At 34.3% G+C, this 72,089-nt stretch overlaps 2 protein-coding genes and 1 pseudogene across 7 annotated transcripts; 1 reads left to right on the top strand and 2 right to left on the bottom strand.

Moving 5' to 3' along the window:
• Positions 1-42,599: 42,599 nt before the first annotated feature.
• On the bottom strand, positions 42,600-58,268 carry LOC140011191 (putative late blight resistance protein homolog R1B-23). 6 transcript variants are annotated; one of them, XM_072059853.1, is made up of 4 exons: positions 53,862-58,268; positions 46,810-46,946; positions 46,454-46,579; positions 42,600-42,861 (listed from the first exon to the last, which is right to left on the bottom strand). In XM_072059853.1, the coding sequence occupies exons 1-2, from the start codon at positions 57,991-57,993 to the stop codon at positions 46,921-46,923; spliced, it is 4,158 nt and encodes a 1,385-aa protein (XP_071915954.1). In that variant the 5' UTR covers positions 57,994-58,268; the 3' UTR covers positions 42,600-42,861; positions 46,454-46,579; positions 46,810-46,920. The 6 variants fall into 6 exon arrangements, with proteins under 6 accessions (XP_071915954.1, XP_071915953.1, XP_071915951.1 ...); XM_072059852.1 differs by lacking the exon at positions 46,810-46,946 and adding an exon at positions 43,018-43,478; XM_072059848.1 differs by having other exon boundaries at positions 42,848-42,861; positions 46,810-46,889.
• Positions 58,269-62,015: 3,747 nt separating this feature from the next.
• On the top strand, positions 62,016-62,575 carry LOC113724545 (ylmG homolog protein 1-2, chloroplastic-like; annotated as a pseudogene).
• Positions 62,576-66,535: 3,960 nt separating this feature from the next.
• Positions 66,536-67,495, bottom strand: LOC140011370 (uncharacterized). Its single transcript, XM_072060161.1, has one exon. The coding sequence runs from the start codon at positions 67,493-67,495 to the stop codon at positions 66,536-66,538; it is 960 nt and encodes a 319-aa protein (XP_071916262.1).
• Positions 67,496-72,089: the final 4,594 nt, after the last annotated feature.

The raw sequence follows: 72,089 nt of genomic DNA, 5'->3' as shown, positions 1-72,089 counted from the left end.
TAGACTCAGAATGGATTCTAAACCTATGGAGCGAAATTCAGAGGGGTTTACAGTTCTTTGAGGGATGACACCCTTCTGGGATATCCAGGAGTATTTGTCTTTCGCAGCATCATCAAAGAATGTAGGAGGAGGAACTGATTTAGGAGGCGGTTGAGAGGAGGTCCCCTGTCCAGATTCAGGCTGAGATGTGGGTTGTGGAGTAGGCCGTGACATTTGACCCTTGATAGCTCCCCTTTTGAAGCGTTTGGATGTCCGTTTGACAGTAGGAAGATCCTCATCCTCATCCCTGAGTGGATGCTTGCGTCCGGCAGTAACTTTTCCTCCCCTTAGATTCACCATTGTTCTAAATGTGTGGAATGGAGGATGCAAATGATGCACACAGCAGTAGGGAAGTGAATCGCACAGAAATTTTGGGACAAAAACACCTTGAACGAGATTTGACAGAGCGGTTATGCAAGAGTAGGGTTGTGAGGAAAATTTGGGGATTTGCGAAATGTTACTCAGTTTGGTGAAATGATCAGGAGAAATGAAACGCAAACGATGGGGAAATGTTTTGGTTGAGTCAATTTGGGAATGGTAGTTACAGAATGGTACGAATTTGAGAGTGAGGGAAGAGAGAGTTTTCGTCCGAGAGGAAATAGGATATGAAGAGACTGAAGCAAATAAGGAAGAAAGTTGATTTAAAACAAATGAGCCGTTGCACTGTCGGACGGCCGAACGAAGTTGTGCGTCCGACAGTTGCGTCCGAACAGGCGCAATTCTGGAAAATGGCTGAAGAACATCATCGGACGTCCGTTCATCTTCTTTCGGACGTCCGAAGACTTTGAGAAATATTAGGATGATTTTTCGATTATTCCTAATTTTGATCTTAGATGAATGAACTGATCTAATGGCAGAGCTTTGGTAAATATATCAGCAAATTGATCTTTAGAACAAACATAATTTACACATATTTCACCTTTTTGAACAAGATCACGAATAAAGTGATGCTTTATATCTATGTGTTTTGTCCTAGAATGATGAATAGGATTTTTGGTCAAATTGATAGCACTAGTATTATCACAGAATACAGGCATGCAGTCATACAACAATCCAAAATCATTCAAAGTGTGCTTCATCCATAGAAGTTGAGCACAACATGCACTAGCGGCAATATATTCCGCCTCGGTGGTAGACAAAGAGATTGCACATTGTTTCTTGCTAAACCAAGAGACTAAACAATTTCCAAGAAAATGACAAGTTCCACTCGTACTCTTTCTATCCACATGACAACCTCCAAAATCAGCATCCGAATAACCATATAAAGCAAACTCATTAGATGTAGCATACCAAAGACCATAGTCTAATGTACCTTTCAAATACCTAAAAATTCTTTTTACAGCATTCAAATGTGATTCTTTTGGACAAGATTGAAATCTAGCACACAAGCAAACAGCAAACATAATATCAGGTCTACTTGCGGTTAAATAAAGTAGGCTTCCGATCATACCTCTATAATGCTTTTCATCCACATGATTACCTTCTTCATCTTTGTCAAGCTTTGTAGAAGTGCACATTGGAGTTCCAACTTGTTTTGAGTCCTCCATGCCAAACCTTTTCAGCAATTCCTTGGTATATTTTGCTTGATTTATAAAAATTCCCTCAAGAGCTTGATGTATTTGAAGTCCAAGGAAGAAATTTAATTCTCCCATCATACTCATTTCAAATTCATTTTGCATAGTGGTGGAAAACTCCTTACATAGATACTCATTAGTAGCACCGAAAATAATATCATCAACATATATTTGCACAATAAGAAGGTCTTTCAACACATGCTTAGTAAAAAGTGTGGTGTCCACAACACCCCTTTTGAAACCTTTTTCAATCAAGAACCCACTTAATCTTTCATACCAAGCTCTTGGAGCCTGTTTTAAACCATATAAAGCTTTAGAAAGTTTAAACACATGACTTGGAAATTTTGTATTTTCAAAACCGGGGGGTTGATCCACATACACTTCTTGATCAATAAAACCATTTAAAAAGGCACTTTTAACATCCATTTGAAACAATTTGAAACCTTTGAAGCAAGCAAAAGCAAGAAGCATTCTAATAGATTCTAATCTTGCTACGGGAGCAAATGTTTCATCAAAATCAATTCCTTCTTCTTGTGCATATCCTTTAGCAACTAATCTGGCTTTATTTCTTACAACAACACCTTTATCATCCAACTTATTTCTAAAAATCCACTTTGTGCCAATGATAGGCTGATTTTGAGGTCTATCAACAAGTGTCCAAACTTCATTTCTCTCAAATTGATTAAGTTCCTCTTGCATAGCCAAAATCCAGTTTTCATCCTTTAAAGCATCATTGATATTTTTAGGTTCAAAAAGAGAAACTAAAGCAAAATTATCAATCAATTTTCTAGATGAGGAACGAGTGTTTACCTTCTCGGATGGATCACCAATTATAAGTTCTTTTGGATGATTTTGGCTGAATTTCCAAGCCTTGGGAAGATCTTTGAGTGGATCATCATTTTTGTCTTCATCTTCCACTTCTTGATCATTATGAACTTCATTTTCCATTTCAGTTGCTGCTGGTTTAGAACTTCCTTCATTCCCAATTGATAGCTTTTCCATTCCTTCTCGAACACCTACATCATCATCCTCACACAAACTTTTGGAATTATCATCATTGGCTTCATCAAATGTTATATGTATAGCTTCTTCAATCACAAGAGTCCTTCTATTAAAAACTCTATATCCTCTTTTATTTTCACAATATCCCAAAAATATTCCTTCATCAGATTTTTTATCAAACTTGCCAAGATGTTCCTTTAGATTCAAAATAAAGCATTTACAACCAAATACTTTGAAATAACCAACCGTAGGTTTCTTATCAAAAATCAGTTCATAAGGAGTTTTCTTCAAAATAGGTCTCAAGAGAATTCTATTCATTACATAACATGCAGTGTTTACCGCTTCAGCCCAAAGGTATTTAGGCAATCTACATTCATTCAACATAGTTCTAGCAGCCTCTTGGAGAGTCCTGTTTTTCCTTTCTACAACACCATTTTGCTGTGGAGTCCTTGCAATAGAAAACTCATGAGTTATACCATTATAATCACAAAATTCTGGAAATCCACAAAATTTGAATTCAGTTCCATTATCACTTCTAATTCTAACAATTTTTAAACCAAGCAGATTTTGCACTTTAGCAAACAATGAAGTAAAATTCTTGAAGGCATCATCTTTATGAGCAAGAAATATCACCCAAGTGTATCTAGAATAATCATCCACAATCACAAAACAGTATTTCTTACCACCCAAGCTAGAGATTTGAGTAGGGCCAAATAAGTCAAGATGCAAGAGTTCTAAGGGTTTTGAAGTAGATACACACTTCTTTGTTTTAAAAGAAACTTTTGTTTGCTTACCAAATTGACATGCATCACATATTTTATCCTTTTCAAAACTGATTTTTGGCAAGCCTCTAACTAGTTCCTTTTTCGAAATTTCCTTTAGTAAGTCCATGTTAAAATGACAAAGTCTTCTATGCCACAACCAAGGATCTTCATTTGAAGCTTTAAGACATTTTAAGCTAGAAGAATCAACTTTATCAAGAATCACAATATATATGTCATTAAACCTCTTACCTTTGAACACAACATTGTATTTGGAATCAAGTACAATGCATTCAAGCTTTTTAAACAACACATACAAGTCTTTATCACACAATTGACTAACACTAAGCAAGTTATAACCTAAGTTATCAACCAAGAGCACATTATGAACAAAAGTTTCACCATCCTTACCAACATCACCTATTCCAATTGTCTTAGCTTTCACATCATCACCAAATGTTACCTTTCCACTTGATTTTGATTTCAGCTTTATGAACAAGGAGGGATCACCGGTCATGTGCCTTGAGCAGCCGCTATCAATAAACCATTTGGACTTGTTTGATCCTTTTTCCTGAAAAGATAAGGTGTTTGGTACCCATTTTAATTTTTGGGTCCATAATAGTTAGCATTGTATCTAACTAACCACATGCATTTCATCCCTTTGTTCAGATTTCTTTTCACATAGCAATCTCCTTTCAAATGCCCTCTTTGACAACAGAAATCACACATAATGAAAGAGTTCTTAACATGTACTGGTTTGATATATCTCAATCCACCTCTTCTATATGTTGTGAAACCATGTGCAATTTTGTTGTGAGCAAATGTTCTTTGACAAGCAGTAAGATGGGTAGATGACATGTTTCTTTTGAGAAAATCCTGTTTTCTTGATTTCAAAGTTTCATCCAAGATGTCCATTCTTTTCTTCAAATCACCATGTTTTTCCTTCAGCATTTCACAAATATTAGTCTTTCTGTCAAGCTCGTTTTGAACATCACATCCGGCTCTTACAAGGCATTCATTGTCAGTCTTTAGATGTTTATTTTGTTGAACCAGACTTGTATTTTCTTGAATGAGAAAAGCAATTTTCTGTTTTAACATCTTGTTTTTATCATAAGATTCCTTCAAGGCATTATGTAGCTTTTCAACAAAAGATTCAAGATCATCATCTTCATCATCATCACTTTCAGATTGCGAGTGAGTGGAAGATACCTCATTATTTCCAATAGCCATGAAGGCCATTTGAGCTGATTCCTCTTCTTCTTCAACTTCCCCTTCGGAGTTGCATTCATTCCAAGTAATCTGAAAGTTGTTGAATCTTGGCTTTCGATCAGCTTTTCCATCTTTCATATTCTTCATGGGGCATTCATTTGCATAGTGTCCAATCTGTCCACATTCGAAGCATTTGTCCAACTGTTTCTTGTTGAAATCTTGTTTTCCTTTGTACTTTGCGATAGATGGTTGATTCTGGAATTGATTGCTAGGACCTCCCCTTCTAAACTTTCTTTTATTCAAAATCCTTTTGAAGCCTCTGGTGATAAGAGTAAGATCATTATCATCACCATCCGAGTCTTCATCATCCAGGTGAGCTGGATCATCTTCACCTTGAGTAGTCTTTAGAGCAATGTTTCTCTTTGCTCTAGCATCCTCTTCCTCCTGCACTTTAGATTTCAGTTTCAACTCATAAGAGGTTAGTGAGTTAATGATAGATTCAATAGGCACAGAACTTAAATCCTTAGCCTCTTCTATTGCAGTCACTTTATTTTCCCATTCTTTGCCCAAAGCATTGAGAATTTTCCTGTTCTTCTCTCCCAAGGTGTACTCTTTGCCCAACACCTCGAGATCTTTGATCAAGTCAGTGAACCTGCAAAACATTTTGTCAATATCCTCAAGAGGTTCAATCTTAAAAGATTCATACTTTGTGACCAAGATGGCCTTTCTCTGTTCTCTCACATTGTCACCACCCTCATGGATTTCTCTTAACTTATCCCACATTTCTTTGGCTGATTTACAGCCTTTCACTCTAATTGATTCATTTGAATCTAAGGCACTATAAAGAACATTCATGGCCTTGGCATTCAATGTAAGGTTAGTTCTATCTTGAGCATTCATTTCAGCTCTCATTTTTGGCCGAAGCAACCCTGTATCTGCATCAAGAAAGTTAGCTTCATGCGGTCCTTCACTGACAATAAACCATAGTTCAATATCAATAGATTGTAAAAAGATAATCATTCGTTCTTTCCAGCTAACATAGTTAGAGCCACTGAACATGGGAGGCCTAGTAACAGATTGCCCCTCAACAAACATAGCATGACTGGTTGTCATCTTTACTCCAAGCCGTTAGAGCTTAATTTCAAGGAGACCAATCTCTGATACCAATTGTTAGTCCCACAGACAACCAAGAGGGGGGGGTGAATTGGTTTGATTAAAATCTTAACCAAGTTTATGCACTTTTTCGTTAATGAAAATTTACCTTCCTTTTTAGTAATGATCAACCAAGTAGATAAGAAGACAATAGCAATATTGATCAGAGAAGCAAGTATAGATAAGCAATGAATATTTTATTAAACAGAAATGTAAAATAGAGAGACAAACCAAGTGTCTACCAAGCTTAACCCAAACTTGAAGACCAAACACTAGGAAGAGCAACTTCTCTTTGATGAACGAAGATCAACTAGATGTACAATGGAGGGAGCACTTCCTCCTTGCCCTAAGCCTCACTTAGTCAAGCTAGGAAGTTTTACAATCACTCAGAAAACCCTCAACAAAGCTACACTAAAGATCCTTTCAACCACAAAAGAAATGCTCAACAGAAATTCACACCACTTTAAAACAAATCTGCTTTGGAGACTATTTTCTAGCTAAAATATCTCACTAGATCTTGTAAACAAAGTGTGCCAAAGTTCCTACTTCGTTCAGACCAGTTTGATTTTAAAGGTAACCAGAAATGGGCTTCATCAATGCTTCCAACGGATAGAAGGCAGCTGAAGAGTCAACTAGCCGTTGGGGCTGTCGGACGTCCGACGATCGAATCATCGTCCGAACCAATCGTCCGATGATAGCCAAGTTGAGGTTCGGACGTCCGATAAGTTCTTTGTCGTCCGACAGCACAGTGTCCGACCTTGGGCCGAGAGCTAGCAAGTTATCTTGGAATTTTTCGGACGTCCGATGCGATTGATTAGCGTCCGATGGCAAGCGTCCGATCCTTCCGGACGTCCGATGCTTCTATGTGAGCGTCCGACGGTGCTTCCTTCCTGATGTTCTTCATCCTTTCAGACGTCCGACAGTTTCCTTTCGGCCGTCCGACCTGATTGTCCTGTTTTTGCTTCACATTTTGGTTGTTTTGCTTTTGATGACATATTCGAACCTGATTCTTGGATAGACAAAAACACTTGTTTTTGAAGAAGGTTAGATAAACATTTCAAAGTGCCAAGAATGACACACTTAAAAGACAATATCTTTGATCGGAACAAAACAATGACTAAATTCATTTATATTATTTCAATCTTTTTTGCCACATCCAAAGCATCGTAGTCTGGAGTCAATCAAACATATGCTTTCTTTGTTCCATCAGGCCTGATCAAAGTGTTCACTTTCTTGGACTGTATTTCACAGAACTTTTGTGATCACCAAAACCAAGAATAACACCCTCAAATACAATATTAAATCAATAATAAAAGTTGCCTTCCATCATTATAGTATAAAACCAGAGTAATTATTAAGTGCTAGCTTGTTGGAATTCACCCAAGGCTGCCTTACTTACTACATGTTTTTACTATGAGAAATGTTTTCAAGAATGATGGGTACGATTTCACTAAAATTATGGTTTATTGGGATTCACTCAAGACCATTAATTTTAGAGGCAATGGTTGGGTTAATACATAAAGATGTAAAATCAAGAGTTGATACCTGACTTATCTAGAAATTATAATTAATTTGTAATTGGTAAAGTACCTACCTTTCAAAATTATTCTTGATTTGTTGGGATTCATCCAAGGTCAAAAAAAATTGAGATGGGATTCTAGCCACTATGGATTTTAAGAAAATCCCGAGTCAATTTAAAAGGGTAATTGATTCAAAAAAAATAGTGGAAATAAAATCATAATTTCGAAGTTTTTATGATTTTATTAAACAAAATTTTTCTCTCTAACAAACTCTATTTCTGTTGTAGAATGAGTCACAATTTGAGCCTTCGTACCATTCTCACTGATTGCAAACTTAACGACACAAATTTTCTCGATTGGAATCGTAATGTCCTACTCGTTCTCATTCATGAAAAAATTGAATATGTGCTTGATGGACCCATGCCCCAGGAACCTAAAACAAATGCTCCTGCTGCTGCTCGAAATGCTTACAAGAAGCATAAGGATGACAATAGGGAAACTTCATGTATCATGGTAGCCTCCATGACTCTTCAGCTTCAGCAGCAGCACATGAACATGGGGACATATGGTATTGTACAACACTTGAGAGAGTTATTTGAACAATAATCAAGAACGGTGAGATATGATACCTCCAAAGAATTGTTCAGGTGCAAGATGGCAGAGGGAGCACCTGTTGCTCCACACATCTTGAAAATAATTGGACTAATTGACAAATTGGCCGAATTAGGCTTTAAGATGGATCAGGAGTTGAATGTTGATTTAGTGCTCCAATCTCTGTCAGATTCTTTCTCGCAGTTTGTTATGAATAATCTGCAGCACACTTTGCCTTAATTGCTGAATGTGCTAAAAACTGCTGAGAAAGAAATAAAGAAAGAGAAGGGTCCCACTAATGTGCTTGTTGTTTCCACCTCTAAAAAGAGGAAGAAGCAAGGAAAAGGGTTTAAGAAACCTACAAACAAGCCTGTCAAGAAACCCAAGAAGGCCAAGGTAGACCAGTTTAAAGCAACCCGCTTTCATTGTGGACATTGGAAGAGGAACTGTAAGGCATATCTAGAGAGCCTAAAGCAGAAGAAGCTCACTGAAGCTTTATAACATGTGTCGCGCCCCATTTTTTCGCGATTGGAAAAGAAAAATAAAAGGTGTTTATAAAAGATGTGATTTTATTAAAAAATAAGTGAAAAATGACCTAAAATGGGACTTTAAAAAATGCAACAATTTGGGTCCAAAATTTAGTCTAAAAGGGTTTTTTTAGAAATAGGAGTCGTCATTTGGTATTGAGTTTTGGTGTACCAAATCACCCAAAAATACATTTTTGACAAAAATAAAATAAAACCCTTTTTGACAACTCCAGGTCTTTCAAAAACAAGAGAAAATGGGTTCGGGAGTCACGGTTGAAGAAAGGGAAGGCAAAGGTTCAATTAATTCAAACCTAAGGCACCCTTTCAACCTAGTCTAAGTTAGTTGCGAGGTTTAGTCAAAGTTTTCCTAATCTAACCCTTAATTTTATCACGTTTGGATGTTTCCTACATGAATGCAAATCTAAACTTAAAAATATTGAAAGAGACAAAATGTTCATTCAAGGGTCTAATTGAACCAATCGCATTAATTGCGAATGCCAAAATACTTCCTTGAAAGGATCACGAGTATGCAAATGATGAAAAAGAAAAGTAAAGAAAAGAAATTAAATTATATACATAGATATAAGTGATCAAAGAAAAAGGGAATGCAACATAAAGGGTACGGGAGGCAAAAACTCGTGACAATAATTTTCTTATACAGGGATTAATGGGATATTTAAACTAAAAAGTTATAATCACCCATTTCCCATGTTTGAAAAATAATTCTCCTACTATGCACAAGCAAATGAGCTAACTTATTATACAATGTCCTAAATGAAATGCAATTTTAAATGACATGATTAACACATATAGATGATAAGGGATAATATAATAGGAAATATCATGCAAATGTGAAAAGATCCTAAAAATGAAAATATGCGTGAAAATGTAATGAATATCACATAAAAATGAGTCTAACGCACGAACAATCTAAGGGTCTAGTGTTGGACTAGCCCATTTCTAAAAATCCTTACTAGCGTTGGACTAGCAAGTAAGAGGAGGAAGAAGCCACAACTAGTGTTGGACTAGTGTGGTGACGTCATGCACTAACAATTCATAGTAAAACAAATAAGGTATAAATTAAAACAAATAAACATGTAAGAGCACGTAGCACATAACACATAAGCATAATATCTAAATGCAAAAATTCTAAGGAAAGTGGGTAAAACATATAACACATAAGCCACATAAGCACACAACCTACCTATTACATCGGGGAGCCTAACTACAATTTAAAACGGGAAAATAAAGAAAATCCTATCTACCCTATCTATTACAACAGGGGACCTAACTACAATCTAAAAAGGAAAAATATACTAAAAACAAATCTAATTATCAAATCTATTATATTTATGAGGTAATTAAATGCCTCTCGAATAATTATAAGAATTAACTAAAAAAATATAAGAAAATTCGAATGAACATTTAAATCAAATAAACAAAACATATGAAAATATATAAACACATAGAAATACGTAGAAGCACATAAGAGCACGTAATTGACATTGAAATAATAATAATAATGGGGTACCTCCCTTTTGAAGTGGTGACTAAACGGAGTCAAATTGCCCTATTTATACTCAAAATGAACAAAAGAATCATGGCACCAATTTAATTGAAAAAGTAATAATAATAATAATAATGAAAATTCACCTTAATATGTCAAACGTAAATAAATTTAAAAATATCTAAAAATTACAAGTTAAGCATACTCAAAAGTAACATAATTAGCTATTAAAGAAAAGAAACAATCATAATAAAGAGAGTCAAAATTCACCAGGGGCTGAATTGCAAAAAACAAAAAATTTTTGGGGATAAAAATTATATTTTTTCAAAGTTCAGAGGTCAAAATTAATTGAAAGATAAAGTTCAAGGGCCAAAGTGCAATTAATTTAAGGACCTACATGAAAGAAATTTAAAATATTCTGGGCCGTAGTAAAATTACTCCAAAGATCAGGGGCTAAAGTACAAATTTCGCTTTTGATTTGGACAAGAAAAGGCCATCGGGCCATCATTTTTATTTATTTGGGCCGAAAACTATTTAAACCCAGCCGAAACCCAAAACAAATAAACCTAAACCCATTTCCAAAACCCAACCAATAACTAACTCTTGGCCCAACCGAAAATTTAAAAAAAAAAAACATTAGCCCATTCCGATTTGTTTTCTTTCCTTTCTTTTTTCCTTCTCTTCTCCTTCCTCTCGTTTCTTCTTTCACCTTCTCCGGCAGGGTGAAGCTTCCGGCAGCCATGGCAGCCGTGCCGACTGCCTCTGCCGCCGCCACTGCGGACTGCCGTCGGTCGCCGGCGAATTTTTTCCGGTCACAAAAAATTATCAAAATACACAACCCAACTCGATTTTTCGCGTAGAATCCAATTCCGGAGTTAGTTTTTACAAAAAATGAGTCGAAAGTGGTGAAAATGCCAAGAAATCATTTCAGTTTTTATTTTTTTAAAACCCTCAAATCTTCACCAAAAATCATAAAAATTATGCCAAAACCCTCCTTATAACTTCTACAATACAACTATAATCTTAGTTTAACAAGTAAACAACAATAAAAGGATGCCTTAAATCAAAACAGCCCCAAAAATGAAGAAAATTATTCTAATGCTTTTAAGGCTCAAAAACTCCAAAATTTTGGATAACCAAGCATTTTCGGATCTACACTATCAGATGGTCGTCTATTTTAGCAAAACATACACACCAAATTCACTCCTTTAATTCGTTTTTCATTTTGGCATTTTATCAAATATTTAGCATACATACAGAAATATTACTTCTCTTTCTTCAACTTTGCTCAAGCCATTTCCCAAATTTTGAACAACACAACAACAACAATAAAAGACAGCAAAAGCCACAAAATTAAACGATGAAATGTGGGGTTGACATGGTTAATAAAGCTGGAAAAATACCTCCACTCCCGCAAGAGCTTCTTCGGTCAAAATTTTGAAGGAATTTCAGCACCTCACACTCCAATTGCTTGTTGTCTTCATTTCCTTCCTTCACCTTTCTTTGCTCCGAGGACAGGTGCATGTGAGATTGAGAGAACCAGAGATGGAGCCGAGAGGAGATTGAGGGAGATTTTTCTTCTTCTCTGTTTTCTTTTTTTTTTTTGTTCTTTTGAGGGAGAGAGTCGAGAGGGATGGAGATTTTCTTTTTTCTTTTGTTGCTTCTCCGTTGTTAGCAAAGGAAAAGGCCGAGAGTTTGTATTGGGAGCTGGAGTGCTTTTTTTTTTTTTGCTTGTCTGTTCCGTTTTTTAGCCCCAGAGAGAGCCGAGAGAGTGAGTATTGGGAGAGAAAAAGAGGAGTTTGTGTGTTGGATTTGCCAAAATGATGATTTCTTAGCTAATGAAAAGAAAGGTGCATGGCAATTGAGTGTGGAATGGGTTAATAGTTGTTTTGGTAGGGAAAATGATGAAATTGATTTTTGATTTCTTGATTTTTCTCTTTTGTTTTGTGTTTTTTTTTTCTATTTCTTAAAACAAACCTACAAAAATGAGAAAATCACACATTAATATATATTAAAAATAATAATAATAATAATAACTTATCAAATAGATAAAATTTCAGGAAAACATTAAAAATTGACAAAAATTTGGTGTCTACAGCTTGCCCTTCTTTGTCTAGAATTTCAAAAAAATTCAAGACAAAGACGTAGACGCCAAATTGCTTACCTGTTTCTTTTAACTGCACCTGAGTTAAAAATAACAAACCAACACTTGGCTATAATCATTGAGCAAAATGATGCCATAACATTGTAGAAAATGTGACCGAACTCATGTAGAGTTGCCTACATATCCCGCCATGGGAATCAGGTCAAACGTAGTTCGAATACAAATGAAATCCAATGAAATGAGTGCATTGACCATCTGTGATATTTACAAAAATCGAAAAAGTCTGAACTCTCAGAACATTCTAAACATGAAATACAAAAATTAATGATAAAGCACAATTATTAATCAAATAATCAAGAAAATGGGATAAAATCCGAACTTGCCGCGATTGATGGAATAAAACCCATGCCCAACGAAAATAAAATGATCAGTGGGATAAAACCCGAGCCTGCCGAGGTTGGTGGGATAAAATCCAAACTCAACGAAAATAAAAACGGTCGTTGGGATAAAACTCGAGCCTGCCGGGGTTGGAGGGATACAACTCATGCCCAACGAAAATAAAAACGGTCAGTGGGATAAAATCCGAGCCTGCCGAGGTTGGAGGGATACAACCCATGCTCAACGAAAATAAAAATGGTCAGTGGAATAAAACCCGAACCTGCCGGAGTTGGAGGGATACAACCCATGCCCAACGAAAATAAAAGAAACGGTCAGTAGGATAAGACCCGAGCCTGCTGAGGTTGGAGTGTTACAACCCATGCCCAACGAAAATAAAAACGGTCAGTGGGATAAAACCCGAACCTGCCGAGGTTGGTGAGATAAAACCCAAACCCAACGAAAATAAAAACAGTCGGTGAGATAAAACCCGAACCTGTCGAGATTGGCGGGATAAAACCCAAACCCAACGAAAATAAAAACGGTCAGTGGGATAAAACCCGAACCTGCCGAGGTTGAGGGATAAAACCCATACCCAACGAAAATAAAAACGGTCAGTGGAATAAAACCCGAGCCTGTCGAGGTTAGAGGGATAAAACTCATGCCCAACGAAAATAAAAACGGTCTTAAAATAACTTTTGAATTTGCAATCAATTTTTTTTAAAAATTTTTTTAAAATTTGCCCCAGTGTAGGGCCCCCCCTTTTTTTTTACTCTTTTTTTTTCAAAGTTGATTTGGAATGCATTACCAAAATTGGAGCTCACTTCTTTTAATATTGGCCTTAGTGTAAATCATGTTTAACAAATGCCATATTTTTCATGCTTTCGAGAAAACAGAAAGAGTGATCACATAATGCCACCACCATGTGATCCTTTGTGGTCCTTTTGGCCTTGAGAACCATGCAAACATGATCTTTTCGATATCAAAACTACTCCCCAGGAGTTGTGCTGCAACTTATGTTGAGTTTTCTCAATTTTCTAGCATCAGTCAGCCATACTCCACCGTGTATCACAAAACATCTATTTCTAATGACCAGATTTGAATGAATGGCTCTTGAAAAAGAAGGATGTCACATTTGATCCCTTCGGATGTCGTCCATCTTGATGACCTTAACCCTTCGAATTTTCATTAAGGTCACCCCCTTTTTCTTTTCCTTTTCTCTTTTTCTTCTTTTTTTGTTGTTTTTTCCGTTTTTTTTTTAGTTTTTCCTCTTTTTTTTTTTTAAAAAAAAAGACACCTTTTCGGGCTTTCACCTAATGGACAAATCTTGTCGACAACCTTTATCAACTCAGAAATGTGTTCTAAGAAAGGATGGCATCAGTGCGACAACCCTTACCATGCAAAAATAGTGAAAGTGTATTGACATCATTTGCCATTTGATTAAGTGATTTTTATTGAAAATACCACTCAGGCGGAGGTCGGGATTTTATGATTTTTATGATGGGGTCTGGTGGAGTGTAGAAGAAATGTTAAGGCTTGAAAGCAAAATCTTCAAAGAGGTTTCAAAAATCCTAAGATCACATCTTGTCAATATTTGCCCCCGTATGAGGGTATTAAAACTGAAAAATTGCCCCAATTTGGCTTTTGAATCTTTTTTCCTTTTTTCTTTTTTTTTCATAACATATAGGAGATAAAATTTGCCTCAGTGTGGGGTTTGCGATCTTTAGGGAGGCTATCAAATGAAGGATTAAATTATTCTGGAGGTTTAAAGGGGAAAACTAGGGGTAAGATGTTCAAAGAGAAAAGACGAAGGCCCGCCTTTAATCCACCCTAGATGGTAACTCAAAAGAAAAATCGCATAATCAGATAAAGAATTTTCTTACACATATCTGCATTGATTGGCAGAGGAAAAACCTGCCCATCCAGTTCTATGAGAATGGGCATTCCTCTGGATAGCACTCTTTGAACAATAAATGGCCCTTGCCAAGTTGGAGCAAATTCTTCTTTAACCTCCTCTTGAATCGGAAGAATTTATTTAAAAACTTTATCCCTCACTTCAAATAAGCGGGATTTGTCTTTCTTGTCATAACCAACGAACCATCCTTTGTTGATAGCATTGCTCATGGCAGACAACATTCAACATCTTTTCATCCATTGGAGACATCAGCTCATTGCACTCCTTGATCCATTTGACTTTCTCCTACCTGAGCCTTCGTTAAAATGCACAAGGATGGGATCCCAATTTTCTCAGGTATTACCACTTACATTCACAGCATAAGAGGATAAAATGTTGCCCCAACTTAGCAATATAATCTCCAAGTGAAATGCTCCCAAAGTTCAATAGCAAAAATTTGCAAAAATTGAAGGAAAAATTCTCTTTTTCTTCTTTTTTTTTTCTCTCTTTTTTTTATTCCCTTTTTCTCTCTTTTTTTTATTTTTCTTTTTTTTATTCCCTCGCTTTTCTTTTTTACTTCTTTTTTTTTCTCTTTTTTTCTCTTTTTTTATTTTATTCCCCCTGTTTTCTTTTTTTTTTTCTTCTTCTTTTTCTTTTTTTTTCTTTTCTCTTTTTTTTATTCCCTTTTTTCTTTTCTCTCTCTTTTTTTTTTCAAGTTGGCTACCGAAGTATGTATTCCTTTTGAGTAAATAGTCGATCCTTCACTTTGCAATGTAGCATTATTGCCTCTTTTTTTTTTATTCATGATTACCCTCCAAATTTGCAAGATTTTGACTTGCGTCTTTTTCTTGATCTTAACCATAAACACCCGCATAAGGGGGATTTTTCGAAACAATTGAATTTTTCAAAATTCTTTTTCTTTTCTTGTGTTGTTTTTTTTTCTTTTTTTTTGAGCAATGATATAACAATTAAGATTCATGCAAAGTGTTTGACTTATCAACATTTAAAAAAATATACTTGATCTTGGACATGCCCTACAAATGTATTGTAAAATTTTGCCTCAATTTGAACTTAATTTACAAAATCTCACAAATATATTACAAAAAATTGGCCCTAGTTTGGGCTTATTTTACTTGCAAAATAATCAGAGGCAGTGTGAATAGGAACCACATTTTTTTTTAATGAAGAATTTAAATGTCATATCCAAACTCATATGGAAGATTTCATGATAAATCTCTTAAAACAAGACCAAATTACCAAAGATCTCTTCCTCGTTTTAGGATCGGTGTTGAGGGAAAGGGGTCCCCTTCTTATTAGCTCATCTTTTAGGACCAATCAAATGAATATGATTTTGAGGTGGCTCAAGGAGATGGTATATCAGGATCTGTTTTTTTTTGTTTTTTGCCCAAATTGTATCCAACGCATTCAATATCACATCTTGGTTTATCACTCTTATTTCTTGAGAAAACTTAGTCAACATATAAGCTTGTAATGTATGGGTAGAAACGATAGCTAAACATATGGAAACAGGTTGCAGCCTTATGATCACACATGATTGATAGGTTCCTTAAAGGCAAAATCTTCACTTCAAATTGTCATGAACAAATAAGTCAGCAATGGACTTTATGAACTTGTAATGTGGCTTGACAACGATAGCTAAAAGAAATAAAATTTTCAAGAACAACACACTTAAGATCGCATTCCTTCCCAAAAATTGCCCCAGTTTTGGACTTAAAACTCGGGACTCCATTTTGACTCTCTTTTTATCAATCACTAGAGGGAATTCAGCATTGAATATCTTTGCATTTTTTCTTTTCATTTCATCATTTTTCACATTTTTCTTTGTTTCTCTTTCTCTCCTTTTTTTGGGTTAAATACCAAAAACCCCCTTGTGGTTTGTCTAATGTTCACTTTAACTCCCTATGGTTTGGAAACCTACAATTTGACTCCCTGTCGTTTCAGCTAAAGTGTATTTAACAAAATTTCTGTTAGATTTTCACTTAAGGTGAAACGACAGGGAGTTAAATTGTATGTTTTTAAACTATAGGGAGGTAAAGTGTACATTTGACAAACCACAGGGGGGTTTTTGGTACTTAACCCAAAACCCTTATAGAGGGGCAATTTTGACATTTTCCTTTCAGACGTTACTTTAGATGTTTTCCGTTAGACTTTTACTTTAGTTGAAACGACGGGGAGTCAAATTGTAGGTTTCCAAACTATAGGGAGGTAAAGTGAACATTAGTCAAACCACAGGGGGGTTTTTGGTATTTAACCCTTTTTTTTTACCAATACTGAGATCCCACATGTCAATGATAAAATTGAAAAATTCCCTTATTTTGGAGTATAGATGACACCGCTTTCTTTTCGATATTGAAGACCAAATATCAATGGTAGAGTCAAATTCCCCCCAACTCGTAGTTTTTCTCTTTTCTTCTCTTTTTTTTTCTCTTTTTTTTTTTGATGTCCCTTTCAAAAAAAATTTGAGCATTTTTGCCATTTTTTTCAATTCTCAAATCTCATTCCCCAATGTGGGGGTGCGATCATAAGTGCTTTTGGAACGAACCACCAATTTAGGCTCAAGCGAGGATGCAAAGGATGGATAGTGTTTAGATAATAGAAGCAATGGCCAAAACATCATTCTTATTTCTTATGACAACCAAAGTAAAGAATAGCCCATTGGGAGAATCCATCCCTTTTTGACATTTGAAAATTTTCTCATGTAGGGTCATGATCATTGAGGCGTTTATTTGAAACGAACTTCTATTTTTTAAAAGCCTCAAATGGAAAAACAAATGATAAAATCTGTATAGATAGAGAAACGAAAGTCTAAAGTATCATCCCAAATTTTCAAAACAAATAAGAAGTAATGTACATTTTTTGCTTTCACTCAGATGTGGATTGAATCTGATTAGATACACTGGATATTTTTGTTGTAAAAAAAATGTCTCATTTTGAAACTAGGCAACCAATGCGATTGACTTTGGAGGTTCAATAGATGTGAACAAAAAAATGAAAAAGAAAAGTGTTGGGGTTGATCTTTTATGACAAACTATCAAATTTGAATGACCCCTTTTATTTTCAGCTACTGTCATTGAATAGTTTAGACCACAAATTTAGTGCATAGAACAATTTTTGGGAATTGGACATACACTCGTGAATTTTCAAACAAGAGGTCGAAAAATCTCAATTTAGTCTTATTTCTTAGAATTCATCATGAAATCTCCTAATGAACAAATAAAGAATGAATATATACAAAATAATAATTGTCTAAATAATTTTTTTTACTCAAATATAAAAAAAATCTCCAAAGAATATACTTTCAAATATATACACACTTTCACTTTCTATCTTTTGAGACAAAAATGTATTAGAAACAATAAATCAAAAGATTTTTGAAATGCTTTAGACTAGCATTTTCAGATGGATTTTTCATTTCATTTTTTTTATATTGTGGGATCTGCCTAAAAATCAAGTAACACTTGTAATTTTCAAAACTTATAGACAAAAAATATTATCAAATATAGGAAAAACATTTTTTTTGTTTTTTGTTTTTCTTTTTTTTTCTATTGAAACATCTTTTATAAACGTGGAGGAGGGGAAAAAATAAAAGAAAAATACCCAGAGTTAGTATGCGAAACTGTAAAATCGGTATGCATGTCCTATGAGGGAGCCCTTTTATGCCAAGGTTGGTCTAGCATGAAAAATGCAATCCTCGAAAATAGGCACCATACAATACCTGATGGATCCGATCAATTTATTGAGATTCGAATAAAAGACAATTTTGAAAATTTTGACTAATTAGAGTGACAAAAGACAATTTGTCCTAACAAAATGAGGACAAAGTCCGAATGGGTTGAATGCTTTGATTGACATATAAAGTGATATTAAAATCAATTTAGTGTGAAAAACTTATTTTTTTGAAAGGATTAAAATGTCTCGACTAGTTTCTTCGGTGAACCATAGATCGAAACTTTAAAAGAGAATAAATGGATTAAATGAATCGAATGAAATTGATGGTTAGTTCAAAAATTGACTGGATTATCCTGAAAGTGAATAAAACTGATCCAATGGATTGGATGAAATTGAGAATTTATTCAAAAAAATAAAATTGACTAAATGAATAATGAATTGGATGGAATTGATGATTTATTCAAAATTGATTGTATTGTCCTCAAAATGAATAAATTGGTCAAATGGATTGGATAGAATTGACAGTTTATTCAAAAATCGACTGGATCACTGGCCAAATGAACAGAATGAAATTGATGATTTATCCAAAATGAAATTGAATGAAAATGAAATTAAAAATGAGCAAAATTGTATGGATCGAATGATCTATAAAAAAAATCGACTCAATCATCTTAGATGTAAAAATGGAATGAATGAAATTGATGATTTATCAAAATCGATGGAATTGTCTGCCCGTTGGTAGTTTTAAAAAATTCATTGTGATTCATTAGTCTATGAGCCTTCGGAAATCAAGATTTGGCCTTAACATACTTATCATCTCAACAATGAGAAATTTGTGAATTTCTTCAACTTAATGTCCTTTACGCAAGGGATTTTTACCAATTCTGATAAAATGGTCAAAAAGTGATTATTAAAGGCTCATATTCACCAACTGGGGTTGGGCCAAGTGGTAAGCAGCTTGGTTCCGCTTAAGCAGGTCTCGGGTTCGAAACCTGGCGTATGCAGCTATCCTTGTTGGGAGACTCACCCACCACAGCCAGGTGTGCGACCCGGGTCGACCAACGGATTAGTCAGGGCAAAGCCCTGGATACCGTGGCAGGCAACCAAAAAAAAAAAAAAGGCTCATATTCTAATGCGTAAAAACTGTTCCATCATTCTCAATGCCGTCCCACGGAAGGGATCGAATCCTACCTTACCTTGTGCACTACCCCTTTGGATGGTACAAAAAATATAAACATGCAAGTCTCATTGGATTATATATCCGAGACAAAAGGTGACTTATTCCTAACGCGAAATCTCCTATGCGGCTTTCCCTCTAAAGTTGATGTATGATGCCAGTTTATTAAACGAATAAAAATGCAATACGGTAATTGAAACGTGGTCTAAGGGTGCCCCATTTAGATGCCGGGATAATTCTAGAATGACATGCATATATATACGCAGTATTAATGCGATAAACTAAAATTTAAACGTGCTATTTACAAAGGGCGGTCTGACTTAATGAGTACCACGTCAGGACTCTTACTTCTAATGTTTGTGTATGCAGTGGAGACAAAAATCAAGAAAATTAGTTCAATCAGATAAATTCACATAACATATTGTAGCAAAGCAATACACAGAGATAAAACAATAAAAGGAAAAGAGGGGTTACATCCCTCCCCTCGTGAATAGTTGTTGACCTTGGTCCCTAACTTTTGATGATTACAAAACAAATGGATGTTGCTAACATCTCCTCAAAGGCTTATCTCTACTTTGAAATCTGTACTTTGCTTATCTCTTCTACTCACAAGCACTTGTACTTTCTCATCAACTGCTCCATTGTGTGGTTGCCTAAAAAAGAGGGTTGTTTTCGGGCCTAACAATTGATATCAGAGTTTGGTGTTCTAGAGATTAAACTCAATCGGCTTTGGAGTAAAGATGACAACCAACAATGCTATGTTTTTTGAAGGACATTCTGTCATTAGACCACCTATGTTTAATGGGTCAAATTATGTGAGTTGGAAAGAAAGAATGATTATTTTATCGCAATCTATTGATATTGAATTGTGGTTTATTATTAGTGAAGGTCCATATGATGCCTCTTTTATATATGAAAATACTCAGAGATCTAGACCAAAAATAAGAAGTGAACTGACTGCTGCGGATAGAGCTCACCTCACATTAAATGCAAAAGTCATGAATGTGTTATATTGTGCTTTAGATTCAAATGAATCTATTAGAGTCAAAGGCTTCAAGTCAACCAAGGAAATTTGGGATAAATTGAGAGAAATTCATGAAAGTAGTGAGAATGTTAGAGAACAAAAGAAGTCTATTCTAGTTACAAAATATGAATCTTTCAAGATGCAACCTCATGGAAAAATTGATGAGATGTATTGTAGATTCAATGACCTTATTAAAGATTTGGAGGTGTTGGAAAAGGAATACTTTCTAGGAGAGAAAAACAGAAAAATTTTGAATGCTTTATCGAAGGATTGGGAGAGTAAAGTAACTGTCATTGAGAAAGCCAAAGATCTAAATATCTTGCCTATTGAATCTCTCATTAATTCACTGATTTCTTATGAACTAAAACTCCAGTCCAAGGTGCAGGAAGAAGAAGACACAATAGTGAGAAAGAATATTGCTCTGAAGGCTTCACAAGATAAAGATGATACAGCCTCCGTGAGTGAGGATGACATGAAAGGTGATGATAGTAATATTGCACTAATCACACGAGGTTTCAAAAGAATACTCAACAAGAGGAGATTCAGAAAAGGTGAACCTAGCAACTCCTTCCCGAATCAGTCTAACAACTTGAGAAACAAAGGGAAGTTAGAGTTCAACAAAAAACAAACTGATAAGTGCTTTGAATGCGGCCAACCTGGACACTATGCAAGTGAGTGTCCAGTGATGAAAAAGAAAGAAGGAAGAAAACCAAGATTCAACAAATTTTAATTCACATGGAATGAGTGCAACTCCGATGGTGAAATTGAAGAGGATGAAAAATCTGCTTAATTGGCTTTTATGGCCATTGGAGATGATGAGGTTACATCTTGTAACTCTCAATTTGAAAATGATGATGAAAGTGATGATGATTTTGAATCTTTCATTATAAAATTACATGATAGTTTGAATGAATCCTATGCTAGAAACAAGAAGTTAAAACAGAAAATTAGTTTTTTGTTTCGACATAATGCAAATCTTTTTCAACAAAATAAAAAGTTGAAAGCTGAAAATAATTACTTCAAAAAGAGTGAGACTGTTTTACACTTTGACTTTGATAGAAAAATAAAACTTTGTGAATTGTTCAAAAAGGAACAAGGTAATTTGAAAAGAAGAATGGATGGTCTAAATGAGTTGCTTAAACACAAGAAACAAGTCTGTTTTCAAAAGAATAGGTTGAATTCTAATTCCAACGAATTTTCTATTTATAAGAGAAGACGAGTAAGATTTATTAAATCTGTTCATATAAATACTCTTTGGTTATGTGTAATTTCTGTTGTCAAAAAGGTCATATGAAAAGTGATTGTTATGTGAAAAAGAATATGAAAAAATGCATGAAATGCATGTGGATAGTTAGACATGATATTAACTCTAACAAGTAGGAGATATTGATAAAATTGATGAGATTCTTGTTCATAATGCCTTTTTGTAATTCTCTTTTGATGTTTCTGATGCTTTGAACTGAATTTTTCTTGATTTTTTACTGAATTTGTATGATGTCAAAAAAAAAAAAAGAGAAAAGAACTATTCTGATCTAATGATGATTTGATTTGTTAAACTCTCTGTGATATGTTGGTATATTGGTGATTGCTGATTTCTGGTATCATTTCTCTGTTTTTGTTTAGAATGTTGGATTCCTTATTATTGTTGCTGGATTACGGTATGAGATTTTTATTCTCACCTTATGATGACAAAAAGGGGGAGAAATGGATGCTATGTGTAAGGGGGAGTTATTCTGAATTCATAAGTTTAGATGCATTGTGTGAGGGGGAGCTTATGCTTATATGCTCAATTTTTTTCTTTCTTCCATCCATTGTTTTGTTATCATCAAAAAGGGGGAGAATGTTGACCTTGGTCCCTAGCTTTTGATGATTACAAAACAAATGGATGTTGCTAACATCTCCTCAAAGGCTTTTTCAGTAATGAAACAAATCAGGTTCAAAGATTAAGCACATTTGAAAAAGACAGAGTATGCTGAACCTGTCGCACGCTCAAGAAGACAGTACCGGACGTCCGATAATCATTGCACAACTTCGGACGCATGCTTCGGACGTCCGATAGGATCCTTCGAAGTCGACAAAACTATCGGACGCTGAATATATCTCTACCGGATATCCGATAGAAACAAGATAATTTCTCAAATCTCTTTGTTTGCTGTCGGACGCACAAAAAACTTGCACCGAACGTCCGAAAAATTTGAAGAAAATCTCTTAAACTCACTGCCTGCTGTCGGACGCATAAAACAGGGCTATCGGACGTCCGACACTTCAACGGCTAGTTGACTCTTCAGCTACTTTCTATCCGTTGGAAGCATTAGTGAGGCACTTTCTTGATCCTATATAAATAGTGGTTGGTCAGATATTTCAAATAATTTTGACACACTGAAGATACAAAAGATCTAGAGTGATTTTGGTGAGAAAATACTCTTCAAAGAAGATTTGTAGTTTTAGTGGTGTGAGGTTCATTGTAAGCTTTTCATTTGTGAGTGAATACTTCATGAGTATAGTTCTGTGAGGGTTGTCTTGAGGGATAGTAAAACGTCCTGACTTGACCGAGTGGAGTTCGATGTAAGGAGGAGGTGAACCTTCCATTGTACACAAGAGTGATTGTAATTGATCAATTTGAAGTAGTTTGTTTGAATTAACCTACAAGCTCAAGAGGAGTTGGGTAGTTAATTGGCCTTTTTATTTACTAATTGTTACGTTTGAAATCTATACTTTGTTTATCTCTTCTACTCACAAGCACTTGTGCTTTCTCATCAACTGCTCCATTGTGTGGTCGCCTAGAAAAGAGGGTTATTTTTGGGCCTGACAATAGTATCCCTAATAGGGTAGGACAGACTCTACGCTAGGTAAACTATCATGGATGCATGAGGTATCGGCTCACTAATGCATCTAGACTCGATAGGTTTTAGGTCTCCGAGCCTTCAGACTTGGAAACCCAAGGTCATCAATCCTAAGATTCTTTGTCGGTGGCTCGAGCGATTCCCCAAACACTGCTACGCACACGTCGTGTCACGGCTACATGTCTGAGTGAATCTATCAAAAATCCTCAATTTTCGACTAAAAGCTAAAGGCTATCAATCCAAAGTTTAAAATGGAAGATTGAATGACCCCTCAAATCATGCTACGCACACGTCGTGTTGCGATCACACGTCCAAGTAAGTTGCTTAATCCTAATAGGGAAGAGTGGCGTGACAAGCCACTAAAAGAAAAAATAAATGAGGGATAAAAAATAAAACGTATGCACGTATGCTAGTACTCGATTTGGAGGGGAGGGATCGAGAACCAATGCGAGACTTTAGGGTAATATTCCCCACCCCAAATGCAAAGCGCGATACATATAAGTTAATAAACAAAAGTAAATAAATAAATCATTCATTATATACACGAGGAACGATGAACGAATACAAGGGTGAAATGCAAAACATCCTAAAAAGAAAAAAAATGCAATCTAAAACATCCAAATATGATAAATAAAAATGATTAAAAAAAAAAAAGACAACTAAACCAAATGCTTGGACTCTCTAGCTCCATAGTGGAGTCGCCAAGTTGTCGCACCCTATTTTTTCGCGATTGGAAAAGAAAAATAAAAGGTGTTTATAAAAGATGTGATTTTATTAAAAAATAAGTGAAAAAGGACCTAAAATGGGACTTTAAAAAATGCGACAATTTGGATCCAAAATTTAATCTAAAAGGGTTTTTTTAGAAAAAATAGGAGTCGCCACTTGGTTTTGAGTTTTGGTGTACCAAGTCACCCAAAAATACTTTTTTGACAAAAATAAAATAAAACCCTTTTTGACAACTCTAGGTCTTTCAAAAACAAGAGAAAATAGGTTCGGGAGTCACGGTTGAAGAAAGGGAAATCAAATGTTCAATTAATTCAAATCTAAGGCACCCTTTCAACCTAGTCTAAGTTAGTTGCGAGGTTTAGTCAAAGTTTTCTTAATCTAACCCTTAATTTTATCACGTTTGGATGTTTCCTACATGAATGCAAATCTAAACTTAAAAATATCGAAAGAGACAAAATGTTCATTCAATGGTTTAATTGAACCAATCGCATTAATTGCGAAAGCCAAAATACTTCCTTGAAAGGGTCACGAGTATGCAAATGATGAAAAAGAAAAGAAAAGAAAAGAAATTAAATTATATACATAGATATAAGTGATCGAAGAAAAAGGGAATGCAACATAAAGGGTACGGGAGGCAAAAATTCGTGACAATAATTTTCTTATACAGGGATTAATGGGATATTTAAACTAAAAAGTTATAATCACCCATTTCCCATGTTTGAAAAATAATTCTCCTAATATGCACAAGCAAATGAGCTAACTTATTATACAATGTCCTAAATGAAATGCAATTTTAAATGACATGATTAACACATATAGAGGATATGAGATAATATAATAGGAAATATCATGCAAATGGAAAAAGATCCTAAAAATGAAAATATGCGTGAAAATGTAATGAATATCACACAAAAATGAGTCTAACGCACGAACAATCTAAGGGTCTAGTGTTGGACTAGCCCATTTCTAAAAATCCTTACTAGCGTTGGACTGTCAAATAAGCGGAGAGAGAAGCCACAACTAGTGTTGGATTAGTGTGGTGACGTCATGCACTAACAATTCATAGTAAAACAAATAAGGTATAAATTAAAACAAATAAACATATAAGAGCACGTACATAATACATAAACACAATATCTAAATGCAAAAATCCTAAGAAAAAAGGGTAAAACATATAACACATAAGCCACATAAGCACACAACCTACCTATTACATCGGGGAGCCTAACTACAATCTAAAACGGGAAAATAAAGAAAATTTTATCTACCCTATCTATTACAACAGGGGACCTAACTACAATTTAAAAAGGAAAAATATACTAAAAACAAATCTAATTATCCTATCTATTACATTTATGAGGTAATTAAATGCCTCTCGAATAATTATAAGAATTAACTAAACAAATATAAGAAAATTCGAATGAACATTTAAATCAAATAAACAAAACATATAAAAATATATAAATACATAGGAACACATAGGAGCACATAAGAGCACGTAATTGACATTGAAATAATAATAACGGGGTACCTCCCTTTTGAAGTGGTGACTAAACGGAATCAAATTGCCCTATTTATACTCAAAATGAACAAAAGAATCATTGCACCAATTTAATTGAAAAATAATAATACTAATGAAAATTCACCTTAATATGTCAAACGTAAATAAATTTAATAATATCTAAAAATTACAAGTTAAGCATACTCAAAAGTAACATAATTAGCTATTAAAGAAAAGAAACAATCATAATAAAGAGAGTCAAAATTCACCAGGGGCTGAATTGCAAAAAACAAAAAATTTTTGGGGATAAAAATTATATTTTTCCAAAGTTCAGAGGTCAAAATTAATTGAAAGATAAAGTTCAAGGACCAAAGTGCAATAATTTAAGGACCTACATGAAAGAATTTAAAATGTTCTGGGCCGTAATAAAATTACTCCAAAGATCAGGGGCTAAAGTACAAATTTCGCTTCTGATTTGGACAAGAAAAGGCCATCGGGCCATCATTTTTATTTATTTGGGCCGAAAACTATTTAAACCCAGCCGAAACCCAAAAGAAATAAACCTAAACCCATTTCCAAAACCCAACCAACAACTAACTCTTGACCCAACCGAAAAAAAAAAAAAAAAACATTAGCCCATTCCAATTTGTTTTCTTTCCTTTCTTTTTTCCTTCTCTTCTCCTTCCTCTCGTTTCTTCTTTCTCCTTCTCCTGCAGGGTGAAGCTTCCGGCAGCCGTGCCGACTGCCTCTGCCGCCGCCACTGCGGACTGCCGTCGGTCGCCGGCGAATTTTTTCCGATCACAAAAAATTATCAAAATACACAACCCAACTCGATTTTTCGCGTAGAATCCAATTCCGGAGTTAGTTTTTACAAAAAATGAGTCAAAAGTGGTGAAAATGCCAAGAAATCAGTTCAGTTTTTATTTTTTTAAAACCCTCAAATCTTCACAAAAAATCATAAAAATTATGCCAAAACCCTCCTTATAACTTCTATAATACAACTATAATCTTAGTTTGATAAGTAAACAACAACAAAAGGATGCATTAAATCAAAACAGCCCCAAAAATGAAGAAAATTATTCTAATGCTTTTAAGGCTCAAAAACTCCAAAATTTTGGATAACCAAGCATTTTCGGATCTACACTATCAGATGGTCATCTATTTTAGCAAAATATACACACCAAATTCACTCCTTTAATTCGTTTTTCATTTTGGCATTTTATCAAATATTTAGCATACATACAGAAATATTACTTCTCTTTCTTCAACTTTGCTCAAGCTATTTCCCAAATTTTGAACAACACAACAACAACAACAATAAAAGACAGCAAAAGCCAAAATTAAACGATAAAATATGGGGTTGGCATGGTTAATAAAGCTGGAAAAATACCTCTACTCCCGCAAGAGCTTCTTCGGTCAAAATTTTGAAGGAATTTCAGCACCTCACACTCCAATTGCTTGTTGTCTTCATTTCCTTCCTTCACCTTTCTTTGCTCCGAGGATAGGTGCATGTGAGATTGAGAAAACCAGAGATGGAGCTGAGAGAAGATTGAGGGAGATTTTTCTTCTTCTCTGTTTTCTTTTTTTTTTTGTTCTTTTGAGGGAGAGAGCCGAGAGGGATGGAGATTTTCTTTTTTCTTTTGTGGCTTCTCCATTGTTAGCAAAAGAAAAGGCCGAGAGTTTGTTTCAGCACCTCACACTCCAATTGCTTGTTGTCTTCATTTCCTTCCTTCACCTTTCTTTGCTCCGAGGACAGGTGCATGTGAGATTGAGAGAACCAGAGATGGAGCTGAGAGAAGATTGAGGGTGATTTTTCTTCTTCTCTATTTTCTTTTTTTTTTTGTTCTTTTGAGGGAGAGAGCCGAGAGGGATGGAGATTTTCTTTTTTCTTTTGTGGCTTCTCCATTGTTAGCAAAAGAAAAGGCCGAGAGTTTGTATTGGGAGCTGGAGTGCTTTTTTTTTTTGCTTGTCTGTTCCATTTTTTAGCCCCCGAGAGAGTCGAGAGAGTGAGTATTGGGAGAGAAAAAGAGGAGTTTGTGTGTTGGATTTGCCAAAATGATGATTTCTTAGCTAATGAAAAGAAAGGTGCATGGCAATTGAGTGTGGAATGGGTTAATAGTTGTTTTGGTAGGGAAAATGATGAAAATGATTTTTGATTTCTTGATTTTTCTCTTTTGTTTTGTGTTTTTTTTTCTTTTTCCAAAAACAAACCTACAAAAATGAGAAAATCAGACATTAATATATAATAATAATAATAATAATAATAATAACTTATCAAATAGATAAAATTTCAGGAAAACATTAAAAATTGACAAAAATTTGGTGTCTACAACCTGATACATATATGATTGAGATTAATGTATCTACTTCCGAATCAGACTCTTCGGTATTAGATACCGGATGTGGTTCTCATATTTGCACATCTTTGCAGGGTCTAAAGGACAGTAGACAACTGGGGAAAGGTGAAATCACTCTATGTGTTGGCAATGGAGCAAAAGTTACTGCTCTAGCTGTAGGGACTTATTATATTGTTTTACCTAGTGGACTGATTTTAGAATTATCAAATTGTTATTATCTTCCAGCACTCACTACAAATATCATTTCTATTTCCTGTTTGGATTTAAATGGGTTTAGGATAACCCAGGAGAATAAATGTTGTTCTTTCTTCAAAAATGATGTGTTTTATGATTCTGGAAATTGGAATAATGGTTTATATATTCTAAATCTGGATAACCAAATTCTCAATGTGAACAAAAAGAGAATGAGATTAGATAAACTAAACAAAACCTACCTCTGGCACTGTAGACCTGGTCATGTAAATGAGAAATGCATTTCCAAGTTACACAAAGGTGGATACTTGGACTCATTTGATTATGAATCATATGATATATGTGAAGCTTGTTTACTCGAAAAATGACAAAAATGCCCTTTACTGGAAAGGGAGAACGGGCTAGTGATTTACTTGGGCTAGTACATACTGATGTATGTGGTCCAATGTCAATTACAGCTAGAGGTGGATTTTCATACTTCATTACCTTCACGGATGATCATTCTAGATATGGTTATGTGTATTTAATGAAATACAAATCTGAATCTTTTGAAAAGTTTAAAGAATTCAAAAATGAAGTAGAGAAACAAACAGGTAAAAGTATTATGACACTATGATTTGATCGTGGTGGAGAATACTTAAGTGATGAGTTTCGAGTATATTTGAAGGATAATGGAATAGTTCCACAATGGACTCCTCCAGGTACACCACAGCTAAATGGTGTGTTTGAAAGGAGAAATCGAACCCTATTAGATATGGTACGATCCATGATGAGCCACTCGAGTGTCCCAAAATCATTTTGGGAATATGCATTGGATACTGCCTCCCATACTCTTAACAATGTGACGACCCCACTTCTTCCTAAGGCGAACCAGAGGTTTGGCGGGTCGCCTGCCTAACTCTCGCCAGAACTCACGCAAGGAAACCGACAAAACCCATCCGACGTATAACTTAAACCAAAACAAAATTCGTCACCCAAACAAGCCAACCATTAAAACGACTACAATACTAAGAACACATTAACTTCAGAGATAACATTACAACCACAAAGTGAACCATAAAATTCAAATACATTCATACAAGTCAAACAAAACTCAGGGCTTGCACTTTTCCAGTTTCAAGTGGCAACCCAAGTCGAAAGGTACATAGACCGATTCAAAATAACATTCATAAAAGGTAAAGGCAGACTTCAGGTCTCTCAAACGCTAGAACTTGTTAAGGAAAAACAAATAACGTGGGGTGAGCTAAAACTCAGCGGTGCCCCAAACATGCAATCATATAAACAAATAGCAAACAATAACACTAAACTTAAATCCATCAAGTAGGAAAGCGTATAACAGCACAGGGTAGGATACAGGGGCTCCAAGGAGCCATTTTTCCACGAACTTGATCAAAATTAACCGCAGTTGACCCCTCCGTCAACTTTCACTATCTAAAGTCCATGAAGATTTTTTTTTTATCTTAACACGCTCCAACCAACTTACTCCCACCGGGCCAGTTTTTCTCACGAGAGGGTTTGGTATTACTCGAGTATACCTTTTTAAAGCCTAGTCGAGGGATTCACCCAACGACGTCACAACAAGTGGTTACCAAGTCAGGATGAGAGGCCCTCCCACCCTAAGGTGTGGTACATTCCCCTGCCTGGTAGTTGAGTTGACGAGTCCACGCTCCAGTGAACAATTGCAAGATTTTGGTACTTGAGTTAGGATAAGAGGCCCTCCCACCTTCAGGTGTGGTACATTCCCCCACTCAGTACTTAACTAGTGCAAGCAAGATATTCGAGAAAACATTTCAAACAATTCACCACTCGAAAGGCTAGTGCGATAAAGTACACACTGCCCACTTCGATGGATCTGGAAAACCACTTTTCAATTATCACATAACAAGTCAAGAAAGCACTTTAACAAAATAAATATAGAACAAGCAAGGACACTCACCAAAAGTAAAGCTCAAAAGTCAAGCTGAGAATCGAAGTCCACGTCCTCGCTAAACCCTAAAATATCAAGTTTTAAAACTATAAGTTTTACTATACAAGTTCTTGATTTATATATAAAAGATTATCTGGTATATAACTAATTTATTTCCTCGAAATAAATCAACAATTCTCTTAAAATTAAAACTAGTAAAAGTGATAAAATATTTCGTATGGGTTCTTTAAAGGTACTTCCTTTCTAGAGGTGCAACCTAGAACCCACTCACTTCAAATAAGGTTTCTTGCCGAGCAAGTTTTCTATGCCGTTCTTTTTTTTTAAAATTAGTAAAATCTCATGTTCTTAACAATTTTCCCCTAAACAACTAGCCAGAGGAACCTTACGAAAAATCTAGAGTTTGGAAGTTAGTGCAATTATTTCCAAAAAGCAATAAGGCTAGTTTAAGCAAAGAAAAGAATTAGCTAGTTGGCAAGGTTTTATAAGTCCCGACACTAGAATTTTAGCATTATCGTACTATACTTACTTTCTATAGCTTGATACTAGGACAAGATATTTCAACAAAGCTTGGCTTAAAAGTATTCAAATTCAAAGGACCAAAACAGACTTCACGATTCCAATTTACTTATACACTATATTCCAAGTTGCCAATATAGAAAAAAAATCACAATTCAAACATCAATTTCACTAGGGATTCATCAATCATTAGCCCTAGGACTCAACAGGTTCAATTCTAATCAAAATTAAACAAAGGAAGTCCAAGACATCAAAACAATTCCATACCACAAGTCATGGACTTTCCAAGTGCATTTCGGCCAAATCACTTAAACAATTCTACCAAAAATTTAATTCTTGTAAAAAATTATTCAAATGGCCAAGAGTTTCATCAATCATTAGCTCTTGACAACAAACAATCACTTCCTACTACAATTCAACCAGAATTTCAACCCAAAACAAAAAGGAAAGTCACGGCCAACTTAACTCACAAATAACTCTAGAAATTCAGATTTTCTTTTCTCTTTTTTTTTTTTTATATCCACGGCTCATTTCAGCTACATGCATGACCAAATAATTAGTTAACTATCAGTTTTAATCCAAATCCAAGTTCGGCATCATCAAAAGTCACCATCCAACCAGAAATTCATCCAAGTCTTCTCGGTTGGCTTGCATGCAAGCAGATTCTGCATCCCTTCAATTTCCTTACTTACTCACGGTTGATTAACCTCATGCAAAGCATAATCATCCAGTTTTTAGTTAGCTAAACACACATCTAATCTCAGATTACCACAAATTTACCAATTAAAGCTGCAATTTCCAGTTCAAACTCTCGGCAACTCCAATTTCTTTCAAAATCAGATTTCTTGTGACTTAATTTATCATCCAACCGCACCACCCTCACATGGATGCCCATAAACAACTTCATCTACCTATAATTAACTAGTCCAAGACCAGAATTTACCTCAGCTTGAAGCTCAACTCACGCAACAAGCAGCTGTAAATTTTTTTTTTTCTCTCTCGGCTTGCTAAGGAGCTCGGTACGGCTGGACTTAGTTTGGTTAGTGCAGGCTGTGGTGTTGGTTGTTGGTTTGATCACAACTGGTTGCAGATGAGAAAGGAAATGGACAGCTCGACAGTGATGAAGGAGATGAAGACAGATAACTCGCACAACTACCTCTTGCTCTCTCTCTCTCTCGGACAGTTCAGAAATGCAGCTCACCGACTCTCCCTCTCTCCCTTGCTCAAGCTTATGAACAAAATGGAGGAAGTTTGGCTCTCGGTCCTCTTCACCAGCTTACAGATGGAGTGGAGGAAGAACGGCAAGTCTCCCTCTTTTCCTCTAGCTTACGGATAGAAGGAAAAGGAAATAAAGAGCTCGACTCTCTCCCACTTTACTCTCGGACAGTTCATGGCAGACAAAGGAAATGGAAATGAGATGCTGTGGTGATTTGGGGTTGGTAGAATGGAATGCGTATAGTGGAATGTTTATAGTGATGTGTGTCTAGTGGAGCTGAGCCGGCAATATGAATGGTGGAGTGCTGGAGTGAAAAAAAAAAATGGAACCGGCAAGATGAAATGCTGGGATTTAGAGCTTGTCCAAGAAGGTTCCATGGCTGCATGGTTAATTTGAGATGGAGGAAGGCTATTTTGGTCTTTTAATATCTTGTTCGACCCTCCACTTAAATCCTCATTCATAACTAATTCCAAAATTTTACCCCAAATAAAATTCGATAGCCAATTAGTATACTAATCTCGCAAAATTCAATTATCGAGATTTAATGTCCTAAGTGCAGTTATAAGGGTTTTGACCTAAAACGGTTTCGTCTTAATTCTAGGTTCCCGTTGACACTTAACAATTATAAACACTTAAAATTAGCTATCAGAATTCAAAGAATTACTACAATAGCAAATAAATTAATCTACATCAAGAAATATTATATTAGCTTGGCAAAATCAAATAATTTAATATTTTGCACAATTAAGTTATTTGTAACATAAAAATTATTTTTACATACTTATTTAAGAGCAAATAATGGTAAAATTCATTAAAAGTCTAAAATGCAAATGCAATATGTCTATATATATATTTATTTTTTTTAAGGTTCTCACAAACAAAGTACCTACAAAGGTTGTTGATTCAACTCCATATGAAATATAGAAAGGGAAGAAACCTAATCTATCCTACATGAAAGTTTGGGGCTGCCTAACTTATGTAAAGAGGGCAGAATCGGATAAGCTTGATGCTAGATCTGATAAGTGTTTGTTTGTAGGGTATCCAAGAAAGTCTATAGGATACTATTTCTACAACCCAATTGAGCAAAAGGTGTTTGTCTCAAAACATGCTAGTTTTCTATAAAAAAAAAGAGTTTATTCTAGAAAGAGACAGTGGGAGTAGAATAGATCTTGAAGAAATTCAAGATCATCAAACAAACATTGAGCAACCTGTTGAAGAATAATTTCAGCCACATAATGATGGTGTGTATACAGAAGCTATGGATATACAAGGGCCCCGTAGGTCAATAAGAGTACACTCAGCTCCCAAGAGATATGAATTTCTTATGAGCCAAAGCAATGATATACTAGTCATTCAAGATGACGAACCTACTACCTACCAAGAAGTGTTGGATTGTCCAGACTCCTCCAAATGGTTGTAAGTCATGAATTTCGAAATGAATTCCATGTACGACAATAAGGTATGGACCTTGGTTGATCCACCTGAAGGGGTAAAACCTATAGGGTGTAAATGGGTCTTCAAAAAGAAGACTGACATGGAAGGAAATGTGATTACCTGTAAAGCGAGACTGGTAGCCAAAGACTACAAGCAGAAAGAGGGAATCGATTATGATGAAACTTTCTCACCAGCAACAATGCTTAAGTCCATTCGGATATTGCTTGCAATAGCAGCATATCATGACTATGAGATTTGGCAGATGGATGTAAAAACTGCATTCCTTAATGGAAATTTGCAGGAAGATGTGTACATGACACAACTTGAAGGTTTTACATCTTCAAATCCTAGTCAAATATGTAAGCTACAGAGGTCTATTTATGGACTTAAGCAAGCATCTAGGAGTTGGAACATCCGATTCGAAGAGACAATCAAAGAGTTTGGGTTTCTCAAGAATCCGGATGAAACTTATGTATACAAGAATGTTAGTGGGAGTTCAATCATTTGCCTTATACTACATGTGGATGACATATTAATAATATGAAACGATATACCAATGTTACAATCCGTAAAAGGCTGGTTGTCAAACAACTTTTTCATGAAAGATTTAGGACAAGTAACCTATATATTAGGCATTAAGATCTATAAAGATAGATCTAAAAGGTTGTTTGGTCTTTCACAATCTACATACGTAGATAAAGTGCTAAAGAGGTTTAGCATGGATTAGTCCAAGAAGAGCTTTGTACCTATGACTCATGGTATAAGCCTTTCTAAGAGCATGTGTCCTAAGACACCAGTTGAGACTAATAAAATACGTAATGTTCCATATGCTTCAGCAATTGGATCAATTATGTATGCTATGTTGTGCACAAGACCTGATGTCTCCTATGCTCTGAGTGTTACGAGCAAATACCAGTCTAATCCAGATGAGAGTCACTGGACAGCCGTTAAGAACATTCTTAACAACTTGAGAAGGACTAAAAGATTTGTTCTTAGTATATGGAAAAGGTGATTTGGAACTTAAGGGCTATACTGATGCGAGTTTTCAGTCAAATAAAGATGACTATAAGTCGTAGTCAGGTTTCATTTTCACTCTTAATGGAGGTGTTGTATGTTGGAAAAGTTTCAAACAGGACACCACAGCAGATTTTACAACAGAGGCTCGGAAGCAGCTAAGGAAGCCGTTTGGATTAAAAAGTTCGTGACAGAACTTGGTGTGGTTCTAACCATTGTTGATCCAGTTACTCTGTACTGTGATAACAATGGAGCTATTGTTCAAGCAAAGGAACCTAGGTCTCATCAGCGATCCAAACATGTGCTTAGAAGATTTCACTTAATTAGAGAAATCATTGCCAGAAATGATGTAAAGATAGAGAGAGTCCCCACAGAGGATAACATAGGTGATCCTCTCACTAAAGTTCTTTCTCAAAAGAAACATGAAAGTCATGTATTATCATTTGGACTGAATGTCATGAATGAAGTATTTTAGTGCAAGTGGGAGATTGTTGGAATGTATGCCCTAAAACAATGATTTTGTTTAATACATTCCTTATTCTGTTTTGTATTTTAATAACTTCTTCTTTGTCTGTTAAATGCTAGATATAACTGATAAATTTCTTAGAATACTTACTAATGTGATGGTGGTCATAAGTGTTGATGACTATGAGATATTAATCACATTTATAGTAATATTCTTAAATTTCCCTAGTCATAGTACTAATGAGATAGGACATCATTAGTACGAAAAGACTAGTATACAATTAGTCTCTATTTAATGTAAGTAGTGGTTGTTCTCATCAATCATGACATATAGATACCTAGGTTAATGTGTAGATGATTTGTAACGTACAAATACATTGGAATGATCAGCGTAGAGATCCCATTAGGATATTTATCTAGTGCCAGTGGTTGTATCTCTTGTGGTAAGTTATGTAAATGATCCTACGACTTGAGATCACCATAGTATCTTGAATGTGAATCACTACATTTTGACTCTATTGCTTGTTACTCATTGAAAGTGACTTAGAGAACAGAGATTGGGTGTAGTGTGAAGCACGGAAAGGTAATCAGTGATCAAGATAGAATTCACCATTCCGATAGTAGGAGTTGATATCCGGATGGCCACTAGTGGGAAATTAACCCTTAAAGGTCGACTACATTAGGTTAATTGAAGAATATTTTCAAGTTAACCTAATCTAGGGTTAATTTTGAAAACTAGTAAATTTAATTAGTCATTAAGGAATTGGCAGTTATTCCTTATTCCTTGACTAATTGGATATTGGTGGTGAAAGGATAACAATTACATGGTTATTTCTCATGAAAAGGTTAGGTCAAAATTCCCTTGACTAATTCCGGGTACATGGGTAGTCATGATGTGTTGCTAGACACCGCTCATGATTTATAATTATGAATTAATTAATTATTGTAATTAATGATAAAATAAAGTTGTTTATTTTATCTAATTCTTTTTGAAAATTATAACTCATAATTATTGCCAATGTAATTGGAGCCTATTGGATCACACGCATTAGAGTTTTGGTTTTGGATTAAAATTATGTGTCCGAGTGAAGACTTGAAAATAAAGTATAAGATACTTTCAAAATTTAATTTATAAGGAAATTAAATTCCAGACCTATTTGAGCAGATAGGAGAAAATAGTTATCTCCTATCTATCAGATAGTTGAGGGATAGAGTTTGTTATTGGATAAAAAACCTATCTCTTCCTTTTTCTTTTCTATGAATCCTCTCTCTATTAGAACGATGAAAAACCTATGACTCTCTCAAGGGAAAAATAGGGTTTTGGCATACATAGAGAGTGGAGGAAAAAAAGGTGTGTAAAACATACATAGAAAGAAAAATATAGACAAGGAAAAGTGAAAAGAAAGACTGGCAACTTTCATCACTTTCACACATATATCATAGAGATGATCCAGATATCACTCTCACGTGGATTTCGGTAGAGGCAGGACATCTGGACTGCTCAAGGGGTTGTTTGTCTTCTCTAATTCGGCAGAGGAACGTCACGCGGATTAAGGTAATTAGTTTTTCCCTCTCTTCTTGAACCATACGCAAAATCTAGGGTGATCCTTGAGTGGATTTTTGAAATTTTTTTTTAAATTTTCGTTGCCTTTCTGTCCCAAAAACCTAACAGTAATGGTATTAGCAAACTTAAGATACCACTATCGGGAGGCCTATTTAAGTCCATATATAGATCTTTTAAGCTTACAAACCAATTGGTCATTTCCTTCCTCTTGACAACCTTCTGGTTATTGCATGTATATTTCTTCATCTAAATTCTCATTCAAAAAGGCCATTTTTACATCCATTTGATGTAGGTCTAGATGAAAATGAGCTACCAAGACCATAATGTCGAAATGAGTCCTACCAAATTAAAGTAGGATATTTAACCGTGACCTATAAATCATGAGACAAGGAACATTTAAACGTACCTTGTGCCATTGAGTATGTCTCTACTTGTGTCAAGAACCTGACCCTCAATTGCTATAGCTCTTGATCTTCCCTCTCCTACTCTCTCTTATGTTTGCTACAATGATGGGATAATCGTTTTCAAACTTATCGAGTGGAGAGAGGGACCAATAGCCTATTTATAGATGCATAAGTGACCCTTCCCATCATTGATCATTAATAAGGCTCATTCATTCTTCCTTCTGGATAAGATCAATCTTGTCATGAATCTCTTGTTTCAAGAATGTATATACATAGCCTTAATAGTATGTACATTTATTTATGTGAGGTTCCATGAATGGTAGGATAAGTTCATTTATCACTTCGGTTAGATTCATGACTTTGGTCATTGAATCTTGTGCTTCATTAATTAAGTACAAGAGTTGGGTCATTAATACCTTGATTTGGGATAGCATTACATTTATGTGGTCATGTAGACCACATTATAGCATTATTCCAACAATTTGACCCTACTATCTTTTATCAAGTTCTCTTTCCTATATACATTGACCCCAAAAAATTGAAAATTCATAATTTTTACCATCACAATAATTTTGAATTTATTTCAAATTATCTATGGAAGTTAGTTCAAGAATAAGTTCATCTAAAATTTCCAAACACAAGGGGTGAACTTTCTTGAGTGGAGTAAAAAAACCAATTCTTCAAATCATTGTTTTTCAAATTTCAAAGTCTTCAAAAATAAGAATAATTCAAGTGGATGGTAAACTTTTTATTTATAATTTGAAATTAAGTTAGTATGATATTTATTTATAATAGGGTAAAGATAAATTTTATAAAAGAAACCTGTAGGAGATCAAGTTGATGGTGATTCGCAGATTATTTTGAAAAATTCAATAGGTTCAGTTACTTACATTGAAAAAGATGTATTTAACAAAAATTGATAATGAATTGATTTTGTAACATTTTAAAAAAAAGAGTACTCGTAGGGTACAATTATAACTTGTATATAATGTTAGTTTTTTATTTTTTAAAAAATAAATTTTATTGTACTAAATTTTGACTCCACTTACTGTGGGTCTTAGCTCCACCCCTGCATAGGGACCAAATTAGAAAAGACCCCTTTCAGATTAAAAGCACCAGCTATTGCTTCTTTCAACTACCTTTGTCAAATACACCTAACAATTGTGGACAATAAAAATAATAAAATTAGAAACAAAAATAAGTAAAAATAAACAAAGAAAAATAAAAGTTAACACCATTCACAGCAATGATGCCAAAATTTTGATCACTTGTCACAAGTGTCAAACATTAATTATTAGAAACCCAAAATTTCTAATAGTGGGAGTTCAAGTCGAATGCATGAGGAGTAGTTGAAACTCTTGATTTCCTTTGTTAAAATAATGAAAAGTAAATTGAGATGATTGAAACGAGAACTAGAACTAAACAATAATAATAAAAAATAGAAGAAAAAATAATAAACAACGAGCCAAACCAATGAGATGAAGATCTTTTTTCGATTGATCATCAACTCCTAAAGATTCGATTTTTAATTAACTATTTAGCCTAAGTTAACCCGAACGCCAGTAATAACTCACAAATTCTCAAATTCCCTGAATTCAACAATTAGAATGATGCATTCAAATTGCATTCTTATTATTAGACAATCTAGCCATTGATGCAATCCCAAATTAACCTAATAGCAGCAATAAGAACTAAAAATCAGTCAAAGATGACAATAAGCCATGACACGGGTAGTTATTTAATAAATAACATGACTCCTCTTAAGGGTTCACAAAATGGGATAACCAATTGTTGGCCTTGTTTGCCACATAGATTTATCAATACAAGGCAATTATAGATCAAGTTCAATATTTTAGCATGAAAAATACATGTAGAGAAAATAATTGGCCACTTACTCTTATTGCTGGCATTATATTTTTTAAAAAATAATACCAATAATTTTTTAAACTAGCTTTGTTATATTTACACAAGAGAACACACTCTTGTGTTTTTAGTATTTAGTGCTTTTAGACTTAAGATTTCTTTCTTAGGTTTTTTGTATTCTCTTTCTTTATAGTGAATTCGCTGCTTCTTCGTTTGTGGATGTCAGTCAATTGACTTTCATGGAAAAAGTGAGGCAAGATTACTGTATTCATAGTTTTGACCTATTGAGATCCATTGAAACTTTTCTGATTTTGGTCTACTGAGATCCATTGAGGTATTTGTGATTTTGGCCCTTTGGGATTTGTTGAGGCTTTTCTAATTTTAGCCCATTGGGATCTTTTGTGGCTTTCGTGGTTTTGACCATTAGAATTAGTTGTGGGTTTTCTGATTTTGGTCTATTGGGATCCATTGACACTTTTGTAAACATGGTGAAGCATGTTTACTATTTGTCAATTTTGAATACAGGTCAAGTTGAAGGTTTGTTCAATTTGTTTTTATATATCATATCGAGAATCTTACAAAGAGGCCACTCCTCTTGGTGGCTGTAAGTACAGTGGGTTTAAATGAATTCAAATGCACTAAAATACTAGTCCGAAAGAAGTTTGGGGGTCCTAAATCTCATTTCAAGAGAGAAGTTTTTAAAAAGCATCAAATCGAGAGAATGAGTTAGTAGGTTATTTGAACCTTTAAAGTCATTAACCTTTTTGTTATATTTAGACTCTCTTGTGCTGGTAGTATTTACTACTTTTTTATCTTGAATTTCTTTCCTAGAGTTTTATTCTCTTTTTTTTTGTACTCTCTTATCTATAATGAATTCACTGCTCTTTGGCATGTGGACATAAGTTAATTGGTCGAGCTATGTAATTCTTATGTGTCTCCTTATGTTTATTTTTGCTTTATTATTTTCTTTTGGGGTTGTCAAAAACCATTTCGTCAATTTTTTAGAATCAGGCCTTACAAAAACTGCTTTATCGGGACTTGTAAATTGAAACAGACAATACAATTCAAAAATCAGAGGGAAAGAAGGTGAATTGAGATAAAATTGGACTACAAGAACTTGACAAAAAATTTGGGACAACAATCTAGACTGACTTCCTGCCTTAATAGTCCCCTTATTGGTGCATCATTTACTCATCCAACACCCGTTTCAAACCAACGGTAACTTGCAACTCTACCTAATCGGTAACTTGCAACTCTACCTAACTGCAAACAATTGACTCAGTGACTAATTGTAACTAAATTGTCTTGCTGAGTGAGCATTAACTTGTCGTACTGAGTGAGCATTTAGTTAACTCCAACTAAGTAACTAACTTGCCTTGCTGACTCAGTGGCGAGTCAACTTGCTAAGATCTTACAAAATCTCAATGTCAATTTTGAGAATTTTTTGTTTTAAGATGAGAATAAATTGAATAAGATATCGTATATCTCACTCAAATGTTATTATATATATATATATATATATACATGAAAGTAGCTATTTTAATTAGAGTGTTTTTCACTCCTATGTGGCATGTCTAATTGAATATTATATTACATGTTTAAAAATTATCCCTTATTTTAAAAATAACTAATCTTATCTTAATGATATTTGCTTTCTATCAAATTATTATACAGAACTATAGTAAAGCCTTTTTCAAATTATAATTGTTAAAATCTTACATATTCCATAATTTACTTCCTTTCATCGCCATATCGTTGATTAGTATTCAAATTGTTTATCATCTCTTTCCTTAATTTTGAATTAACTTAGTGTAAAAAAGAGAATTAATTGTTACATTAACAGAATTACCAATATTATTGGAAACTAAACATTTATTGATGACAAAAAGCAAATTGCTGTATCTTTTCTACTTAATCAAATGTGAATATATAGTTCTAAGTTTATGGTCATTAAAAAATTTAAATTATCTAAAAGAATATTTATAAAAAAAAGAATATCCACCAAGTTTTTGAGATGGAATATATTATTTGATATATACTATCATATTATAGTGAAAGTATGCAAACAAATTTTTAAAAATTAGTAAATAATTGAGCATTTAGTATACATTAACTTTTTTAAAGTTAATATGAATGGACATGTAGGATTGTTGTTAATTTTCATATTTAAATTATTCATATTTGTATAAATTCACAATAAATTAAAAAAAAAAAAGCAAAAGCACAGACAAAATTCTAGTAAAGAGCTAAAGTATCGTACAATGCTTGGCTCACATATGCATTCTTGGCATTTTCAATTATTGAGTGCTGGCAACGGTCCATATTAGGATCATAAATCAATTAACAATTTGCTAAAAGATTGATAATAGTCTGAATATAATAGTTCTAGGAATATGCTTATGTATGGCTAGAAAGTCCTACTCTAAAATGAAAATAAAAGTAGGTGAAAAACCCTAAGGCTTCATTTGGATTGTGGAATATGATATAGGATTTTGAAATCCGTCTAAATTAAATCACTCTAGTTGTTTGGATTATTTAATAGGTCTTTAAATTTATAATTTACTAATTATCAAAATACATTTAAACACTGTAATAGTTTATGATTTACAAATTGAAATATCTTCTAAATAATCTAAACAATTAGAAGGATTTGAGATAATTTTAAATATTTTGTCAAATCTCTCAATTCAAACGCAACCTAAACAAATTCAACCATGTATTTGGATGCATTGAGAATCCGCAAATGGATCGGTTAATGAACACCACGGATCCAGGGAGTAGATTCGAGATAGAGGGCTCCGATTACGATCCACGATAGGCAACTGTGGATCCACTCACAGATCTTTAGTGTTGTGTTGGCATCGGTTTCTTTTCTCTTCTTTTCCTTGCCAACACAAGTACAACTAATTGTAATAGTTATAACTCTAATAAAATTAAACAAAAAAACTAATACACATACTATGAGTACCCAAATTAAGAACCTTAATAAGCTTCTTGGGTAATTTATTGATACAGACAATGAATAAGTTCCGTAATAAACTCTGCCGTTCAAAAAAAGAACTCACCATCGAGCTCTATAGAGAATCTTGACACAAGGATAGGTGAACAAGCCAATGATCCTCCCACAAAACTTGTAGGGTCCAAGTGGTGATTGGACTCGTCAAGAGCTTAAGACACCACTAGTAGTCAACTCTTGGAAAGGAGATGCTGCACAAGTACTACAAGCTCCCAGGAATCTATAATCAAGGGTACAGTTTGTTCACCATTGTTAGAAAGTGACTTGTTCAAACTTCTCAAGGTATTGGTCATCACGGTGGTATGTTATGAGCCAAACTCCACTGCCATACATGATCTGTAATGGCAATTTGTTGGTATATCTTTTAGCATCATAAAAGGCTTGCATCTTTTAGCCTTGCAGAATACTTGAAACTCAAATTACAACATTCGGTATCAAACTTAGAAGGCTAAGCCTTGCATCTTTGAGCGTCAGACAACTTTACCTCCAACCTTCCGGCAGAAACTATTATCATAAGTTTTCGAGACTCAGAGTGCTCATAATTGACACATGAAGGCACATGATTCTGGTATAGAGGATATTGACACCTCTCCTTTTTAGATGCCAGATGCAATTTTCATTAATCAAAACTTGCAAGCAATGAAAGCTTAGATGTCAGATGGCAGATTCTGAATTGTCAAATTTTATAGGTAATTAAACAGAGAAACAATAGCCGCCTACTTGGGAAATGAATTACATGCTCAATAGTAAATAATTATAAAGAGGCCCTGCTCATGGCTTTCTTATCAGTTAACTTGGAGTATCCACCAATTTATTGTCCCCTAGTTTGTTCAGGCTTTGGCATTCCAGCTGTCCCCCAATTTCTTATCAGTTAACTACATTAAGAAAGAGGCCCTGCTTACCATGCACGACGCAAAGACGAAGACTTCTACTTAAGAGACCAAGAGCAATACCAAGACAATAGGTGTTTCTAATCAAGGAATCACTCTATCAAAGTTGTTGTTTTTACCCCTCATTAACATGGTAAAGACCAGTCTGGTGTCTCAAAACTTTAGGACCACTTCTGGTAAAACTAAAAGCTTGTTAGACTCTAAACTTTCACTTGTTTGGTCAAAAATTTGAGTCGACCTCTATCCTATTTCTTCATTTCTTGATTCCGCTTTCCTTTTTTTTTCTCATGTTTAACATATTGAATGACAATAGTTTGGCTTGCTACATTCAACCAAAATACCAAAACAAAAGAAAAGGGTCGATAACAGGAAATAGGAGGATTAAATGTCATAGGGGGTGTAATGAAGAGAATTTCTTGCAAATGGACGAATCAAAAGAAGAAAATGATGGGGGAATGGGAAATCATATGTTCCCATGTTGAGGTGCTCCAAATGTCTTTCAAGTCTGAAGGTGCTATTCTTGAAAAAGAACAAAGAGTCTATACGCAGGCTTTAAAACTGTCATCAATTTGGTGATTATCTGTAGTACATTGTCTTGGGAAATACTTAATTAAGAAATACTTCGAATATATAAGCCACAACTTCTAAGGCTAGTAATTACAACTACAATCCACCAAATCCAAAATAACAAAATTTACACTTTAAGAATCTCCAATTTCATAGAAAAGATATACTAGCTTCCACCAAAAGTCGCTAGTCTAGAATCTCTAATTTCCATCTCCAAAACCTGTTAAGAAAACAAACTTAAGGGGATGAGCTAACGCTCAGTGATGCCAAGAAAATCAAGCAAGCAAACAAGTAGCACCAATTAATCAACTAGCATTCTTGAAAGCAACATTAACATGAACTTTCATTTAAGTGCATAAGTAGGAAATAAACACACAGGGAAGGATATAGGAGCTCTCAGGAGCTATTTCCACATCTCAACCGCTTCAAGCCATTTGAGGTTGACTCTCTGTCAACTCATGTAGTAACATGACCGTAGTGCTCCACTTATTTCCTCCATCCAACATAACACCCTCTCGGATCCGGAGCCAAACACGCATGAGGTGGCAATACTAATCGAGTATGTCAAGCAAGATCTCAAAAGATCAAGTTATAAAATTTCTCATGGTTCACCAAGTCTCTCGACCAAACCCTTGCTGACTTGAGTTACAAGGTTAGCCAATGGGTTGGGGTGTCCACAAGTATAATTGGTCGATGAGACAACACTCCAATCGACTTAAAATTGTTCATGGCTCTGAGTCGGTATGAGAGGCACCTCCCACCCGAATAGGGTGTGGTACATGCTGTCGCTCAAAGGATCGATCATAGCACTGAGTCGGTATGAGAGGCACCTCCTACCTGAATAGGGTGTGGTACATGCTGCCGCTTAGTACTCAAGAGTTAAAACATGATTGTTTATAGCACTGAGTCGGTATGAGAGGCACCTCCCACCCGAATAGGGTGTGGTACATGTTGCCGCTCAGTGCTCACGAGTTAAAACATGTTCGAGTACAAGTGCAAGTCATATACATTCATTTAACAAGTATCATTCAATCAAAAGAGAAAGAGAGAGAGAGGATGAGAGCGGTAAAGTACACCCTCGCCTCGACAAGTTCACGTATCATATAGTACTTGTACAAATATCATTTCAATCATAAGAACATTGAACATGCACTTGACACTCACCAAGAGCCAAGAGCAAAACAAGAGCAAAGCGAGAGATCAAACAAGCTCCTCGGCGTCCTCATAACCATTTGAGACATGCACAATCACGATTACCTAGGTATTCGACCAAGGATAATAAGAAAAACATTTTCTTGCTACCCACTCTCAAGGTTACAAGTTCGAGTCAAGTTAAAGGAGTTTTTCTTGCTAAATTATTGAAATAATACTCAAAGAGAACTCAAACGTCGTTTTCGATTCAAGTCGGGGTAAGTAATCTCAATTCCAAAAGAAAGTATCACATTTACTTTCGACACGAAAATCGAGAAAAGAGTAGATGGTTTCCATTTCTCAAAACTTCTAATCTTATACCCAAGCTTTAGAATATAAGGGAGCATTCACATTTTCCAAACTAATGTGGTCAAAACTCATCAAAACTCCACTCATTTTCATAATAAATGTCAAAGTTAAAGGTTCCAAGTTTCGAGTATAAAGCTAGTGAAATTCTCCAAGAATTACCCTAGTTAAACATTCCATTTTTAGAGTTCAATCTCATGGAAATCAAGGGTATAAGATTAGGGTTTGAAATCCATTTCTCAAGTATGAAATGAAGTGTAATTAACCAAGAAAGTTAGACAATTAAGAAAACGCATCAAGAGAGGTTTAATCCTTTGGAAACCAAAATTTAAAATGAAGGTCTAATGTTCAAAGAGACCTTGTATCCAACCATGAAATCAAACTTGAAGCGCACTAACAATCTCAAAGGAAGGTTTAAAGTTCTTAAAAGAGTACTTTGTTTGAAACCAGAAAATTTCCAACTTGGTGCGATACTACTTGGAAAAATCATATCTCGAGTTCCGTAAGTCCGAAAATTGTAAACTTTATACTGTTGGAAACTAGACTCAATATATTAATACTCTCTAGAAGACACTTTTCCCAGACTCCAATCCAAAATCATTCAAACCTTAGCTCAAATTCACTGTTCCAGATAGGACAGAGCAAAACAGGCTTGCAATTTCAGTAAATTTTAAAAATTCGGCAAAATTCATAGAAATAGAATTAGCCCTTGAAATTTATATCACTGATAGAATTCCAAATCTAGTTTCAAATGCAATAGACAGAACTCAATTTGGACTTTTCTACACCAAGATACAATAGTTTTAAAAAAGCTGATTTTTGGAACCTGTTTCACGGAATTTCCAGTTCTGGAGTACTTGACAGAGTTTCAAAATCTGATCATAACTAAAGGTAAACAACTCAAAATTTAGCGTGATTTGTGGCGTTGAAAACTAGATTCAAAATGCTAAAAATCACTAGAAGGAACTGTCTTAAAATTCGTTTTTCAAGATAGGTGAAAATGAGCTACAAACTGCAGCTATGCTTGTTTATCGGATGAAAACAGTGAGGAAAATCTGTCATATTTGCCGATTCACTACGGCTCATAGAAAATGAATTAGGAGGTGTATTTTATACCGTTGGAAAGCTCTCGGAGTCTAGTTTCAGATGCCACAAATGGCACTTGATTTCAACTCCCAGACAAAACGTTATGGGCCAAAACATGCATACTGGTCTGGTCTCCTGATCAGAAAATTTTACAGATTTGCATCCTCACTTTCCCCTACTTTAACTCAACCAATTGTAATGCTTTTTGGGAGATATTTAACACACATAAACACCAACATATAACAAGCATTATAGCACCAAAATAACAAAAAAATTTGAAATTAACATGAGGGAATCAACCAGCAAATTTTTGGACAGCAAGCATCCTCCTTTCTTCAAGTTTTCTTTTCAACTTCCCAATCAAAACTAAGCCATAACTCATCAAAACAAGCACCAAACAAACAAGTAAACACACAATAATTTCTCAAGGCCTCTACCTATAAAGCCACCTCAAGTCCTCTACTTAGAGTCAAGGTTCTTTTGAACCCATCAACAACCCAATGATTAACTAGATAGAACTAACTAACTACTATAAGTTGAGAGGAAAAGATGAGAGCTTTGGAGGATTACCTTGCTTCCAAGAGATGAAAACCAAACCACTAGTGTATAAGCTCTAAACCACCAAGGTTCCTTCCTCCTTCAAGCTTGAGTAATGAACCAAGAAAAAGAGCAAGTTTGGAGTGTTTTCTTTGAGCAAAAATAGAAGAAAGCTAGTTGAAATTTTGGTTGAGAAAGGGAGGAAGAAGAGCCAGCCAAGAAGAGAAGGAGAAGAGAGGTTTTGTGTGGTAGTTGGTGAAGTGATGGAGTGAAAAGAAGAAATGACATAAAGGTGTTTTAGTACCCAAAAGTCAACAAATGAATAGGAAGCCATTAGTGCTCCTAATTAATTTAACTCACTCATTCACCTCTTAATTTAACTCACTTACCTCTAATTCCTCAATTAACTTTTCTTAGTCTACTATTGATCATCCTTAATTCTCCAAGATCATTTGCACTCTCGGACCGAATTTTGCCTCGGAAAACGTGCATTCGCTATTTCTTACTAAATGAGACGCAGAAAAATTAAATTTACTAGCGAAACATTTTAAAATATAAAATAAGACATTCTTCCATGCAAATGAAATTAAAATGAATGAATTAAATTAATCGGAGTAATGAATAAATAAATTATTAAATAAACCATTAAAATAAAATAAAAATACATAAAATAAAAATTCGGGTCCTCACACCTTTTATCCTCGATATAGCACTCTGCTCCTTGTGGAGCTGGATGTGATAGCAGAAACTATTATAAGATCAACAAATTTGACAGGTAAAGGCACATAATTCTGGCATGCTACAGAGGATATTTATACCTGCAAAAACATAATAGGTTCCAATCTCTGCTTTAGATGTCAGATGCGGTTGTTAATTAATAAAAAATTGGAACTATTGTCAAAACAAAGAGACTCATGTAAAGCCGAATTCTCAAGTTTTGCGGGTAATAAACAAAAGAATTAAGCCTCCGAATAACCTTGAACTTGGGAAAATTGTAAAAGAATATGGTGAATCACCAAGCTCATAGTAATTAGATTAAGAAACTGACCCTGCTTCTGGCCCTCATGGGTTTCTTTTTAGTTAACTTGGAGCATCTACCACTTTCCCGTCCCCTAGTTTGTCCAGCAGCTGCAAGTGTCCGAGGACAGAGAATATGCACTTAATCAAGAATCTTGCGCCTTTTTCCTGAGATTTTTAATTTGTTTGTAATTAATCTCTCTAGAGGACGGAAAGTTAGATTGCTTAACAAAACTATACATGCAGTTTCTTTCATTTGTAATTTTCATTAGCTTGGACAATTATTCACTAAAGCTGGAAAAGAAAAGAGTAAACAGCAAAGAAAAATGTTTAGGGAAAATTACTTTTGTTGGACTTCCAAAAATTTTGCTAACTTGAAGAATGAAAAGTTTGTACTTACTGCGAAACAAGAAAGATGAACATAAAAACAACATTTTGACAGGTTTTCAGATTGTTTCTTTTGGCTGATATATGCAGCTATTTCAAAGTGTCTCTTTCAAATGAAACAGGGACTCAATATAACAACCTTCATGCAACATATAAAACTGCTGTGTTTGACATTTAACGTTTGTGCAACTCACTTGGACCGGTATAATGCTTTTAAATTCTTTTCCTAATTCTGTCTCTGCATGGTATTTACTGCATAACAAGTGTTCTATGCAAGTCACGGAGATTTTAACATATCAAACAGTAAAAGTTTATGGTTCTTTACTCAAAAATAAGAGAAGCCGTTAAAATTTCTGTATTAGTCAGACTAATTTATATAAAAGTCACGAAAAAAGTTTAACTAGCACATATGCTGGTTTGAAGGATCATATCAACGCTGTATTAGCAGCATTGGAGAAGATTTCAGAATTGAGATGATATATGACAAGTATTACTTTAACGCATGGTAATTACAAACACTTATTTTACAGCGTTATTGATGTATATTCTATAGAATGATTTTTGGAGCCATAAATGGAATTAGTATCGGAAATCCCTGAGAAGAGGGTGAAGATCAAAGTGCTTTAAGAGGAGGAAAGCTGTGATTGGCAAGAATCGATTTATAATGAAAAAATATCTTAGAAGATTTTTGTTTTTTGGTTGGCAATAGTATAGAGCTATATTCGTGAAAAGTTTGGTTTAAAGGAGGCAATGTTGACATAATTAAACCGAACTTCCTAATAGTTGAAGTTTTCTATTTCTAGTTTAGAAGTATTCAAGTATAGCCAAGTTTTGCCTAGAAACCTCAGTTTAATGGATAAGGTTAACGCTCTAGAAATTAAAGACCTTAGGTTTAAATCACTCCGTCTCTTCTTCACTTCTTAAGTTTCACCTTTTACCTACTAGAAAAAATAAAAAACAAAAGTATAGCCAAGTTTTACCAATTTAGATACTCAGGCTATGAAGTAATTATATGGTACTTTCTTATTTTAGTAGAATTTTAATTTTCAAGTCATGTTGAGAATATATAAGATATTTCAATATTGTATCCAGTTGAGAAAATTAAGAGAAAAACTAAAGAGAGTTGCAGTTGTTGTAAAGGCAATTTTGCTAGAATTATGCAAGTCAAAATATGAGAAACAGATATGCTTTATACGTTTATGGTTATTAAACTCCTCTTCTTCCACATATTTCTATGTGTCCAACATGCTTCCGTTGCGTGCTTTTATGTGCTAACACTTTCTAATTGGAGGAGTTATTTTTCCAACTACATTATTATAAGTTAGATAACTCTTGAGAAAAGGGTCAACATGGGTTTAATAAATTTCTTCTTCGATAGTATTGTAATTCACAGGTGGATCCACTGTCCATTTTTAGTTTATTTATTGTGCGGCCCTACGACACTATATAGAAAAGGCCTTATAATGTGAACATTAATAGATTAGAATCTCAAGCTTCGATCCGATTGGAAGACATTAATAAAAATTCATAAGGTTTTTAATTCAACTTTCTAACCTTCCCTTCTTTTCTTTTCCTTTTGTAAGGCTTGAAAAGCCAACTTTAGAAAGAAAATCCTGTAAAGTTTTCTAGCTAAATATTTAAAGAGCAAAATGAAAATAAAAGGAATTTTAAGGTGGCCAAGTGTAGTAAACCCTTACAGCAATCGAAGACCATTTTAGGAACATCAGGTTCTAAGAATTTAAAATTCTAGAAAAACAAAAAATGGATAGTTATAAACGTTCGACATGGTGTGATCTGTGTTTTTAAACTCGGATCGCACTGGTCGGTCCGATCGGTCGAACCGGTCAAATGTTTGGTCCGAATTGTTCTTCAAAACTAGAAGACTAAAAACCCGGTCAAATCTGGTCAAAAATCCGGTTTGACCAGGAAAAAACCGGTGCAACTAGAGCATTTTTAAAAAAAGGTTAACTTTTTCAATATTATGTTTTGAGCCCTAAATTGTTAAAACTTATTAATATACCTCAAATATTTCATACTTTATAAATGTTATCCTAAAATTTGATGTTATTTTTCAATCAAATCCATAATTTTAATTTTAAATTTGTTAATGTTCATTAAATAATATAAATTGTTGCTTGATTGTTCTAATTTCTTTGTATTTTCTTGTTAAATATATTTGAAACATCAAATATATATGAATATACCTTTATTAATATTAATATACTTTTAGGTTTTTTATATATAATATTTTAATTTTTAAATAATTTTTATTTATGACATCATCCGGTTCAACCCCGATTGAACCCGGTCGAACCCATTGATCTCTGACCCCTGAGCACGGCCAAGTTGATATCCGGTCCGAGTCTGAAAACATAGGATGTGAGGGCTAAATGAATGTGTTTTTTTTGAATCAGTACTATGTTTGCTAATTTACTCCTATGCTTACTCTTACACGGTGGGATAGATGGATCTCAGGGGTCTAGGGTGTCTTTGTCTTTTTTGTTTTTTTCCAAATATGATATTGGTTAATCTGTACCTATATTAGGAAAAGGAGTTATTGAAAAGGTGCACTCTACTCCTAGTCGAATACCACCAGGACTAGTGGATCCAAAGGATCTAGGTTATCTTTGTTTTTTTTTCTTTTGTTAATACAATATTAGCTAATCTACTACTAATCCTAATCCAACACTATGTGAAGTAAGGTGTGGCAAAAAAAGGTATAGTTAAGCACCTTCTGAAGGTTCTATGGGAAATAGGTGGCAAGAAGAGTGCTCTTGAGCAGCTTCTGGATTAAATGCACTACTAATGATACATGTCATTCTATTAGGGTGTGTAATAGTACCTTTAAATTCTTTATTAATTTGTATTTTAGGTGATCGAATCCTTGGGTTTGCACTTAATTCAGAAGATGCTCAAGTGCATTTGATTCTTTTTGCACAAACAATTGTTATAATAGGAGAGTTCAGTTAATATAAAGTTGGCACAGGGGAACTAAAAGTTGGGGGAAGGGATAGTTTAAGTAAAAAATAATTGTTAAGATGACCATTCTTTGATGGATTTTTTTTTTTTCCTTCTAAACTTTTTTGCCTAAAAAGTTGTTAGAATAGCAAGGGCTATTTAATATACGATTGTCATTAGAGTATTCAAAGTGGATCAAAGGGGTGTTTAAGTGAAATACTCCCTCTGTCCCAATGAATTTGTCGTGCTTTGGGAATCCCACATTTTTTCAACAGTGCTCCGATTTCAAAAGGTAATGGGTTATGTTCCAAGAATGCCCCGGTTGAATTAGCTATGCAGCCTGACGTGTTGCTCCATTGATGGTAGGATAGAGTAGTGATATGATTGTGGGACCCATACATATGATATATTTTCAAGCCCTTTTGGAGAAAGTGCAATGCATGAATCCTGCTGGTTCTAACGTGACACTCACACACCATCACATGAAAATTCTCTATTTCACAGGTGAATTTTGGGGCCCACTAAAATATAAGAATCTTGTTGTAAGATTTAAGGGTATCAGTGGAAATCGGTGAAAGTTTTTATTACCATTATTGGTAAGTGACACTAATTTTGGGACGGACTAAAAAGGAAAGCATGACACTTCTAATGGGACGGAGGGAGTATAATTTTTAGAATATCAAATTTTTAGTTGTATAAAATTTTGGTACTTAATCTACTAAATTTTTTTCGAATAATTGTTAGAGTAGAGAGGGTATTCTAATATAAAGTTGGCATAGAAGCACTTTAAAAAAAATTGGAGTGTAGGAAAGGTGGTTTAAGTGCAAAATTAACTCCTAAATGGCAATTATTTTTATTGATCTAAGTTTTTCTTTTAGATTTTTTTTGTCTAAATTATTATTAGAATATTGAGGACAATGTAATATATGGGTGGCATAGAAGGACTAAAAAAGTATGAAGGTTTAAGTGCCAAAAATTGTTAAGATAGACACTCTAATTTGTCAATTTATCATTGTTGCAATATTTTCTATTTATATTGTCATTGTTGGTTGTAATTTTTCCCTGAATGTCTTAGCTGGTTTCGGGGTTTTGGCTGATATTTAGCCCAAAAAGGAAGTAATTTGCATTTTCATTAAAGCTTGAGTAACAATTAGCTAAATGCAAGAAAAAGTAAATTATTAAAGGTACAAATTGGTTTTTTCCTTTAAATTAAATTTTTAGTAAAAATTGGCTAAATGTAAGAAAAAAAGAAATTATTATATATAAAAAAGAAAAAAAGAAAAATTTTATGTAAGCAAATGTTTCATGAAAACAATTCTAATTCCTAATGAATTCTTTTCTCATCCAAACAAAGAATTTGAAATTTCAAATAAATTCCATATCAATTCTATGCATTTTCCAAACGAAAGAATTGCAAGGATTTGGATTTCCAATTCATAGAATTCCAATTCTATAGAATTTCAATTCTAATTCAATTCCAAGTCTGTAGAACCAAACGTACCCTAAGTTGTGAGGGAATGCTTTCTCTTTGCATGCTGCGATGGTGAATTTTTGCCACATCACTTGTGGGGAAGGTAAGTGATACTTTTAGAACTATAGGGGTGCTAAAGGATATTACTAGAAACTTCAGGGTGGATTTTTTTTTCAAAGGATTCGACTTTTTGAACAACTTTAGCATTTAAAAATATTTTGAAAGGCTGACCAGTGATGAACAAAATGAGTGATTGGTTTTGATTTTCTCAGTTCAAACATCTGAACCATCAATGGAGTTTGAAATATTTTGAGTTTGAAAAAGTTCTGAGGTGTCGGAAATCATTACGAAAACCAAAACCTCGTGGAGTTTGGGACTCCTGAAGAAAAAATGGTCCAAAAAGAATAAAAGGTTCTCCTTGAAGAAAAAAATCATAACTCAAGCAAAAATTTGTCTAATCCAAAGTAAACTAGCCTCAACATCCAGAAGAGCTTTGAGGTTTTAAACCTGTAATTAAGTTAAATATTTGAATATACTAATGAGCAAAATGGATGTAAATTAGGATAGATTGGAAAAAAGAGGAACTATGAGGAAGGATTCGTGGCAAATGGTATACAAAACGAGAATTTGTTCTACTGCTGGTTATTCTGGTAACCTCATCTTCTCCAACTTGCTCTCTTTTTGTGAACAAATCTCATCTTTTATGCCAGGGAGAAGGAGAATGCCAAATGGGATACATGCAGTGACGGAGCCAAGATTTTTTTCCCAGGCGCCCAAAAATTTTTCCAAAAAATTATTTTAATATGTTATGTTCAAAATAATTTCCATCTATTTAAATATATGACTTCTAAAAATATCAAATATTAACTTTAATTATAAAGGTATGTTTATTTTATAAATATGCAACATAGTCAAAATGAAAATTAAGACAAAAAATAAACTTTTCGTAAATATCTTATAATATCACAAACCATCCAAGTTGCACATTATGAAAAGATACTCCAATATGTCGCCTATGCAAAATGAATGTATATATGCAATATAAATATAAATGTTTTAATTAAAAAAGATAAAAGTTATGTTAACATACACTAAAATTTTAACCGCTTTTCTTAAAAGTAAATTGAGTTTTATATTCCTTTTAGAAGTAAATTTATCTATGATTGAATCAACGCTAAATTTTTTTAACAACTTTCTTTTCTATGTACACAATTAGACAATCATTCAAGAAATTATCTTCCATCTTGTTTCATAACTATCTTGATTATCTTCATAATTGAAAATATCCGTTCTATACTTACAGTTGATACAGCAAGAGTGAGAATGAATCTAATCAATTGGGCTAAATTGTATATTTATATATTAGCCAAAAAAGTAAATTGCTTTTGTTTTAACCCATTGATAATTATGAATTGGGTCATTTATTATAATGTATCAAATTGGGTCAATTTACTATGGATTATTGATTATTTGTTTACTTTTTTAAAAGTTAAATAACTAGCACAATAAAAAATAAATAACTTTTTTTTGAAGAAAAAATTAATTCAAAGGTGGAAATCTACTCTGGAAGAAGGAATATTGCAGTACCACATCAGTTGAATAATTGCAGTACTACATCAGTTTGAGCAATTAACCACTTAAAATAGCAAAATAAAACATGAAACCACACCAAAAAAAATTTAAGAAAAAATTGCTTCCTTTTTGACTTCCGAAAATATTGCCTAGTAAAGAATCAAAATGTTTGTGTTTCAGCGTATTGTAGTGAAGAAAAACACATATTAAGTCCTATGCCCTTCCTCTGTTGAAAAGTAACAACCATAGTTTTTTGTTTTTGGGGTTTTTGTCTCCACTTAATATTTGTTGCAAAAGTGTGATTGTATGTTTCAACATATCAATCAATTGAATTATGGTTTTTATTCAGGAAAACTAGAAGCAAGTCACACTTTTCTGTATTACTCTTATTTACATACACAAATTGGGAACAGATAAGTGTATCTGGTTTTGAGTACCATATCAAGTTACGCTTTGAGTATCATATCAATATGTTGCAACAAGGAAGATCCTTACATAAAAATTACTCAACACTGAACCAGAAAATGACAAGAAGAAGATTTTAGAAACAGATTGGGCATCAGGTTATGTAGCAGCATCAGGTTTGAACAGAAAAAGAATTTAGAAGCACATGAATGGTTTGCCAACATAGAGAGAAACATGAATCAGTATATAATTGAACTGATTCAACATATGCAAATATAGTTTTATCTGACCTGATGAGTGAAATCCCGCTGTACATTCACTCTCACAATTGTCAATTGTGTGATGAGAGGAAATAGATTCCCCTTCTGAAGAAATCTCCTCTGCTTCTGAGGGAGTTGACTCTGCTTCTGGGGAAAAGATTGTATCATCATAATTATCAATTTCGATCTTTAGAGCCACATTGCCCATATCCATCTGTTCTTGTTGAATTTGCTTTACAGAATCTACAACAGACGCATGACACCCTTCCACCTCAATCATTTCAAGAGTCTCACACTCCCCCAAACAAGAAGGGACCTTTTCCAGCTCCTCACACGAGCGCAAGACCAATTTCTCAAGGCGGGAAAAATTATCAGAAAATGCAGTCCAGTTGCGAAATTCCAACCCTAACAATTTTAAGACTCGGAGGTTAGGGAACTCCCCCTCTTTCATTACCCATTCTTCCCCGACAAAGCTGTGATCAAGTAATTTAAGCACTTCAAGATTGGGCAACTTTCCAATTGTTGAAATTTCACTCCATGGCAGACCATTATTTGAGAGAGCCAACTTTTTCAAATTCAACGGGAATTTAAATCCGCATCCACAAAAACCAAACAAATGAAGTGATTCTAGTTGACTCAAACCGTCAAACTCAAGAATCTCGTTGCAATTTCTGGTAGCTTCTCTTGGTCGTTCCATACATTTTATCCTGCGAATGCTTGGTAACTTTCTCAGTATCTTTTGCAAGCTTTGAGGGGAGGGATCAATTGCAAGGTCTAAAGTGTCTAAATGATCTAAATCTGGGGATCCTTCAAGATTTCCAAGTGGAAAAATAAAACCCATTGGCCATACTTCATCATAATTTAAAACACGTAGATGACTCAATGTCTTAATGTTCCAAATAGTACTTGGCAGCTCAATACCAAGACACGGATCTTCTACGATGAGAGTTTCTAACCTTGAGAGATTGGCTATCGCAGATGGGATGTATGTTACTCCTTTGAGCGCCAGATATCTCAAGTGAACAAGCAACACTACTTCCATCGGAAAAGAACCAAAGTCCAAATTCCCAAAATCCAACACTCTGAGAAGTTTAGGTAACAAAATACCCAAATCCTCCTCTTCATGTTCAATATCATCTTGTCCAAACAAGATCAAAGAGCATAAATTGGGAAAAATAAGCATTAACTCCCAAATCGTCAGTTCTCCAGTATTGGAAACACAAACTCGGTGGGGGTTGCTTGGCCCAATAAGACTAAGAGGAGCTTTCCAACTATGAATAACATACAGAAAACTTTCTTCTTTGGCTTTTTCCACACAAAACTCGTGTACCAAATCGTGAAGTAGACAAGTTTTGGCACCACCCACAGTTCTTTGTCTGGTAACCATAACTAAACTTCTATTAATTAGAGCCATCAAGTAGTCATAAGCTGCTTCCTCTAAGCTCTTTCCTTCAGTTTGTTGCACAAATCTTTCAGAGATCCAAAGCCGTAACAACCTTCGCACATTAATAACCTCATCTTCTTGAAATGTACCAAAGTATAGAAGGCATGGCTTCAAATAATCTGGTAAATGACTATAACTCAACTCAAGTGTCTTCTTGCAATAGTCATCCTCAAGGAGAATAGAACTTAGACTTTTTGTAACTTCTTCCCAACTATCTTGTACAGTAGTAGCAAGAATTCCAGCAACAAGGACAACTGCGAGGGGTAAGCCCTGACAAAGTTTTGCTATTTGAGATCGAACTTCACTTAGTGCTGGAGGACAATCTTCCGTGCCAAATAGCTTTCTCTGCAATAATGCCCAACTCTCTTTGTCAGTAAGATGGCGGAGATGGTGAGGCTCGCTATTAGGTTTGAAATGCAAAGATAAATCCTGGTATCTACTGGTGAAGAGAATCCTGCTTCCATTGGCATCATTCGGCAGTGATTTTTCCAACAAATTCCATGCCTCAACGTCCCACAAGTCATCCAAAACAAGGAGATACCTACTTCTCAGCAAAACCTGTCTTAGCTTCACGGCCAAATCATTTTCATCCATCTTAAGATATTCATTTGGACTCTTAGAATGAATACTACACAAAAGCTCAACTAACAAACTGCGTATGCTATATGTTTGAGATACACAACACCAGCCACGAACATGGAAATATGACCTAACTGAAGAAGCAGTATAAACTTTGTTGGCTAATGTGGTCTTCCCAAGGCCAGGCATACCCACAATGGGAACAACATCCAATTGCTTTGATCCTCTCGTAAGCCGATGAGTAATAGTTTCCACCTCGTCATCAAGACCTAACAGATCTTCGCCGTGCATGGTGATAGTAAATTGTGATGGTATGTGAAGGGAAGTCTTGTTAACTCTTTGGGTTTGACCATTATGGATCTCAGGGGCCTCAATCTTCAAAAGATTGATATCTCTAGAAACGGCATCCAAAGAATCTTCACATTTATCACCAACAAGTGCCAAGTCAATCAGTAACTCTGCCTTGTATGCAGCCTCCATAACATGACTCCAGAAAGCTTGAAGTTTTCCATTCTGATAGCGCTGCTCCTTGATATTTTCCAGGAAAGATCTTAAGAATACGAGATCTTTTTGAATCATTTGGATTCTATCCTGTTGAAAACCAATTGAATCATCAGCCTCATCACACCTTGCTAGTTCCTTGAGATTTTCTAGGAAAGAATCCATACAGCCCAACTCATTAGGTCTTGGATAATTAAATGATGAATATGGTGATTTTAGTGGAAAATTGTGTGCAACCTCTGCCACCATATATTTGAGAACTTTGTGCAAATGAAACAACCCAAGATCTGTTTCCTCGGGCAAGCCTTCTTTGATTTCATTGACAAAAAGGGAGAAGGTCAAAATTCCTACATCAGATACCACAACTCCAATAAGATCCTTTATTTCATCACCTAGTTTCTCCTCCTGTTTAAGAAGGATAGCCAGGCATCTTATTTCCTCATGGAGTCTTAGTATTTGATCCTTGACTGGAACCTGAAAACTGGCATAAGATCCTAGTAGATCCATAAGACAATCACGAAGAGAACCAATAAACTGGCCTACCACTGGATCCTCATTCTTCTGAAGGGCTAAATCATATGATGATCTTGGTTGTTTCTTTGAAGCTGTCAGGACATGGACAAAAGTTTCTCGAACTTGGAGATCATGAAGATTGATCTTCTCGTGTATCAGCTGATAAATTTCAGATTCCATTCGATTGACCGCTTGTTCATCATCATAGTCAGACAGACATATAGAAATCAGGCGTCCAGCTGCAACTACAGTGTAAGTCAAGAGATCTGTCAATTGCGAACATTCAAGACCTTGCATTGTCACAAAGCCAATGAGATGCCTTAAGAGTTTTAGCCTATTTCTAATTGTATCCCTTAGCTCCCCAACAGGTAAAACGCAATCCAGAGTCTCTAAAAGGCACATAATAAGATCCATAACTAGTCGTGGATCTCCTGGTGAGTAATAGTCGATGAAGATGGCGACGCATGATTTCTTGAGATCTGTCTCAAGAAACAGTTTGATCTTTTCCTTGGATCTGGTAATCGCACTTTCAATGATGTCAAAATCTAAGTGATAACCAGATTGAATATATTGAAAATAAGCAGGCAGAAGATCAAGAATCATCCTGATAGCCACATCTTGAATTCTGAAGCAAATAATACTGCGTCTCAAACTTTCAGACATAATATTACACCTGCCCTCGTGATCATGCTCCAAAAGTGCTTCGTGGTTCCTCCTCCTCCTACACTTTTTGACATACAGAAAACATGTTTTCATTAATCTTACCTTCTCCTTCAGGTTCTTGAAGTGCCAGCCAAATAGGGTCTCTGTTTCAGGCTTGGCTAGAAAATCTAAAGCAAGATCAAAGCAGCTAGTGCTAGTGCTGGAGGAGATGTGATGCGACTGCAGATAATCATATAAAGCAAAATCAAAGCAATTGGCGTTACTGCTGGGGGGGATCTCCATCTTCAGGTTCTTGAAGTGCCAGCCAAATAGGGTCTCTGTTTCAGGCTTGGCTAGAAAATCTAAAGCAAGATCAAAGCAACTAGTGCTAGTGCTGGAGGAGACGTGATGCGACAGCAGATAATCATAAAAAGCAAAATCAAAGCAATTGGCGTTACTGCTGGAGGGGATCTCCATTATCATATCTTCTTTTCACTCTGATATTAGATTTTTATCTGGTTTAGCAGCTGCTCAATAAAATCAGTTCAGGATCCAAAACTTTCTCATCTAACAATAGCCAACAAACAATAGGCTGGACTTTTTTTTTCCCACTTTTTGTGTAAATATTGCAAGACACTATCTTGTTCACAGAAGATATGGTGCTTCAGAACTTTGCCAGCAACTTCAGTGTAGCGCCAAAGAAAGATACCTCCCAATCTGATGCATTATTGGTGGGCCATGCATGTACCAATTTGGCCGCTTTTTGTTATGACCAAATGCGTGTACCAAATTGGACACTTTTTGCAGTCACATCAGTAATTAGATTACAACATTCATGTAATGGTTTCTGCATTAATTTCAATATTGTTCTTAAACAATTGCTGGCTTATGGCTTTCAAGTTTTCAAACTAATTGTCTAATTTGAATCATATTGTAAATCAATCAAGAAATATTGTGGCTAGCGTGTAGCTCTAATTAAACGCTTATAGAGGTACAACTTATCTATAATATATTAAGAGCAAGAGTCTAAATTAGTGCATTATGTAATTCAATGTAACAGCAAGAATGAGTTTTTACTTTAGAAATATAAAATATATTAAACTAAGATTTTGTTAACTTTGTTGGGCAATAGTTGGAAAGAAATATTTTGTAAAGAAGTTTTAGAAATTTCTTTGGCAATCGATTAATTTTGGAGCAATAGTGTAAAAAGAAATTGTTCAGAAAGAAGATTAGCATATCAATTTCTTGTTCAAATCCTATTTAATACAATTATTTAAAGAAATCCTATTTAATACAATTATTTAACGAAATCCATAGTTGTTTAATTCCAGTGGTCAGGTATGTCACTCGTAAATCTCTATAGACAATTGACTTTTGCTAACGAATTCCGTGTACAAAAATGCCTTCACAAACATCAATTATTCCACTAAAATCCCTGACCAATTAAGACCCTTAAACATGTACAAAACTGTGGAAAAACCAAATGGTCTCGTCGAAAAGAAAGTACTATGTTTTAGTTTCTTTTTGAAACATATGTTTGCAATTATTTTCTTGAGAAAATAATTTCTAATTTTCCGTGCTCTAATGTTCTTGGATATATTTTTTTTTTTCCATGCTATTTTAGAAGTCTCAACAAACTGTGCATCACACATGTAAGTTGTAAGTTGGAATAAAAATTTTTTTCCTGCTCGAGAATATTCTTTGATAACATATAAATGCCTTGTTGGATTTCTCTTGTGGAAATTACCAACACAGAGTGTAATTGCAAAGAATATTTTCTCTAAGATAAGGTTAGTAAGACGTAGACAACAGAGGGAATTTAGAGGAACAAAGATAAAAAAAAAAAAGGAGAAACCAAAGAAAACTTACCATGTTTCCTTGAAACCTAAGTAAGAATTCGTACTACTACAGGATTGAAAAAAAAAAAAAAAAAAAAAAGCTATTGACGGCGGATCCTTGAAAATGCTAAAAATATTGAACACTGTATCATGATTTTAATCCAATTACATTTTGCCGCATCATCAAATGATTCAAATTATTGAAACAATCTAACAATTCATAACTCTCATTCAATAATAAATTTAATTTCATCAATATAGGATCTAAAAGGTACTATAGAATTCCTCTAAAAATAAATATTAACCCAAAAAGAATGCATGTTATTTAGTATTGAAAATATTGACGGTGAATTTACTTATTAGTACTCTGTCACCTCCATCGTTTTACTTTGCCTCCATCATCCATGTCGCAAGTTCCTCCTATATGATATATCTCACCTTTGGTATTCATGTATTGACAGATTTCTTGAGGTTATTGAATATCTAAATAAAAATGGTAAAAATTAATTCTTTTGTTTTTTTTTGACAAATTCTTTTCTTCCCTATTCACTTATTAAACTGCAGGAAGAATATGAAAGTTACCTTGTTTGCGGTTTATTTGATGGTAGTGTCGGTGATCACAGAATCCATAGCAGCGCAGAAATTTATCTATACAAATCATAACTTGGTCTAATTCAAAAAAAAAAAAAAAATTATCCTTTTTGTAGCTTTTGTTTCAAACTTTACATCTAAAAAGTTCTACTTGTATTCGTGTTCATTAAATTTAGCATTCTGAATTTCTATGTGACCACTCGAGTGTCCGACTATGGTTTGCAGAAACAGCCTTGCAAGTTTGACTCTGGCAGAACAAAAGGTTAGATGAAATGTTAAAAGGGATTGATTAGTGAAGGCTAACTTGGGCATTTTGAGAAAATCGCTCTGGCAGAACAAATAAAATAATAGCCAGCCATCAGAATAAGAAATCAACAGCTAGAAGAAACAAAATATTCATGAAAAAAATCTCAAGAATTATAAAGAAAAAGATTTGGAGACAAATGGTTGCTAAACAGATTAAGAAAGGAAAATATGATAATCCTCAATTTACAGATATTAAATTTGCTATTATAAGTTTTTTTTTCTTGTTTATGCACTCCGTTTGGATTAGCTGTTTTTGGGCGGTATTTGTGAAATATTTTACTATAGCAATATAATTGAAAAACTTTTACTGTAGATAAGGTTATTTTTTAGTTTTTTATTGGATTTTTGAGTTTTTTATGTTTTTTTATGTGTTTTTTAAATTATTTTTTTTTATATTTTTGAGTTTTTTTTTTGTTTTTTGGTATTTTTGAAATTATTTTTGGTGTTTTTGAAGTTATTTTTATTTGTATATTAATGTAACATTGTAGTTGAAAATTTTTGTTTTTTCAAAAAATCCCCAATCCAAACGAAACAGAAAAAGCTCTCAAGTACATAAGAAAACCTATACTAGATACAAAAGATACAAATAGACATAATCAGTTAAGAAAATTTAACAGACAATCCCCATTCCATAGCTATCAGACAATTTTCATGAGTTTCAATTATATTAAAAAAAAAAAGAAGCAAACATAAACAGCACGCGCAAGTGCACGCGTTTTTGTTATTATATGTACGAAATTACGCGTTTCATTTCTTAAAGGAAAATGCATTGACACGCACAAAAGAACAACGACTTCTTACCTAACAAAAGCAAAAGAACGACGACTTCATACCCAACAAAAAGTACTAGGGAATGACGACTTCATAGAATGACGACTTTAGTTCAAAGACCTAAATAACCAAAATAAAAACCAAAATAACCGGAACGACTTTAGTTTAAAAAGAAAACCAAAATAACCGGAATGACTTTGGTTCAAAGAACGACGACTTCAGCCCCAAAGTCTACGTTGGGCCATAGTTTGTAAAATACGTTATCGGTATAATATAAGACATTATATGTATGCATATTATATGAAATTTTTTAAAAATACGATTAAAAGTTCTGCATGAAAATACGTGTTAGAAAAAATTATGCACATGTTGTGAAACTAATAAAATAAACTACTACAAGTAGGGATTGGAATAGTAGAGTAAAAAAATGAGAGAGATAGAATTATTATCTTTTACTGATCAAAATACTTCCAAGTTTCAAGGTTACAAATGAAGTAGGATTCACTCCTATATATAGGTGATCCAAGATCAAGGTACATGAACCCTATTAAATACAAATACATGAATTTAGTACTTCAAATACATCCATAAATGGGTTCATCAAATGTACCTAGGGGTGTGCAAAGTCGAAAAATTTCGATTTACCGACCGATTTTGAATTGAATTCGGAATTTCGAATTCGGTAATTTGGAATGAAATTCGGTAATTCCGATTTCGAATTGGTCGAAATCGGGTCGAATTCGAAAATATAATTTTTGAAATCGGAATTACCGATTTCGAATTGGAAATCGAAATCGGAAATATAATTTTGATTTCGTTTTATAATATATATATAATATAATATTTTTTAACAATAAAGTACTACTATTGGAATAAAAAAAGAATAGATAAGGCTTGCAAAAGCTACTTCAAGTCCAATTGAAGGAAGACGGCTTGGGCAAATCGAGAATCAACTCCACAGTTCTCGAATCCGGAGATTTCGTTTCCATCCAAAACCAGATGGCTTCTTCCCTGATAGCCTCTCAGACCTTATCCACCAAAAACCTACCATTATTTCTCCAAACAACCTCGCCGCTGCAACTATCCTCTGCGGCTTTCCTTCTCTCTGGCAAAACCTAAAAGGCCAGCAATAATTACCGCTTCCTCGTCGACCCTCCTCAATAATTCATCTGCCAAAACCTTTGGTTACCAGAACCCCGCTCTATCTTTGCTCACTGGTTCAACTAGGACGGTGACTACAATGTTGGCTCTCGCTCTAACGGCCTCCAAGGTTCTCAATTTGCGCCTGCAATTGAAGGGCTTTCATGGCCTGCCGGAGCCTTTAGTCCACTCCGCTGCCCTAGCTTTTTTCGCCGCAATTCGGGAAGCTTCCACTGGAACTTTAAATGCCGTTCACCGTGGTTGCAGCTGGGATGGCAAAATGGTTGGATATATATAGCGGGGTTTTGATGGTTAGGGTTTTGCTGAGCTGGTTCCCCAATATATCTTGGGAAAGCATGTTTTTGAATTCGGTGAATTTGGAATTCGGTGAATTGGCCATTCGGAATTCGAATTCATGAATTCCGAATTCCGAATTCAATACGGAATCGAATTCAAAATTGGAATTGGTCATTTCGAATTCGTAATCGGTTGGGAAAATCTATGTCCAAATTTCAAAAAATTCCGATTTCAAGCTTCCGATTTACTGATTTCGAATTCGATACACACCCCTAAATGTACCAATGAATCTAGGGAGAATACAAGTATCTATCTTCTTGAGAATACAAACGGACATTCACATCTTGATCATTATTTCATAACACTCCCCCTTGGATGTCCATTACACAAAGAATATGCCTCGTTAAAATCTTACTAGGGAAAAACCCAGGGGGACAAAAACCCTAGTGAAGGAAAAAGAGTACACTATTCTTGTGTAGTGATTCTCCCCCTGAAGCAAACATTATATCAGATCTTGTAGCCGACGCATTCCAATATTCTTCATCAGTTTTCCAAAAGTAGCAGTCGGCAATGCCTTGGTAAACAAATCTGCCAAATTATTATCCGATCGGATTTGTAGCACATCAATCTCACCATTCTTCTGCAAATCATGAGTAAAGAAGAATTTCGGTGAAATGTGTTTCGTTCTATCTCCTTTAATATATCCTCCCTTTAATTGAGCTATACAAGCTGCATTATCTTTATATAAAATTGTTGGAGGATTTTCCTTCTTGGAGGATAACCCACAACTCTTCCGGATGTAGTGGGTCATTGATCTTAGCCAAACACATTCTCTACTGGCCTCATAAATTGCTATTATTTCAGCATGATTTGATTAAGTGGCAGATAAGGATTGTTTTGTAGAACGCCAAGAAATGGCTGTTCCGCCACAAGTAAAGAGATAGCCAGTCTGAGATCGTGCTTTATGTAGGTCAGACAAATATCCAGCATCAGCATATCCAAGCAACTCAGGCTTAGATGTATTTGAATAAAACAAACCAAGATCAATTGTTCCTTGGAAATAGCGAAAAATGTGTTTAATACCATTCCAATGTCATTTTGTAGGCGAGGTACTAAATCTTGCTAATAAATTCACAGCAAAAGATATATCTGGCCTTGTACAATTAGCAAGGTACATAAGTGCACCAATTGCACTGAGATATGGTACTTCAGGATCAAGTATCTCTTCATGTTCCTCTCGAGGCCTAAAGGGATCCTTATTAGGATCCAATGATCTGACGACCATTGGGGTATTTAATGTATGTGCTTTATCTATATAAAATCACTTTAATACCTTATGGGTATAAGCAGTTTGATGGACAAAAATTCCATCGTCTAAATGCTCCATTTGTAAACCAAAGCAGAATTTTGTCTTTCCAAAATCTTTGATCTCAAATTCTTTGTTCAAATATTCGACAGCCTTTTGGATCTCTTCAGGAGTTCCAATCAAATTGAGATCATCAACATATATAGTAATAATCACAAAATTTGACCCATCTTTCTTGATAAAAACACATGGACATATTGGGTCATTGGTATAACCTTCTTTAGTTAAGCATTCATTGAGGCGGTTATACCACATACGTCCAGATTGTTTGAGCCCATACAAAGACTTTTGTATTCTAATAGAATACACATCTTTAGGATTTGATTTACATGCTTCAGGCATATTGAATCCTTCAGGGATTCTCATGTAAATATCATTTTCAAGATTTCCATACAAATAAGCAGTGACAACGTCCATCAGATGCATATCAAGTTTTTCATATACTGCAATACTCACAAGATACCTAAAAGTGATCGTATCCACTACAGGTGAATACATTTCATCATAATCAAATTCAGGTTTTTGTGAAAAACCTTGAACTACAAGTCTTGCTTTATATCTCACAATTTCATTCTTTTCATTCCTTTTCCTCACAAAAACCCATTTATATCCAACTGGCTTTACACCTTTAGGTGTTTGGACTACAAGTCCAAAAACATTCCTTTTAGCCAGTGAATTTAATTCAGATTGTATCGCATCTTTCCATTTTGACCAATCATTTCTATGCCGACATTCATCAACCGATATAGGCTCATGATTCTCATCATCTATCATAACATCAAGTGCTACATTATATGCAAAAGTATTATCAACAATTATTTCTCTTCGGTTCCAACTTTTTCTTGTAGTGACAAAGTTTATCGAATTTTCTATAACTTCATTCTCTTCAGGAATTGGTTCTTCGGGAGCTGGCTCTTTAGGATCGACCTCTTCAGGAGGTTGAATTTTGTCACTAATTATTGATTCATTTGATCCTTTTTTTCTTTCGAGGAATTTTATCTTTGGAACCAAGAGATCTCCCACGCTTTAGGCGTGCTTTAGATTCATTAGCACTTGTGATTTGTCCTTTAGGGGCATTTATTTTAATCGGAGCATTTTCAGCAGGAATATGTGATTTGGTGACTCTTCTGGAGTCATTAAATGTATCCGATAATTGGTTTGCAATATTTTGCAAATGTATGATCTTTTGAACTTCTAGTTCACATTCTTTTGTACGAGGATCTAGGAAATCCAATGAAATTTTCCAAATAATTTTCTTTTTCGGTTGAGCTGTTCCTCCCCCTAATATCGGGAAATGTGATTCATCAAAATGACAATCTGCAAATCTTGTAGTAAATAAATCACCTGTCAATGGCTCAATATATGTAAGTATAGAAGGTGATTCATACCCGACATATATTCCCAATCGTCTTTGGGGACCCAATTTACGACGTTGGGGCGGTGTAATAGGAACATAAACCGCACACCCAAATGTTCGTAAATGAGAAATATTGAGCTCAAAACCAAATACTAATTGCAGGGGGGAATAATTATGATAACTAGTCGGCTTGATTCTTACAAGTGTTGTAGCATGTAATATAGCATGTTCCCAAGCAGATAAAGGGAGTTTAGACCTCATCAACAATGGTCTAGCAATTAATTGTAGTCTTTTAATAAATGATTCGGCTAGACCATTCTGTGTGTGAACATAGGCGACAGGATGTTCAACAGTTATCCCAATGGACATGCAATACTCATCAAAAGCATGTGACGAATATTCACCAGCATTATCTAAACGAATTCTTTTAATAGGATAATCAGGAAACTGTGCTCGTAATTTAATTATCTGAGCAAGTAATCGCGCAAACGCTACGTTGCGAGTAGATAACAAACATACATGTGACCATCTAGTGGATGCATCAATTAGCACCATAAAATATCGAAATGGTTCACATGGTGGATCTACAGGTCCACATATATCACCATGAATTCGTTCTAGAAATGTGGGGGATTAAGTCCCAACTTTAGTTGGTGATGGTCTAATAATTAATTTTCCTTGAGAACAAGCAACACAGGAGAATTCATTTGATTTCAATACTATTTGATTTTTCAATGAATGGCCATGCGAATTTTCAATGATTCGTCTCATCATAATAAACCCAGGATGTCCGAGACAATCATGCCATATCATAAAATCATTGGGATGAGCAGACTTCTGGTCTGCTAGGTGATGAATTTCAATAGCACTTATTTGTGCATAATATAGGCCAGAAGAAAGAGAAGGCAATTTTTCTAATACACATAAAAATTCACCATTTGTCTCATTCATTGTCTCGATGTGATATCCATTATCGCGGATATCTTTAAAACTTAATAAGTTTCTTCGAGATTTGGAAGATAGTAGTGCATTATTTACGACAATTCGAGTTCCTTCATGGAGAAATAGAGTGGCTCTTCCGGAGCCCTTAATTAATTTTGCACTACCACAGATGGTATTAATATTTGTCTCTCCCATTGTTAAACAAGAAAAATATCTTTTATTTTTCAATATGGTGTGCGTAGAAGCACTATCAACGAGACAAATGTTATCATCACCATTATTTGATCCCAAATATTTGGCATTCATTTCTTCTTCAGGAAGAAAAATTCAAACAAAAATAAATATTAATAAAGATGCGAAGATAAATATTGAAGGAAAAGAAAATTACATGAAATATATAAAACGTCATAAAAATATCTAAACAATCATGGGATATTTGTTGACATCTTCAGGATGTTCAAAGAAATCAGTTACATCGGGGTGTGTTATATCAGCATCATCACCATTATCATAATTATTCTTTTGATCAATGAAATTTGTCTTAACACCTTTGTTTTTCCTTTTCAATGATTCTTGATAGAGGTCAACAAGATGCTCAGCCGTATAACAGGTACGAGACCAGTGACCTTCCATACCACACCGGTAGCATTTTTCTTCATAAACTTTCTTTTCTCCATTTTTCAAATCGTAGTTATTTTCCCTCTTTTGGGAAATATTTTGTTGCTTGCCACGGTAATAATTTTCACGGGGCACAAATCTACTACGATCACGTCCATGGCCACGGCCACGTCCACGGCCTCTTCCACGACCACCTCTACGGCCACGTCCACGTCCACGTCCACGACCTCGACCAAAATTTTGAGATTGAGTCGCATTCGTTTCAGGGAATGGACTAGCACCAGTTGGTCGGGATTCATGATTTTTCAACAATAATTCATTATTTTGTTCAGCCAACAGAAGACATGCAATAAGTTCAGAATATTTCTTAAATCCTTTCTCTCTATATTGCTGCTGCAGGAGCATATTAGAGACATGAAAAGTAGAGAATGTTTTCTCTAACATGTTTTCATCAGTGACTTTTTCGCCACACAATGATAGTTGAGAAGTAATTCTGAACATGGCTGAATTATATTCGTTGACAGATTTGAAATCTTGTAGCCGTAAGTGAAGCCAATAATATCGGACTTTTGGAAGAACGACCAACTTCAGGTAGTCGAATCTTTTTTTCAAATCTTGCCAAAGGACAAGAGGATCTTTGACAGTAAGATACTCTACTTTTAATCCTTCATCTAAATGACGACGAAGGAAAATCATGGCCTTAGCCCGGTCTTGGTTTGAGGCATCATTCTCATCAACAATAGTATTACCAAGACCCATTGCCTCAAGATGAATTTCAACATTTAAAACCCATGATAAATAATTTTTTCCAAAAATATCAAGAGGTATGAACTCTTGTTTTGTGAGATTAGACATAAGACTATACAATAGATTCGTAGGAAAGAATTTTAGCTCGATCAGTAGTTACAAGTTGGGCAGAACCTTGACACGTCTCGTGCTTTACTTTTGCTTCGCGCTTTTCCTTTGCTCAAAGTAGAGACTCGTGCTTTTCCTTCGCTCAAGGTAGAGGCTCGTGCTGATAACGTATTGTGAAACTAATAAAATAAACTACTAAAAGTAGGGATTGGAATAGTAGAGTAAAAAGATGAGAGAGATAGAATTATTATCTTTTACTGATCAAAATACTTCCAAGTTTCAAGGTTACAAATGAAGTAGGATTCACCCCTATATATAGGTGATCCAAGATCAAGGTACATGAACCCTATTAAATACAAATACATGAATTTAGTACTTCAAGTACATCCATAAATGGGTTCATCAAATGTACCAATGAATCTAGGGAGAATACAAGTATCTATCTTCTTGAGAATACAAACGGACATCCACATCTTGATCATTATTTCATAACAGCACATAAATTTGTACATGAATACTATGAACGTATTTGAAAGTTATGGAACTAAAAGTATGGATAAAATTACTATATTTTTTGCAGGCTATGCTATGCTTATTCCAATTTTAGACTTATTTTCATGTATGAGACGTTAAATCTATTAAAATTTTATCACTTTGTTATTTAAATATGTATAAATCTATAGTTGTTATCATATACATCGCTCTTATTTTGTATATAACTCAAAAGGTATGTCATTATCCTTACTCAAGTTTTTTAAGTTTTTTAAAAAATTGAACCATAATTTGTGAAGTATAAAGTGTTAAAAGTTTATTACATACTATTATGCGATTAATTGAAAAGTATGAGTATTTTTTAGAATATTTTTAAAATACATGAAATATGATTTTTTTTGAATGATACGTAGGAACGTATATTATATGGATATAATATGTGCATTTACTAACCATGCAATGGACAACCTCAACGATGAAGTGTTACAGAAAGTCTAGATTGGACTCCATCAAGGCCCAAAAAAAAAGAAGATTGACAATTTTCATGAGTTTCAATCATATATATATATATATATATATATATATATATATATATATATATATATATATATATAGGGTTATTATCACTTTATCCCTTTAAACTATATCATATATATATATATATATATATATATATAGGGTTATTATCACTTTATCCCTTTAAACTATATCATCACTATCAGTTTATCCCTTAACATTATCTTTTAGTCACTTCACCCCTATAAGTAATTTAACTCAACATATTAAAAAATTTTGGACAAAAATACCCTTTTGTTAGATAGCATTACTACATTGTTATTATTACTTTATTCCTTTAAATTATAGTGATATAATTGATTTAATTTCTAACATTATTTTCTAGGCATTTTACTTCATCATTAATCTAAATTATATGGTCAAAAAAATTTAAATATATTTATCCTTTTGCAAATATAATTAAAATAAAAAAGTTAGAATGATTATTCTTTTTTTTCACTTTAAGAGATCAAAAAATATAAAAATAAAAAGATTTTCTCAAATTTTTTTCACACTTATTAATACTAGGAAAATAAAAAGAGATAGGAAAGAAGGAGATAGAAAATTCGATTCTGCAAAGAAAAAAATAAAGAAAAGACAGCTGCTTTGTTGGTGGCCATGCGTGTACCAATTTGGTCACTTGTTTTATGAGCAAATTGAAGTAAGATTCCTCCCATTTCGAGCTCAAATTTGCAGTCACATCAGCAATTAGATTACAACATTCAATGGTTTCTGCATTAATTTCAATATTGTTCTTAAATATTTGCTGGCTTATGGCTTTCAAGTTTTCAAACTAATTGTCTAATTTGAATCATAGTGTAAATCAATCAAGAAATAGCCAGAGTCTTCCTGCTACAATATTGTGGCTAGAGTGTAGCTCTAATTAAATGCTTATAGAGGTACAAGTTCTTTGGCAATCAATTAATTTTGGAGCAAGTAAGCAGATTTCCCGAATTTTCTTGAGCAATAGTCTAAAAAGAAATTGTTCGGAAAGAAGTTTAACAAATTTCTTTGACAATATTTTTGGAAACTAAAGAAGATTAGCATATCAATATCTTGTTCAACATGATTAATTGTTGCGATATTAAGAAAACTCTCCTGGAGAAACTTTTGGAAACTAAAGAAGATTATCTAAAAACTTTTAAGGAATAAAATTATGAATGAAGGAAATACTTGAGGAAAGGGATTAAAATAAAAAGAGTAAATTTTATATATATACTGACACTATATATCACTATTAGATCTTTGACAGATATACAAAAATTAAATTTTAAATTCAAATTTTGCATTATTGTCATTCATCTAAAACTTATAGTGTATCACTGTCAGTGTAGGACAGATTAATCCATACAAAAAATAATAATAATAAACACTAACAGTATATATTCTATCACTGTTGGATTCATGACACATGTGTAAAAGTTGAATTTCAAATTTAAAGTTTGCATAATTGTTATTAATCGAAGCCTGATAATGTATACATCGTCAGTGTATGAAAAATTAATCCATACAAAAAAAATAAATCTTATATCTATTGACAGTGTATATACTATCACTATTGGATCTATGACATATGCCAAAATAAGTTCTTGTGGATGGATTTTAGAAGTTAACTGATGCTACATTTATAAGAAAATTTCTTGCCATTCTAGATACACGTGAGAACTCAAAATCAACTGGCTACCTTGGAACCCAATTACACCAAGTAATGTGATTCTTGAAGCCCCATACTGTGAAGGCATAAAAATGAAATTAAACTCATGCCTTTAGGAAGTGCTCAACTTGCTAATTGCATAGACTTTGCAGAACTAAACTTAGAGAAAATATTAACCTTGAGGTTATATTTCGTAATAGAATCTTGTTGACACAAATTTCTACATGCAATTTTGAGGCAAGGATTCCTACATGCAATTTTGAGTTGAAGACAGAATGCTTGCAATGAAACATGAATATCAATCCTGCTAGTGGATTTTTTTTCTTTTTGTCAAAACCTGCTAGTGGATATAGATATATCCCTTGTGACATATCTATGTGAGAAGAGTTAGTATTTGCATGACACGACCACTAATTTGATGCAGTTCCAACTCAAAATGTTGATTTGACAGAGTAGTGGAGAGATTATATGATTTAAGAATTATAAAATCTTTATGCAATTATCTAAATTTTGACTTTTCTAATCAATTCTATTACTCTTTGTTGAGATGTTGAGCTTTTTAAGCAATCCAAAAAATAACTATTCTTTGGCTAAAAAAATTCCATAAGACATTATTATATATAATTTAGCAATATGTTCATCAAATTTGTCTTCTATGCTGGGGCATGATCATTTAGATCAGCTGAGTTAACAAGAAGATTAAGTGGTATGTCTAAGATTAATTATGGAGTGCCAAAGTCATTCACAACTCAAAAGTGGTATGTCATACGAAAGTGAAAATATTTTCTTAGATGCTTTCTAATAAAATTTTCTTTAATTGTAATTCAAATTAATTCCTGTCATTTCAATATAATTACCACCTAATGTTATTAAAAAATAATTGGTAACTTGGAAGAATTATTAATCAAGCTAATTGCTTTTGGAATATTTTTTCCTTAGTAATCTTGAAAGTAAATCATTTCATGCATTTAACACTAGAAATAATGATATATGGAGGTTAATATGCACGTGTTTAATTGTTTATTCAAGTTCAAACCAACTCTTCAGAAGAATAACAAACACTATTTCAAATCAACTAAATAAGGAGCTAATATCTGTTTAAGTAAAATCACAAGGAATACAGGAAAAAAAATCAATTTTAGCTAACAGGTTCCTTTCAAAATCAATAGGTGGCACTTAAGTTTGCCATTTCATGGGTTTTTATTAGTTTCTCAAATTAAAAAATATGTATTTCAATTGCCAAATTTGCTGTGTTATGATGTTCATTAAATTTGGCTCATTCTATGTGAAAATCTAAAGGAGTTTCAACCGTGATAGAAGTTTTTCTTTTGCCACACCTCTAAGTATGCATAATGCTTATATAAGTACCTAGCCTCTAACTGAGAATTAGCACTAATAAAAACAAGAAAGCTAAGAAAATATAGAGCAAACAATTTATATGTATTTATAAAAATTATTAGTCAATTGGTTTGGTTAAATTTCTTTTTAGTTTTATATTTTTCCTGTTGATATAAATGTAGGATATCTACGCTTACCACCAAGACAATGGATGTTACTTTATCAAAGGAACAAAGAAAAGTATAGATCATCCTGGTGTTGCTAACGTTATGACCACTTCTGATAAAAATTTGTCAAACTTAGGATTCTCACCCATTTGGTCATGGGGTGTAATAAAGAGAACTCGTTGCAAATGGAAGACCAGATAAGATAGAAAAGGTAAGAAAAGGTAGTGCCAAACTCTTTGTTGGACTTTCTTGTGAAAAGAGACTAATAGCAAGCTTGGACCGTTAGCATATC

Source organism: Coffea arabica, chromosome 7e (assembly GCF_036785885.1).
Source record: "Coffea arabica cultivar ET-39 chromosome 7e, Coffea Arabica ET-39 HiFi, whole genome shotgun sequence".
NCBI classification, from domain to species: Eukaryota; Viridiplantae; Streptophyta; class Magnoliopsida; order Gentianales; family Rubiaceae; genus Coffea; species Coffea arabica.
This window is presented reverse-complemented; position numbering and strand designations above follow the sequence as displayed.

Bases quoted from the DNA above. Each gene is read 5' to 3' on its own strand.
- LOC140011191 (XM_072059848.1), bottom strand. From the start codon at position 57,993: ATGATAATGGAGATCCCCTCCAGCAGTAACGCCAATTGCTTTGATTTT. The intron at 46,890-53,861 runs GTCAGATAAAAC...GGACACTTGCAG, and splicing joins AGCGGGATTTCACTCATCAG to CTGCTGGACAAACTAGGGGA.
- LOC140011370 (XM_072060161.1), bottom strand. From the start codon at position 67,495: ATGGGTCTTGGTAATACTATTGTTGATGAGAATGATGCCTCAAACCAA.